The 72,089-nt window shown below is 39.2% G+C and overlaps 2 protein-coding genes across 3 annotated transcripts; one reads left to right on the top strand and one right to left on the bottom strand.

The window, feature by feature from the left end:
- Positions 1-46,265: 46,265 nt before the first annotated feature.
- Positions 46,266-53,805, bottom strand: rnf114 (ring finger protein 114). Its single transcript, XM_014989196.2, has 6 exons — positions 53,614-53,805; positions 52,913-53,063; positions 52,616-52,722; positions 48,924-49,038; positions 48,714-48,821; positions 46,266-48,602 (listed from the first exon to the last, which is right to left on the bottom strand). The coding sequence occupies exons 1-6, from the start codon at positions 53,748-53,750 to the stop codon at positions 48,537-48,539; spliced, it is 684 nt and encodes a 227-aa protein (XP_014844682.1). The 5' UTR covers positions 53,751-53,805; the 3' UTR covers positions 46,266-48,536.
- A 1,408-nt stretch (positions 53,806-55,213) lies between these two features.
- spata2 (spermatogenesis associated 2) lies at positions 55,214-63,931 on the top strand. Of its 2 annotated transcripts, none has more exons than XM_014989193.2 (3): positions 55,214-55,302; positions 56,310-57,119; positions 58,102-63,931. In XM_014989193.2, exons 2-3 carry the CDS (start codon positions 56,775-56,777, stop codon positions 59,455-59,457), a joined length of 1,701 nt encoding a protein of 566 aa, XP_014844679.1. In that variant the 5' UTR covers positions 55,214-55,302; positions 56,310-56,774; the 3' UTR covers positions 59,458-63,931. The 2 variants fall into 2 exon arrangements, with proteins under 2 accessions (XP_014844679.1, XP_014844681.1); XM_014989195.2 differs by lacking the exon at positions 55,214-55,302 and adding an exon at positions 55,316-55,380.
- The last annotated feature ends 8,158 nt before the right edge of the window (positions 63,932-72,089 follow it).

The raw sequence follows: 72,089 nt of genomic DNA, 5'->3' as shown, positions 1-72,089 counted from the left end.
AAAGGGAGAGAGAGAGAGAGAGAGGGAGAGAGAAAGAAAAAGGAGGTGGAGGCGGCGCTCAGTTGAGGCTTGACAGCCAGAGACAGTCAGCTGACCGACTTCCCTAAAAGCAGAAGGTGGGAGGACAGAGGAAGAGAGACATGCCTTCACTTCATGGAGTCTCTTCTTCACTGGTTCTTTAATTCATGCCAGGGAGTTACAAGCTTCAGTCGATCAAAAAAAAAAAAAAAAAAAGCCGAATGTTAAGTGTTTCTCCTCCAAACTGAGAGACTGTTGTTCTTGTGTTATTGACCAATTGTAACTGCAAAATAAACAGTTGTGACATATTTACCTTCCAACGTGTCTCGACATTTTTGTGCCTTGAGAACGTTTTTTCTTGAGTTTCATCCACACCATAGTTATTGCATCTATCTCAACATTTTTGAAAAAGTTTTTTTCCATCAATAAAGATGATCGAGACTGCAACACATTAAAATGCTTGCATGCCAAATCCTGAATTCTCTCTCTCTCTCTCTCTCTCTCTCTCTCTCTCTCTCTCTCTCAAACAGACGCACATCTTTATGGAGGTTTTTCCCGTCTTCAGCAATGTAGCCACACAAAGTAGCTTTGCTTTCACAATTAGGAGACCAGAAACAATGCAATAAGAAACATTATAAACTGCAATAAAACATCACACATTTGTTAAACCGCGTTTTCAAACTCTCCCCCCCCCCCCAATAAAAAAAAAAAGATGTTATTGCTTCAAAATGCTGCTGGGTTGGCCCGTGATTTTCACACAGAGATGAATCAAACTAAATGCAAAGGAAACAGGCTCAAGGCTGCCGCTGCGTGGACAACACAAGCAGGAACGAAGCTGCGCGGGAAGATGCTGCTGCTGCTGCTGAGGATGGAGATTTCCTCACATATTTTTTTATTTTTTTATCTCAGTGTCTCTTAAAGGTCACATTCTTCCTTTAAAACTGCTAACGATCAATCTCGGTCATTTGAAATTCAATCTAAAATGATTTTTTTCAATGCCGCTTCTACAGCTTAACAGGTTGTTTGCAAAAAAAATAAAAAAAATAAGAGTTTATATTAGATGATAAGTTTTTATTTTTCTTAAGATTTGATTTAAAAAATCACTTCGACTAATATACTAAAAAAACCAAACAAACAAAAAAACAAAAAAACATAAGCAGAAATGTGGGAAAGCGTTTGACTTCCTTGCCAAAACAAAAAGCAAGTGTGAGTAAATGAGCCAATTTAAAGGATCAATAGGATTTATAATTTCGTTTCCAGCCCATATTCACGGCTGAGCACGGCGATCAGATGGTATTGATCAGAGAGGGTGCAGGAGGAGGCTGCCAATGATCAGAGCCGATAATGAAGGGCTCATTTGTTCAGTTTAAATTCTTAATCGTTTTGAAGTAGTGAAACTACTCGGGACTCCACAGTCACACCCAAGGTTTTTTGTTCAGCCTTAATTCAGGACTGATTTAGACACTAAAAGTAGATAAGATAAATATCAAATTACAAAATGTAATAGTAAAATCCGAATAATAATAATAATAATAATAATAATAATAATAATAATAATAATAATAAATAATGTTTTTATCAGTCATAACTATTAATTAACTTCACAACCGCCATTATTTTTAGCTGTTGAGAGTTATTTCCATCCATTCTCAGACATATTCTTGGCCTCTGATCATTTGTGACAGTCACTTCTTGTAATATTTCACTAACATAGAATCCATGTCATCATCGTCAAGCTCAACTACGCATTTTTGTCTCTTCCTTTCATTTTTTCCCCCCAGTATTAAAAAGCCTCCTCCAATCTCCCTCCGTCTGCAGGCGAGCTTTCCAGCTTTCAGCACCAACCTGAGAAGCGCCCAGAGCGGAGCGAGTTCTGCCGCCTTCTCCCTACGAGGCCGACCCGGCGGCAGCCCCATTAGGTCATAATGCTCTCTAATATAACCGGTGTCCGCCGTCTAATAGACCCAGGCAGGCCTGCCGGCGGCTCTCTCTTTCTCTCCCCCCAGCCCCTCCTCGGTAATCACAAGCTGTAATGGAGAGACGAGATGTAAAAAAAAGCGTCCATGTCAGCAGCATATCGGTGGTTAATGATCTATTAAGTGATCCGTGTGCTTATGGACAGCGAAAAAAAGTGTTGATGCTTGCTTATTCGGCCCCTAATGAGAGTCCCATCCTACGGATTTTAGGAATGAATAACAGAAATAAAATCAACCTTTGAAATGTTACATTTAACAGTTGACGCACGGAAGCTGGAGAGGCAGCTCCCCACAGCTCACACGTCTCACACCTGCAACGGGCCCCGCTGGAGTCACGCAGGAGGCCCGCAGTCCTGTCCGTCTGAGCCGGTCGAACACAGGAAGGCGACATTTGTTCTTCATATGCGAGGATATTTTTTTTCTCCATTCCGTTTAAGGACTAATCCAAACCTGGCTACCTGCATGCCATGGATCTGAACTCAAACTTTGTTGAAGGACAAACTTCACAAAGGAATTATTTTTGGGGCCAGACTGAGATGGATTTTTTTTTCTTTCTGTTTATAGCTTTTGGCCGTTTCGGAGTAATAATCGACCTTAACTGTTCCACCCCGAAGGTTCCTGGAAATGCTACAGAACAAAACGGTGGTGGATGGTAGCCGCCGAGAGGCCCGTAAGAAGGGAGGGTGAGGAATGGCGATGGAGCCTCGTTGTGCCGCTTTGATGCGCTTTGACGCAGGAGGGAGTGGAGAGATGCGCAGAGCAGAAGCGCTCTTCCAAAAGCGCAGTGACTACTTTCAGCAATGTGTGTGTGCGTGAGCGTGTGTGTGTGTGTGTGTGTGTTTAAGCTGGGAAAAGTTATAAATCAAGTGTTACTGATGGAACTTTGTGCTTTTAGTTCGTAGGTTGCGTTTTGGTTTATTGTAAATAAATAAGGTTTCCCCGCATTAGTTTCTGCTCATTAATTATTTATGGCGAATAACTATCCAGTTACTCCTAAAGACATTGTATCCCAGTTCCGTGATCCAAGAGAATCGCAGCAGAATCAGGAATAATTCAATAATAATTATTATTTGCAAAGCGTTAAAAGCTCGTGATTTTTTTCTCTCGAAAATAAAATATGCACGAGTAAGCATCAGTATGCTGCATTTACAAACCGAGTTACTTAAATAGACTCCCCGCTAAATAATTGTCTCTTGAAGCATATATTATTAAGACGTGCTGTGTGCTTAAACAGGCAGAGTCTCTGTTGAAGGTTTAACAACCTCACCATGGGTAACGGGGAGAATAAGTCGTGATAAAACTGAGATAAATTGCATTTTTTTAATGTATATTTTGTTTGTTCCTGTTAAAGAGCATCAATTTAACACTCTGAGCATTTAAGTTTTCTTTAAATCCTCACGTTTCAGCTGTTTTTCTTAGGCACGGGGCTCTGTTTGATTCTGGGACTTCTTTGCATAGGTGGGGGTAGTCCCACTCTTACCATCCAATCTGCAAAAAAAAAAAAAAAAAAAAAAGGTAACTGCATGTGTTAGCAAGGAAAATAGTGGGTTTCTTTTCTTGTAACAGGGCGCCTCTTGTGGCGCTCCCACTTAATGCGCAAAGTTTGATGTAGGTCTTATTCAGTGACATGCAGCGATACGGTTCCAACCTCTGAACAGGATGTTTTTATTTATTTAATTAATTATTTTTATTTTAGTCCTGAAATGCTAACAGACACAAGGAATATATAAAGTTGATTGGAAGGCCAGGGCATAATTGTAGGCCCTTTTCTTAGATTAGATGTCCCTGATTGACATGTAGTAAATATAACAACAAATAAATGTCAGTGTGCACTGTACTGGCTTAATCCCAGAAGAAAAAGGACAATAAATCTGCCTTTTGCTGTGGTCATTTCATTAATGTAAATTGCAATGCTATGTATGATAGTTTGGCTCCCTTCCAGCTGGCTCTTTGCTCAGGCTTGTGCATGATATTAGGTTTTATTATGAACTGGCACAGTGTGGCCACAAAATGTAGGCGACACCACAAGAACCAAATATCAGAGTGCAGGCATAACATAATTAAAGGCCATATTCTCGGTCATAACCACAATTTATATCTGTGTTTCCCTAAGCCAAGGATTGGCTTCTGGAACTCAAAAGAAACTTATGATGTACTGAAAACGTAATTAGAATCAATTTCTACTCACACTTTCATGTTACCGTTAAGGAAACGGTAACCCTGCGGCATTCTCCCCCAAATCCCTGTGACCTGTCACCATTTGTGGACATTTTCTGTGCATGAATCTGTCAGGCCATATCTCTGGGTTACATTAAAGAGGGTTCGATGAATATTCTGGAAAATATGCGTCACCCGCAGCAGAGCCCATACAGCACCTGGATGTTATTAAGCTAAAAGTAAAGAGAGAGATTTAATAGGCTTCAAATGGCTCTGTTCAATATCTGAAGATACTTCTTTGCTGTCTAGCATGCGACACATTAATGTTTATGACTGGAATTACTTTGTTCTCACTGTCTGCTGTGAATGCAGGAAGAAAGCTGCTCATGCAAAATCTATAGCAGAAACTATGGCTTCTGCATGAGCAACCCTTGTTTACAAAACACTATCGGTCTCCCAAAAGCCATTTTTAGGTGGTATAATTCTGGGTTTTAAGATCGCTTTTATTGAAGAGGGTAACGGATAATACAAGGGTATAATACATGTTTTTAAAATAAAATAGAACAGAAATATCTGTTACTGTCCCACAATGGGGACATTTCTGTGCAACAGCAGCAAAGTGACGGGCAATAAAAGCAAGTAGATTCACGCAAAGATAGAAATGATAGATATGTATATACATATAAAGATTAAAAATACTGTAGAGTAAGCATAAAATGTCAACAAAAAAAATTGGCCAGCAGCAATAGGATTGAAAAAGATCCCTTACTTTTGGAAACACATGCTGTTGTTCACCTTTCTTTTGGGAACCAGGTTAGTTTAGTTAGAAATTTCAAATCTACGTTCAGGACATCTTTTAGAAAACAAACCCGTCTACCAACCAGGTGGTTGTTTTTAGGATGGACCAGTGACACTCGATACTCATCGGCACTGGAGGTTTGGATGTCCAGAAGCTTCTTAATTTGGAATCCAAACTGGTTGGCATGTGTAGAAAAGGTTATTGAAGGCTTAAACACGATAAGCTTGGTGTGACACAAAATGCAAACAAAACATATTATTGCAACTGTTTTTATTATTAATCAGAGGGAGTGACTAAATCAATGGTTCATTTTGGCTAAAACATAACACGTAGCTGGACAGCTGAAGTGGGTATGGTTATAAGAGCAGAATTTTTGCATAAAGGTCAAAATCATTAGGTGTGTTGGTATGCAAATAACATACTATCTTTATGGAATAGACCATTCATGCATTAAACACCAACCAATTCTATTTTTGTCTCTTAAACACGGAAGAAAAAACAGATTATTTCCTGAAAAAAAAATCATTCAGAAAACTACATGTGCACTAATGATTGCAGCTCTAGAAGCATGTCCTAATTAGTGTGCTTTATTTGATATTTGACTTCAAGAACTAAGATTTTGAATAGAGAAATATTAAATACATTTTGTTATCCTTTTCTTGTGAACTCCTTAATCCTCCCATGAAGGAGTGATGGTGAATCACAAACCATATTTTGTAAGTGTAAAATATTTCCTGCCGTCTTCAAAGTTTAAGCTAATGAAGCAAATACAACCTTCCTCATTATTCTGCGTGATTAAACGAAATAATTACAGTAAAATAATCTTAAAATTTAGTAAGAATTTAACTCATTTTGCTAAACAAGTACATTTTAATTGTTGGTTAGAGTTTTGTTAACTTTCTTTAAGTGTTAGCTGTCTTCTTACTTAATTTACTCTAAGAAATATTGAGTAAGATCTAAGCTGTATAAAATGCATGTAACACGTTACACCGGTTTTCTAGGCTCAGTTTATTATGTCAATGCATTAACAAACAATGTTCTTATTACTTTTCTTTTTCCTCTTCATGTTTTTCTATCTTTCCTTCTGCCTTCACTCTCCTTTCTTGATGACCTCCTCGCCTCTCGTCTCCCTCACCCTTCTCCTCTGGTCCTGGCCCTGGCCCTGCCCACCCCGGGTCATTTATCATGGGCCAGGAGGGGAGCCCCCAGGCCTGCAGGCCTCTGTCAGCCCCTGCAATCGCCTCATTGTGACTCCCAGCAAACAAGTGTCGGATCAGCAAAAGTCTATTAAAGCCTGGTGGGCCTTTCTCAGCCAATTGGGTTCGGGTCACTGAGCTGCTCTCCTTGCTGCTCCGAGAGCTCTTTGTGTCGCCGCTGTTCGCTGACACAGATCCCCACAAGATTAATGATTTTTAGCAGCCATTTGGATTTCATTCACAGGGTCCTTCTCTCTGTCTCTTTTTCTTTGCTATCTTTCCTTTTTCTCCACTTCTTCTCTCCTTTTTGCTTCAACCTGTTGTTTCTTCTGTTCTCCCCTGCTCCCCAAGTTCCTACTCCTTCCCCTCCCGTTATGTTGCCTGCCAATGTTGAGTGGCCTTTTTTAAATTGTCATTTCACTATCGATACGGCTGGGATTTTCTACTAATTTGTCTCATTTTATCTCAATGTTGCCCTTTATTTATGAAAAATTTACCTTTAGGTCGATTGTTAAAAAGTGAACTCCTGTCTCATAAATCAAGAGGACTTTTAGGAACTAAATCAACACTCTGCATTACTCCACTGGCTTGTTTCCCCGCACTGTCCCTCAAGAGGCTCAGAGTAATTTGAAATCCTAGAGCCACTTCCACAACTTCCATGTTGCCATGTTCTCAGTGTAGTTTCCAGTAATTACTGCAGGTTAAGTGCACATCCCGGAGCTCAGTGGAAGCAGCTCTATCCCTCACCTGGGACATGACTCAGCAGAGTTCAGGTCATCTGGCCATTTCCCTGACCACTGGACCACACCCCAGCCTACTTTAAACCCACAGGACAAGCACTATTTATGAGCGGCGCGCATTTACTTCCATCACGTAATGTAATGGTAGTTTTATTTACTGGCTCACTGTTTGCACAAACAGAGGCCCAGACTGATGCGTATTTTATCAGAACATTACACGTTGACGTGCTCTGCACAGTCTCTGCACAGTAGATCTTAACAGTTTCTCTTCAAGAGATGATTCAGATTGTGATAAAGATGTTATAAAGGTTTAAAATGTTGTTGTTTGCTGTAATTATTTTTTTCTTGTCTGTTCTAGAGGACTCTAATTGGGGATAGACATGAAAAACAAACTCTATGGTTTTAATGAATGTGAATGATGGAATATTATTATGAACTACTTTATTGTGCGGTCAGTTGTACTTTCTCTAATGTGAAGAATTTTGATGTTATGAAAACAAGTACAAAGGTTTGAAAAATGAATGTGTTTTTGAGTTCTAACACTTGCAGTACAGCCAAGAAACAATGCATTTTTTTTCTCCAGACCATTACTTTTCTTCAATTACTTTGTAAAACTAATTTCATAACAGCCTTTTAGGTTTATGAAATAAATCCTCCTATTACAGATTGAACCAGGTTTCCATTATTTTTAACTTTCCGTCAAACTTCTAATATTGAGAGCAGGCTTGTTTAAACAGAGGCGTCTGTCAGGAGTCTAATCCCATTGACCGCAACAAAGCATACAGTGCTATGCTAAAGTATTTACAACCCCTGGACCTTTTCCACTTTTTGTCTTTATACTACAACAAAGTTTCATAAGTTTTACATGTTTATTTGTAACTCATTATTGTGAAAGAATACACAGGGCATGAAGTAGACAAATGGTGTATTGGATTACCGCTATTGGTGTATTGCATGCAATCCTAATAAAAAAAAAAAATACACTAAACCTTGTTGTGGCAAAATATCTAAAGTTTCAAGGGGGAAATAAATACAACATTGACTTTTCAAGACAGTTTTTCTATTAAAGTGAATTTTTGGCAGATTAAATTATATATGGTAGCAAAAACATGGTAACTATTTAACTAAGTGCAGCTGCAGCGAATATAAGGGGTCAGTCTTCAAAAAATAACACTAAACATCTCTATTCAATGTAATAACAAAACTATGAAAAAACTATTTTTAAAGAAATTTTACTTTAAACTTTGGTTTTGTTTTGATTAATTAACAATGCAGATTTTTAGAAAAGTATGTTCTTTCAGAAATGACAGTGTGTATTCTTGTTTCAACAATAAAATAAAAATAAAATATATCTATTTGTCGATGTTATCATCAGTGGAGCTACATCACACTCCCAGTGTGTTTGCAGCATGTCTGTTTTAACACTGGATGGATGAACCCTGCCAGCCACTGTGTCCATCCACCTGCCCTGTTTCCTGCCTGATTAATGTTCTGCGTGTGTGTGTTTGTTTGTATGTGCGGCTCTGTGTAAATGGTTATAGATGGGACAACACCACCACACTGGCAGTCTGGATCATTACTCACACAGATAGGGAGAGACTCAGGGCCAAGAAACCCCTAACACATCCTGCACCTTCCTGTGCAGACACGCACGTGCCCCCCATACATGTTTCCTTTGGGTTATTCATTTTTAAGCATAGTACCTGGAATTTCACTGCTTCTTCCACTCGTTATTAGGATCCTGAACGCTTGGGTTGATTCGTAGGGATAGATAAGGAAAATACTTTTTTTTTTTGGAAAAAAAAAATAAAAAATAAAATAATAATAATAATAATAATAATAATAATAATAATAATAATAATAATAATAATAATAAAAAATTGAGAAAGAAACCATTCAATCTTTCTGAAGTCAAGTGATGCTAATAACACAGTTGAATTTTTTTTGGGAAAAGCCCATTTAACAATGGCATAGCTTTGCAAGCTTCTGTTAGGTTAATTCACAACATTTGAGTTCATGGAGGCACACATGTGGATATATTTTAACGAATCACTGAAATGTCTCTATAGCCACTTTGAACGTCAAGAGACGTTTAACCGTATTTAAGTCTAGACTCTGACTGGGACACTCCTTAGAGATCTTAGCCTTGTTGCTGAAAAATGAACTGTTGCCCCAGTCCAACTGTCTTTGTATCTGGGATCTGGATTACAGATCCCAGATAAAATCTAGGTTAGGGTTATCTGAGATCTGTATCCCAGATTGTATTGGCATGACTAAGGTAGAAATTATTTTGAATTTGGTCCCAACAAGATCCTGTATATTTGGATTTGGATTAGATTTCTTTGTCTTTAAGTGTTTTAAGATAACATCTTTTGTGAATTGGCTAACTCTAACTACACTAACAACTTCACTATACTGACATACTTTAATATTAATTGAACTGAATTTAATTGATATTAATTCAGTTCAATGGACTGAACTAAGTTAAATTATACTGAATTGAAATCACTTAGACTGAACTGAATTTGATGAAAATGAGCTGAATTGAATTAAGATGCGTATGCGTACTCAAAAACTTTCATGTTTTTTTGTATAGCTTTCTCTGTTGTGTCTCTACATTTGGATTACCACTGTTTACTTCATGCCCTGTGGTTTGTCTTACTGCTTGAATAGGCTGGGGTTGAGTGCCTGCTGGTTAAGATGGGTAGACATGTCAGTGGATGGACAGACGGATGGACACTTATACCAATATGTGGACAGTATTACTCACCAATGATAAAAAGTATGAAAATAAAACTGACCCCAATGAGAATGAAAGTCTTAGTCTTACTACATCCCCAACCCATGAGGCTGTAAGCCAATTAGGGATCCATACATGGTGAAGATTTGAATTTGTGAAGTTAAAACCAAGCATTCAATAACAAGAAAACATAGATCCATCTTGCTTTTTCGTAATTATGTGGGGATGTTTAGCTGAAGGGGCTGGGCCTCTTAGTACCAACTGAGCATTATTGAAACACCACAGCCTACCTAATTATTTTCAATGTGTCTATTTGGATGGAATCATCAAGAAGTCCTGATGGTTTCACTCAACGAGATAAAGCAACATTTCAGGGAGCCTGAATAATCGTATGCTAATTTCCTGAGCACAACAATGGGTTCACTTCACAGTGGTCTTCACAGGGACCAGTTCTCACCGGAGCACCACATGGATGTGGAATGGCAAGATTCGTGTCATGGATGTGGGGTGAGAAATTGTACAGAAACTGTATGATGCTTTCATGTCAATATGAACCATAATTTCAGACAAAACAAATAAATGCCATGAAGATCTAAGACAGTTTTAAAGGCAAAAGGTGGGCCAGCCCCCTTTTGCCTGTCTGGCGAGTGTACGCAGTGCATCTTTCTACACTAGAACCTTAACAAAAAAAAACAAAAAAAAAGGTAGGTAATCTGAGCATTATTTCTAGACCTGAGTGAACAATTCATGCAGGTGTGTTTATCAAAGGCAATATCAGCCAAATAATTTTTGACTGTTGCACATATAACTTGATATATTTACAAAAATTAGATAGGACAAATTGTTTCCCCGTAGCCTGTTTCCTATTGTGTGTTGCCTTTAGTGTAAGGAAGAGCGATTGTAGCCCCATCAAGACTGGACTGTAAAGTTAAATGGGCTAGTTAAACATAAAATTGTTGAGTTCAAATTGTTTGTTCAAAGCACAAAAAAAAAAAAAATGAGAGTAGTTCAGCATGGAGTTAAAAATAAATGCATGTGCAGTTGGTCATATGTTTTGTCCGTGTTCATACATTTGATATCACATGGGTTGTGTTTGTGGTTTCCTAGTGCTCGAGCATGTCTGTTTATGTGCATGAGGCTACAGTGTGTGTGCGTGTGTGTGTGTGAGTGCATAGCAGTATGTATGCCTGAGCTGGAAGGGGGTTTATATGAACAGGAAGAGAGCCTGTAAATAAATCTGTTTGGGGACTGGGGGTGTGGGGATGAAATATGGTCCCAGGGATGTGGAGCAATGTGAAAAACTCGGCAACGCCAGGGAATAACAAATCTCCCGATGTCGCCTCGCCACAAAATAAATACACTCCCCTGTACAAGTCATCCATCTGGGCTATGAGTCGCAACAAAGACGGCCCCAATACATCCCCAGTGTGCACACAAACATGCACAATAACGCACAGTAACACACACGCACACACAACCAACACCAATCACCACAGCAGCCATGTTCATTTACACATTTGTTTGTTTGTTTGTTTGTTGATGCGCTGTTTTATGAATGAAACATGAACTTTCGCTCTCTACCTGCATCCGTTATGGGCTTCTTGTCTTAAGAGAGGGTTGGAGGGGCTGGTGATGAAAACCAGGAGTTTATTGGGCGTTTTAACTAATGATCAATCAGGCAGGATTCAATAATTACATTTCTGCTTGACGATTTAAAAGTCTTCCTCACACAACAGCAGACGGGAAGATGAACGATTCCACCTGCAGCAATGTATCAGAAGCATTCAGTGTCCAATATATTACACAGGGGGTGTTTAATGTAAGGGTGTGCTCCTTTTAGATTATATGCATGATGCATATACACAAACACTCTATTCCAGACATATAGGCCACGATGAATACATTCAACTATCCACCCAGCGCCACCAGATTCATCTTCACTTTGTTTATCTGGGCCTCCTCTGCCAGACACCATATTACTGCCACTGCTGCAGCTCTAAAAGGTTGTATAAAGGAAAGTATGCTTCTGTGTTTAGAGAGAGAAAAGCTGTACAACAGAAGCACAAAGGGAGCCATTTTTTGCAATATCGGACTAGCATGTATTCTTTGTTGTTCTTTGGGTAAGGAATTTAGTTTTATTTTTTCCAATTAGGCTCTATTCTCTTGGTTTAATTAGGTTATGGTGAGATGATTTGTGTGTGTTTTTTGTGTGTGTTGGAAAGAGAGAGACATAGAGGGTCATTCTGTCCTTCCCAGGAATAAATATTAGCCCATGTTGTTTGCAAATAGGTGATGTATGGTGGCCATATCTCTCGGTGATGAATGTTTTTTAGAAATTTCCTCTCCTTTATCAATTGACTAACAAACCCATGTATCACTGCCACTCTCTCCCACTTCTCATATAAATTAAATAACCGTCTCTCTCCCCCCCCCCCTTAGACGTTTCTACCATCTCCACCTCCCAGTTTCCCAACTCCCTTTTCATTACACCTTTAAGCTCTATTACCTTTAATCTGTTTTGGCTACTTTACCTCATTTCACACCAGTGGAACTTGCAGCAGTCAGAGGCTGCAATTGTGGAAAAGTTGCAGTGTTGTTAGACATTTTAATCTTTATTTTCTCTGTGATATCAAAGTGGCAGTGTTAGATGCCTCTCACCCCTGTCTTCCAGTGTCGTATTTGATTTACTCATCTTGAGATCATCATCAATGACAGAAAAAGTGGGCCTGGGGTAGCTTTTTTAAATATTTCAACCCTACATTTCATAGATATTTATTAGAGAGTATTAATGAGCAAACAGCATCTTGAAGAAAAAGGCACACAGCAGACAAGTCTATAGTAAAGTTGCAAATGAAAAATATCAGTGGCATGCTGTGAGGATGCTTTTCTTCAGCATTGCGATGGAAGCTGATCATGTTTAACAAAATGATGAATATAGCTGAAACAGAGCAATGATCCTAAAGAGACTGCAAATTCAACATATTAATGTTTTAGTTAATTAAAAAATCCCTCTGTATGGAGGGCATTTTTCACAGATTTTTACTTTTTTTAGTATATTTGATCAACTATGAGTCTGCTGATCTATTACATAAAACATGGCAGCAACATGACACAAAAAGCATAAAAAAGAAGTTCAAGGTCTAGAAATATTTTCGGAGGACGCTGGATTCTCACATGGAACATACAGAAGCCGAGTGCAAATCTGGAACACCGATAATACCAGTTTAATCTCTTAATTTCTCCATAATGTCATGGTGACAGTGAAGGTGCATCTTACCGATTAGCATTTTGCCTTCCAGCATGTTTTTTGACAAACACATAATAGGCTCATTTTCTGTAAAGGTACATCTACATGTCCCTGTTAATAACTGTGACGCTCTCTCAATCTGCTGCCTTTCAAGCGAACAGAGAATAAAAGAGCTACAGGCTGGAGCTGGGTGGGTTGCTTTCTGTCACCGGATGATGACAGGAGGCCGATTATGCAGGAGCAACATATTGTAAACTACTCATCATTAGCAAAGCCATCCCAGCTAACGACCGAGCTGGAGATAAACAGGAGTGAGGTGGAGAAGCATCTTCATCAGGAGGGCTGTTTAAAAGTGGGGCTCTCTCATTAAGCACAGCTGTATCGCACTATGAAATGGGAGTTACTGAGTTGTGAAGCTGCACCATGAAACTGGTTGCCATCCCAGCCCCGAGCTCTGCAGGGATCCTCTGCGCGTCTGATTGGCCGTTTATTCCCGAAATGATCAGGAATAGGAAGATAAGTACCCAAAGAAAAAAGTCAAGCAACATTAAATGATTACCAGAGCTCCAGGCAAGGAATCCCAGAGACACTCTTAACTTCCTTTTGCAGGATGAGAGGTTAGATGAGTTGAATGTGTGGTTTATGTGACTTGTACTCCCTCGCTCCTTCTGTCTCTGTTGTGCTTATACACAAAACTCCCCTTTTCTCCTGGTCTCCCTTTTCAAAATCAGGGAGAAACAAATGCATTTGTAATAATTTAGAGTGATGCTCCTCCGAGAGGAGCGCAACCACCAAACATAACAACTCCCAGGAGGATTGCTTGTCTTTCCAGGTCAAGAATCTTGTTTTTCATGCAAACATATCTAGAAGGTAGTCATTTTTCTCTTGGAACAAAACTAGTTTAGGAGTAAAATGTTTTACTAGGAAGCTTTTGGGGCTGTGTAGGGACTTCTAGGGACACATTAAAATTTGTTTTATGCACATCAACAGTAAGAGATCTTTCTTAAGAACCTGAATCTGCAGTAAAGTCTTCACTTTGCAAATGAATCCAGGTTCACTGATTTACATTAATGTTATCAATTAAAAATAACAAATTTAACTATACATAGAAAACTTATGTGGACTAATCTTAACAAATCCTGTCTTATACAATTTAAGCAAGTTCTTATTATTATGAAAAGTTTAACTTTTTTTAAAACAAATAAAGGATGTAGTGGAATAAATCAAGCTGTGTTGTTGAGGGAAGCTTCCAGACAATTTTTGAAGCATTGCCACCTTGGAGCCATCAATAATCTTATCAGGATTGGCAATTTGTGCATTTTTTTATTATTATCTAGAGATGCTGAAGTTGACTTTCTGAAGTCTGTACCAACAAATTGGCCATATTTAAGTTTAATTAAATATGGCATGGCTGTGGTTTAAAGAATTCACTTCTTGTAGGATTTTCACCAACAACTATCACTCAAGTTTACAGAAAAAACATCCAGTTAGTGGGTTTTGTGTGGAAGAAAATGTCTCCTTGTTGTCTGGCCTCAGGAAATTTGTTTCCTCTCAGATAGCACCATTGCTGTTGCCATCTTTGCTTCAAACTTTGAAGTTTTAGATTTCAACACATTTATATCTGTCCTCTTCCCCTTACACCTTTAGTTTATCTCACTCCTTCTCTTTCTGCGTCAGTGTCAAACATCTCACTCCATCTAATACTTGTTCCTAATAATTCCCTCCCATGTCCCACGGATGGACAGGCCTGAGTCGTCTGGACAGGCCACGGCTCCCCCACCAAAAGCTTGAACAATTGGAGGTAAATACATTGGAGACAGCCCATTTGTTTTAGGCCAGTGGTGATGCATGCTTTTGCAGTGAGCAGCACATTTTTACTACGCAGCCCAAAGCAGCTGTGAGTAATGGACTGCTCTGGCCTGTCCACTCACACTGCTATTTTTATTATTGTCTCCCTTATAGTTTTCATTTTTCATATGGAGGGAAGGAAGGAAAGAGAGTCTGCTATTCCCTTTCCTAAAAGAGATTTAAGCAAGCCAGTTTCCCCCGCCACTCAGTTTAGCAACTCTAATCAGCCGTCGCTTGGGCTTTTTATGGTTATATTTTGTTATTTATTGGAGAAAATTAATGTACATGCAATACCATTTTCAGCTTTGAACATCTTTTCCATGTTGATTAATTCAGCCTCGGATGTTCAAGAGGATTATCTGCTCCGAGCTGGAAGACAAGAGGAAGAATAGAGAAAATTAAACCGACCTGAGGATAGCATAGGACATGGAGGTGCAGTTTATGTGCAGCCAACGAGCTGATGATGCCTGAGTCTAACTTTGAAGATGATTCACTAAGCAGCTAAAATTATATGCTGCCGCCGGCCCCAGGGAGAACCCTGGTATTTTGCATGAGGCACTTGTATGGGCACCTATAATAGGTGCCTCTTAATTCTACTGACAGCTTTACAGGACCTGAGTTATGAAGCCACTGCTGAGCCGCTTGTTAGGCCATGGCCAGGATTTATACAGGGTTACACTAATACAACCCCACCTCCCGCCGCCCCCACCACCACCTCCTCCATCACACATAAGCATAAAATCATTAGCAAATTCAGTCCTGATGGACTTGCACTCGTCAATAATGTAACAAAAACCAAATAATTATTATTTGGTCTTCATTCTTTATTTTCTTTCTGTTTCTTCCCTCATCCTCTTTTTCCTTCTAAAATTGCCCCTACCCCCACCCCACCCCTAGCTTTACTCCGCCCTTTTCCTCCGCTCACAGTACCGGAGCTTGGCCCTGCTTGGTGATCCATCTCTGTCAACCTGCTAAAATGATAATGCCAATTAAAGCCGAGGAGTAATTGCCCTCTGTTGCCTCTGATCCCTGCAGACCCTCAACAGGAGCAAATATGAATGAGACCCCAGAGCCCCTGGAGGCCACTGCCTGGGTGAGGGTGAGGACAGTCTGAGAGGGGAGGGGATGGGGAAGGCGGACAGGAGGGCAGAGGAGGGGGGAGGAAGGGTGATTTGTAACTTTTAACCTCCACTGATCACCAATGGCCTTGACAGGAAAGGAGCGCGAGCGGGGGGGGAAGAGTGAAGAGATATCGCAGACAAACACACGGCCAAAGATGCTGGTAATTGTTGCACATGGATGAACACACTTGTTCAAGGTCGCTGTCACAGGACTTATGGCCCTTGCCACGGCGCGCAGACTCTCAGTGTTGGGAGCGTAATAGGAAGTGAAAGGACTACAGCATCTGGCAGTGGACTGTAACACCACTGATCAGAGGTGACGCAGATGCACTTTTGGGTCATCTGGGCAGCCATTACTACCAACAACAGCCCAATCACAAATTCAGGGTTATTGTTTTCTGGTAATATACACCACATTTAAGATCCCTACATTATAAAAGGTGAATTCTTGTCTTCTCAGAAGGAATGATGACAGTATGAAAGAATTCAATGAAGTGTTCACTCTCGAATCTTTTTTGCGTCTTGTAACATTGCAGCTACAAACTTCATAATAATTCAATAGTGTCTTTTTAATTATTAGACCAATACAAAAGAGTGCTTAATTGTGAAGTGTAATGAACAGGACACATGGTTTTCAAATTCTGTGCCATGCACTTGTATTCAGTGCTATGTTACATCTAAATCATACTTAATGCACGCAATTGTCCACCTATTTATTAAACAACTGTTCAAAAATCAATGCTGGACATAATCCTGAACACATCCTCCACATGTTGAAACATGGTGGAGGATGCTATGACTCGGCAGGGTCAGAGGAGCAAGTCATAGTTGATGGAAAAAGAGTGGAACTACGGTAAATATAAGCCGATCCTGGAAGAAGACGTGTTGGAGGCAATCGGAGCTAAATCAAAGCATTCTCTTGTGTTGGAACGGCTCAGTCAAAGTCCAGACATAAATCCATTTGAGGATCTGGTGGAGGGTTTGCTCCAGATTCAGATTCACTCCAGGATCTTGCTAGTTTGCCAAGAAGAACAGACAACATTTCTTTCAATGTAATCTTTAGATTTGCAAAGGTAGACGTATACCCCAAAATACTTTCAGATGTGACTGCATTAATGTGTTCTTTTTCTTAAAGAACATCTTAAAGACTTAACTCAGGGAGGCTAAATACAAATACATGCCACGCTTAGACTTTTCTTTGTATCACTGATCTAAAACATAGCGTGCCTTTCCTACTTGATCACAAGTGTCCTCTACTCTCGCTAGCCAGTAAAGAGATATTTAGAACATGTTTAATGCCACATATATGCTTTTTGTTTTAAAAGATAGAAACCAGCTTTAGCTTTATCCTAAAAAAAAAAAAAAAAAAAAAAAAAAGAGTCAGCCCATTAATTATATCAGCAGAGCTGCTAACGATCAAGAGTCAAAGTTGACACACCATCATCATGACTGAACAAACTCACCACCAACCAGCCATGGCCACGACAGCCCATGCATCAAAGTGTGCTTATGGCAGCTCTTGCGGTGAACATATGTGTTTGAGAATATTATTACTGTTCAACTCCAAATGTGCGTGGGTGGACAGCTGGACGGAGGACAGAGTGTGTAGGCGGCTGTTAGTACAAGCCCCACCACTCGTTGTGACCTGGTGACCTCAGCACAGACCAGTGGGAGAGTGCAACAGTAGGGTAGCCGAAAGCTAACAGAAGACTGTTGCCTCTCTACGATCCGTGAACAGAGACAGGCCCACTCTGACACAAGAACGTCAGCGAAGCAGCTGACAAGACACTCGGCGAACTCCAGCGTAAGAGTAATGATCATCGGCGCCTCAATGCGACAATAATCTCTTCTAACTTCATCAGGACAATTCGTACCAGCATGCTTTCAATATGTTCTGCATCATAATGCCCCCCACCCCCCTCACTCAAACTCAGTTAACAATGATAAAAAAAAAGCAGAGGCTCTCTCCAATCCTGCAGATCCTGCAACTCTGCTCTGTGCCTCAACACCTTAGCGCCACAGAGTGTGAGCAAGATGCTAACATTGACTTATTACAAGAGAGTGTAACGCCAAATGTATAATTACGCTCCTTTTGTTGCGCCTGTTGTTGTTGAAAATGTAATTATGAAAGATGAAACACAGCCTTCAATGAGATGGCTGTAAAATAGCATAATTAATATGGGCTTTTGCGAGAACAATCCCCACTTTACAGGAGCCCCACGTTGGCCGCGAAATTAATTAAGTGTGCCAGGATTTATGGCCTGCGCTTGGAAATGAACGGAATTAATCGCAGTCCAAAGATGGATGGTTGCTGGAAAATGATGATGCCCGGGACCATGTGGGGGGAGGTGTCTAACTGCTTTAGGGGGGCACACTTGGAACAGAGTAGAGGGTTTTGACACAATTATACACCCCCAGACAACAGCTGGACCAGCGATGTGTTAGAGAAGTTTTTGGGGGCAGCTTGAAATTATAAGCTGTTTTAAAACACTTTAAACCCACATGCACACCCAACAAAGCTCCACTGTGGCTTCAACGTTGGCAAAGTGGGTATTTCTTGGACAGCAACAAAACTGCGCTTGAGTTGTCGACTGTCGTGGATGAGTAATGTCTCATTTTCCATGTCCTTCTCTATCTACTCTCCTTTCAGGCAGATGAACAGTAACCATGTAATTGGACACAATTACCACAATTATAGTATAAACACAATTATTGCAGCAACCAATCCAAAACTAACAGCATGTGACAAGCAGACAATTATTGAGTACACCACTGCTAATCTGGCTCATAATTTTTTTCAGTATTCATTTGGGTTCCTCTTTAAGCTTGGTAACCTCGTCTTGTCAGATATTTGAGGCTTAATTAAAGAGAAGCAACATTTATTTCATTAAATGGCGTGTCTTGTGCACTATTGATGGACGTTGTCACAAATGTAAATAAAATAAAAAAGATTTTGTCTAATTATTGGTCCATAAATTTTTGATGTCCAAAATAAAAAAATAAAAATAAATAAAATAAAATAAAATAAAATAAAGTAAATAAATAAAACGACTCCAAACCTTCTAGGTAATCATTATGTTTGATCCCAGTTCCCAGATCCCAGGTTTAAGTCCAGCCACATTTTTGAAGTCAGTGCAACTGTGACAACATCCTGTTGTCAAAGTTGAACAGGTTCTAATTATCATTTAAAATGTATCTGTCCATAAGCTACTTTCTTAATTCATGATTTCTCAGTTTCAGCAGCTGTTCCTTGTGGTGTCCAATGTCAATCCTAAATACTCTGGTCTTCTGAAATACTCTGCCTTCTGGATTGGCATTCACAAAGACCAACTTTTTCTTTCAGTGAAATGCCTAATTGTTTAACAAAATGTGAAAGATTGGTTCTCACTGAACTTTCTTAACCTTTATGAAAACAAGACTGAAATAATGCACTTGGAAGCAACACTCCCTATAGGATGAACTGATTTATACCATTGGCCTCCTTGACTTCTAATCTTCACTGAAAGTAAGAAACCTGGGAGCTTTCAAGATGGTTATGTTGTGCTTGAGAAGCAAGTGAACACAGTTGTCCAGCTAAATCTTATCTTTTTTTCCAAAATACATTAAAAACTCATTCATCTCTTCATTATGTCTAGGCTGGACTAGCTTTTGAAGTTACAGTTGTTTTTCCTTGTAAAACACTGATGGCAACTATTAAACAAAACTCTGACATTAATGAAAAAGAGAACCATTGTTGATAAATGGCAATAGGTAAACATTCGACTATTAAGAGCGGCCCATTTATTTACACACCTAGGATACAGCTGCCAACATCAGTTGGGTTGAAGGAATAAAGAAAATATCTCGTCATTCCATGTCAGTCCCACCATTGGCTCAGCTGTTTACTAATTTACACGTCTTTAACTCTGACCTCCTACAGTGTCCTCAGACCCAAAACAAGTCCTGCAGCCCGATTTCCTCCTACTGCTTTGCCGCTCAGTGAGTGTGTATGTGTTGCAATAATGGAAAGCTAATTACCCACCTCCCCTGTCCCTGGACAGCGCCACAAAGTCTGGGTTAGGTCTCTGTGTGGGATGGTTCATGGTGGTAATTAGCTTGATACACACACATATGAACGCTCACCGACAAGATAAATGAAGGCTGGGTGGGTGTCTGTTGTTGGACACTTGATTGGGCAGGTACTCAGGGAGTGTTTTGGGCCTCCAGAGCATGTCCGCTCTGATAATTATGTGCAACCTTGTGTCTATGTGTGTGCACTGGTGCTTCTGTGGCTGCGTGCGCTTCCCTGCTGAAAAGGAGCTCTCAGCCCCAAATTGCTGTCTCTTGTCTCATTGTCAGAGTGATTATGAAATATTGTTTAATTTACTGGGTGGTAGAGACTTTCGTGATTTTGATGAATCAAACCTTTTATTTCTTCATTCCCTTTATTGTCTAGTGGTTAGGTTAGGTGTCTCATGTTCATGCGCTCAAGTGTTCTGCTTTTTCCCATGCGAATAGAGCACAGCGTACAGTTTTAGAATAACAGAAGCAGTTTACTTTTGTACTGAGATATTATTTCAGGGAATATCATTCACATCTCCCAAAAAACATCCACGATTCTGTCTAATTAATTATTTAAAGAGTAGGTAAGTGCCAAAAGTATATGGAAAAAAGTGGAGGAACTCAATAAAAAAAAAAAAAGCTTGCTTTTTAATACCCTATACAAGTTGATTTGGTGAGTTATGTTAAAAGATTCGCCTCCTATTCATTTCCTTATGAAAGTTGTTAAAGTAAAAGACAATCCTCACTGTGAACACTGACAGTGACAGCATCCTTCTTTGGGGATACTTTACTTCATCATTGAAGACAGCAAAGGACTAAAGAATAATGTTGGTGGTTGACACTCTGAAAAAACCAAAACATACAGCCAGAGCTGCAATGGGAAGGTTAAATCAAAGCATTTTCATCTCTTACAATGGTCCAGTCAAACTCCAGAACTTATCCTGACACATTTCATCTAGTCTTACAAAGCTTGAAGTATTTTCCAAGATAGAACGTTGATCAGCTAGCAGCGCCTACGCCTGCTCAAGACAATCCAGACAATTTTCATGTGTTGCTCTACGATGGTGGAACGACCGACCAAGCAATTCCAGAGCCGTCCCTGTCTATCCGCCCTAGAGCTTCCTGCACCCTTTATTTCCCACACCTCCCTCAGTGCCTCCACTCCGACTGCCTCCTCTGACAGAACTTGACTGGTGGACTTGTACCTAATTAGCTTATTATTAGCTTTTATGGTAACTGGATAGCTGTATTCTCATTTCGTTCAGAATGGGGGTGAGAAAAAACAAATCACCCTACACTTCACAGACTTGAACTTTTAAAGTTGAAAACGTGCATCAGCTTCCTTCCACTTCAGAATTATGGACTACTTTTTATTGGTCCATCATTAAACTTTGGTTGAAACATGACAAAATGCTTAAAAGTTCAAGTGCAATATTTTTACTAGGAACAATATAATTCATGTCCTGATTGTTTTTCATTTTTAGCAAAGGATGCTTGCCTCTTTCCTTGCCACATGCCAAGTCTGCATGGACACTTTTGCAAGACTCCGAATGTTAGTTTCAAAGAAATGCAAAATTTTCTGGCTCAAACGTAAACCACACTAGACCATAAATTTTAAAATGGGCATCTGTCTTGTGTGAGAAAAGCCTTTGATAGTGAAGAGGTTTTAGTATAAACAGGGCGTGCTGCAGGCACTATTGGTTCTCAGTGTTGCTTGATATGCAGTTCTCATTTTACTATTCCTTTTTGATCAAACCATAAAAAATGTGAATGAGTGAAGTCCCACTTTGATTCTTTCCATTCATTGCACTGTCTCAGCCTGTTATTATGATTGATTTGGGTCTGGAACGTATATTGCTTGGCAGGCCCGTTCTGCCTGTACTTCATCACCGAGCGTTGCTAAATGCTTTAAAAGCATTGATTTGCCTGAATTACAACATGGCATCAGACCTCTCACCTGTCTGCTCGAAGCACCATCTGAGCATGCATGTGTGTGAGTCGGCATGAGAGAGAGTAAGTACAGACAGATTGCACCTCCACATATCATAACACTAGACTCCCCCGCACCTCTTTACCCACACCAGCAGCACACCCCTCATCATCTCCGTCTCATCGATTTGTCCCATAAAAGGTGTTTAATTCAATCAAGAGGAAAGTGAGTGCCTGTTTTTCTGGGTCCCTGTCGATGGCGGTATAATCAGCTTGAGTGGGCCTTCACCTCCCCTCCGCTCACACTTGTGTAGTTTCTAAAAACTAGTGTATGCATGTGTCTATTTTTGCACTGCTTGTCTTTCATGACTGATTCATCATCTTAAATATGTGCACATTCCTTTAGATGCATAAGAGGAAGAAACATTCTTGGAACATTAGAATAGCTCAAGTTAGAAAAAAAAATACACATATATATACATGCCTTCACTTTAGACGTATTTTCCAATTAAATATTTGTGGGAAATGAGAAGAGAAAACAATACAGTCATGTAGAAAGTACATTTAGTTAATAATTGTCATCCTTCTTCAAAACTAAATCCAAATTTGATGTGAGAAAACTTGCACTTTTGCACAACCTCTGGGATGAAATAATTAAGCCAATTTATAAGACAGTTATCCAAATGACCACATGTAGCTGCTCCCATTGCCAAGTCATTGCTCAAAAAGCTCCACAGTAAAACGTTCACATAGATATAAAAACATCACAGCTTGGTAGAAAAAAACGAAAAATAAAAATTTGATAGGTTATTTCTACAGACCCATTCCCAATCAGACCATCTCATTTTTTCCCCTAACAAAGCCAGAAATGTTGACTTTTGACTGCCCAACACTAAATGTTGGTTAAGCTCTTAGTCCCGCTGAAAACCAAAACAAACAAACAAAAAAAATTACAGCTTCATTTAAAATATGAACTTTGTCAACAGTTTTTAATTCCTGATTCTAATTTTAAAGTCATGTGAATTTTATTTGTTTGAGTTGTATGTGGAATCACTTTTACTACCTTTGATTCTTCAGTGTTGTAAATATTATTGTGAAGTGATTTGCTCTGTAAATAATAAATTATGGCTGTAAAACAAGGGCGATGAGAAACCATGGTTCATTTATCATGTTATGAATGTGTTAATGAAATTTGCTTTACATCAGTCAAAATAAATAATAGTTTACAAGTTAATTATTTTTATTATGTAGGGTTTTTTTTTAATTAATGTTACTTATTATAGTTTTTGCTATTCTTATCTGCAAAATATTTCCAATCCACTCAAATAGGATGGCAAGTTTCTATGAATATCAGTATTCAAATCTTGTCACAGGTTGTAAATTGGAGTCAAGTCTGACATACTTAGCAGCGACAGATCTAAAATATTTGATACTCTGGCCCTCGAGGAATGGAGTGGATTTTTCCCCCAGATAAATCAGTTCTTTGTATGTTAAGGTGTGTGTTAAAGGCTGTTGTCCCATAGGAAGGTAAGCTTCTGATGCAGTGTCAAGTCTTTCACAGCCTGCAACAGTAATAGCAAGTTCCTCCAGTTCCCACATGTAGTTTATATATCGCCATCCATCTAAAAATCTATTCTTATCTGCTTCCCCGGCAATGCTGATGAAAACATCCCAACATCATGATGCTGCCACTGCTATGTGTCATGGTATGGGTTGTCTGTTGTTATTTGTTCTAGTCACTCTTAGCTTTTTGCATGCATGACCAAAGAAAATATTTGTATTTCTCGTGACGTGAGAACCTTTCAGATTTGTTCCTGTGTGTCCTTTTCGGCTTGTGGCACACTAACAACAGGACTTCTAGTAGCTTTCTTTAAATAACATTAGTCTTCTAGTTAACAGTTATGCACTGTCCTGTGTTTATCATTCAAAATTCTCCCACTCCGCCAAAAACAAACAAAAAAATCTGACACAATAAGTTTGTGACTGTAATGTGGCAAGTTGTAAAAGTTCAAGGTTTCTGAATACATTTGCAAGATTTCGTGTGCTACGTGTTACTACTCCAGCTCACTTTGCTCTGTAAGGCAGCAAGAGAAAACATACTTGACTGATGTTGGGAATTAGTAGCACTGCTCCCCTTCCACCATGACAACAGATCCAAGTGACATCATGCCCATAAAGCTGAAGTAATCAATACAAACCAGGAGGTTGATAATGTAAAAAATTCTGATGGTCTCTAATTAGTGTACGCAGGAACCCACTCCTTGAATTTTAGTTAGAATATTCGGACCAAAACATAATGACCTCATTCGGCCACAGGGACATTCCCGGCCCACCACCGCTCCAATAAGCTCCTCATCCCAGATGCAGGGTCCACTATGACCACATTAGTCACCAGCAGCGCCCTATCAATGACCCCCCACAAACCACGATGAAGACTACGTAGTCTGGCCTGACCAATCATCTCCACTGTCAACACCAACCAAACCAATTAAAGTGTCTAATGAGCGTCTTGTATAACACTAACATTGCCATTAAAGAGCGTTTAAAGAGAGCACAGGGGTATCGGGTGGAGGGCTGCGGGTTAGCGTGTCATGGCTTATTAGTATTCAAGCAGCGTTTGGTTTCCATTAAAGCAGCATTCATGAGTGCCTCGGGTGTCCATGAATACAATTCCGTGCGATCTGATGATTCACGCGTCCGAGGATTTATAAACAGCTTTCACTCAGATGAGAACAATCTGAGCTCATAAAAAAACACACCTCAGCTTTCACTTGCAAATACAGAGATATGCAGGAGCAGAAGGAATAAATGAATTGTGTGTGAGATGTTTGAGAAAACAGTGACTTGACAGTATTACACAGGCACTCAGTTTAATACCCAGCCATAATATTGCTGAGGGAACAGGCCCAAGGCGCTACTCTCTTTTATTAGTCATTCACTGGGATTATGGACACATTGCTTCCATTACCTAAAGAGAGGAGCAGGAGGCCTGTCCCCCCTGGGGATGGCCAGATAACTCACACACAAACATTAACATACACTCTATAGCTTAATCCGATTTAAGCCTTGGAAGGTAGGTGTTCCTCCAAACACACTACATCATTAAAATGAACATGAGCTTCCACCTCCTTTACTAGCTACATAATAGAATCAATATTTCAAGAAAATAAACAGAGACTAAGCAGATCAAAGATATCATAGCACAATAAAAACCTAAATATTTCTGTTTCTGCTCCTGTGTACTTCACTAACAGCCAAAGCATTAGGAAATTGCACAGAATAACTCCACAACTGCATTCAAACTTGCAGCCATAAAAGCGTGCACACTGCTGTCAGCAGTGATGAAATGAGGCTGATAGATTGCGGCAGAAAGAGAAAAGATGGACAGAGGAATTAGATTTGTCTTGATGCAGTCAACGTGGAGCAGCCTCACACCGATCAATCATGTCTTCAGCTGCAGTAGACAATTGGTTAATAATTCAGGAAAATTAATACATAAATATATATTTCAATTAGTAAAGATTAGACTGTGTTGGCTACTTGCAATATGCTCAAAAGACAAGGACCTTTTAATTAAGTTCATATGCATTTCATCCAACTAGATTATTAACTCTTCATCGCAACCATTAAAAGCCTTAAACATGCCATCCAGTTGTTGGCAGTGGTTATCAAAAACATTAACGTTCTGTGTTTGCTAACCCCTCCTGGGACATTAACTAGAAATGCCTCTTATGGTCAAATGAGATCAACAATGAACTTTTTAGCAACAAACACAGGTAAGCGCAGTATGAAACAAGTGATAAATATGTTGCGAAACAGCTCATTTCCACTGCTCCGTGGTGTTTCTGTGATGCTATGGTCCCATTTTTCTCTCAAAGGCCCTGGAAACACTGTTAGAGTGCATGGCATCAAGACCTATTTGAAATGTCAAGATAGGTAAAAATCTGGGGGGACTTTACCAGGGCTTCATGTTGTAACTGTTGCCTTGCAACAGGAAAGGTCAAGAGGCCTTTCTACATGGATACTGAACATTCACCCAATGAAATTATTGGTTCTCTCTGGGTAATGTAGCGTCCTCCTTAGGTGAAAAACATATATGTTAGGTTAATCAACCTCTATAATCTCTCTTTAAGAGTGAACGCGTTCATGTAAGGATGTTTCTTCTCTTTGAATCCATGTTGAGCTGTGATGAACTGGCAGCTTATCTAGAAATTATCCCACATTTCACCTGTTGACTGCTGTCGTCGGGTATCAATACACCCGGTTCACCAGGCATAAAATTGACCTTCTTCCATGGTGATAACATTCCTCAGACCCAAATCCTAAATTTGCGATGGGGAGAGGAAGAGCTCATAGGAAAAGTTACAGCACCCTTGATGGTTGATAGAGAGAGAAAAAGGAGGAGAGCTGAAGATCCCTTTTTATAAACATGAGGACACCCGGTACAGTACCAGTCAATGCCATGATGCCAATAATTGTTCTTTCAGTCATTCAGTTATTTTTGATGTAGAATTATCCCCCCACTAAATATATGTATGGCTTTTAATGTGGTAATAAGAAGGTTCAATGAAGACTTTTTAGAGGTGCCAGTAAATGTGGCAGGCACTATTACTAATGGGATCAATTTTTTAATTTACACTACCTTTGAAACACGTTGGTACATGAAGAAGAACATGTATTTTGACGAGTAAAGATGTTTACATTGCAACTCCTGTATCGTGACTGTTGCGACATATCAACATTTTGTACACAAAATTAAGAAGTGCCCTTAAAATCTAAAAGAACAATGTTCTCTTTTTTCTTTCTTCGGTCCACTGACATCATGAACTGAATTTCATGTTTAAACATTTCTCAATTAGTGGAGTCAAGATGCATGACTGTAAAAAAAGCATGAGCAGGTGAAAGCGGCTGCCTATTGACATCAATTCAGAGGATTAATGTGTCCTAACAAATCTTGATGTTTTATTTTCCGTCAGTGCCTCGGTTATGAGCTTTCAGTCATTAAGGCTGATACTTAATAATGGACATCCTGTTAGAGTGCACCTCCAGTGCTTCGCTCATCATGACCTGCTCTCATGTACAGTTTGGAAATGCACATGTGCTTGTATGTGCACACACATATTAATATTTACTGTCTTAAACATGCAGACCCACAGCCCAGCACCCCCCAAAGTGGGCATAAATTTCTCCAGCTGTGACCCAAAAGACAAATAGCCTATAAAAGTGCCAGTTGTGTTCACACATGCGTTCCTGGCACAATCAAATCAATTTCCTCTAAGTAGCCATAAACATGTTCTCTTTTAAAAGGTGAGGAAGGGGTCCCATTATCCCCAGGCCCCCTGGCATTCTCCTCCACCCAAGGGGTTCCTCTGAAAGGGTGAGAATCAGGGCCTGATCCATCTCAGGACTATCTGTAGCCCTGAGACACAGCGAGATCAGGACCTCAGCCGTGTCTCACTCTTCTGATCACAACCAACATCCATTAATCAGTAGCAGGCAGCATGGTGACAAAGAGCCCGCCTGGCAGGGGTTACCGTCCGGGGGCTACTCTTCTACTGCTGAGGAGCTCAGCCTGAGCTCCAGGCTTGCACAAGAGACACTGCTGTAGTCAGTGGTATTAATCAGTATCTGTTATGAATGAGCACCAATTTTGAAAAAAAAAAGAGAGAGAGAATGAAATCTTCGAATCTCCAAGATGTATATTCACATCACATCTGTCTTCATCAGTCTTGCAGCACTGTATCTTCTATTGTAATGCGCTAAGTCGTGTAGCTTCAAGGGTGGTACTAAGGCTACAATTACCCTGGTTGTCCTTCCCGTAGTGAATGATTGTAATTGTAATTGACTAAATCTTCCGTTTGCACATAAGACATATGTAACTCACTGCACCCCCACCTTGCAAGCGCTTCCATTTTTGGTCCCACCTTGTCGTCTGATAAACCTTGGGCCTCCAGCTCATGCTCATGGGAGTTGACACTTGGCTTGTACAAATCCAGTTAATATTCAGTGGGTCATTAAAGATTGATTGTGAGCTGTAAAGTGGGGAAAGAGAAAAAAAAAAATCACACATATATAATGACACAAAATCTTTGCCTGCAATGTGTAATTATGCTTTATGGAGGATCCTTTGTCCTGCTGCTCCCCTGTTCCTTGTTAGTGAATGTTAGGGATGCGCAGGTCTGGAAGGTGGAGATGCGTGTCCAGCCCAGGCTGACCTGGGCCGGACCCAGGCTATTAAAGCTGGGTCCGTGCAATCAGGCAGAGGATTGCCCCCCTGAGAGAGGAGTTCATTTTTGTCGATGAAATATTTAGGAGCCTGAGCATGCCCTAAGAGACAGGAAGTAGAAGTCCTTGACAGACTTTGGTATTTATGCTGGAGGAAGTAATCCCTACATATCCCAATCCAGTTGAGGTGATGTTTGTTAATGCTGGAAAAGAAATATGCTCTGTGTTATTGTATATGTGCATCTTGTTGGAATTTAATACCTTTGTTTGTGTTTTGTTAGTTTGGGTTTTATTTTTCTCACTTTCTTTCTTTCATTCTTTCTTCCTCTCTTGCTTTCTTCCTGTCTTTCTTTCCTTTTTTTTCTTCTCTTACCCCTTTTCTCTCTCTATCTGGCCTGCCTGACCCTGCCTGTTTCCCAGGAGTCCCCAACCAAGGCGACGCAACAAACACAATTTTGGTAATGTCATTTGCAGCATGGATGAAGGAGAGAAAGTCCTGGCTGTCAGAACCACCTCAACGCAGCAGCAAAGAAAACACAAACCGACACATGACGGATTCTTCGGTTTGTACGAATGGACAGCTCCACTGCTTCTCTCACCTCTTTTCTCCTCCGTTCTCGACCCTGACACGTTTTCTTTAATTTCCAAATATCTCCCTCTCTCTCTAAACCACTTTCTGAACATCTTGTCCTCTCCCTCTGCCCCGAGGGATGTCAATTTTTCATTTTCACCAGCCAAAATGGGCAGGAATTACTGCATTAATAAGCGAGTGTGTGGCCAAGTCACCTCATCAGATCTTATTAGATCAAACTGTCACTTGAATTCCTCTCTTTCATGCAGATGATCCACAAACTGAGGAAATTCCTTCTAAAATGGATACAGGCCTCAGACACTAGTTATCAAATTTAAGCACAAAGTCTTTTCATGCTAATGATAGATATGAGTTAAAAATGCCAAAAGAGAAAAAATCAAATGTGAGCGTTTGACAAAAAAAAAAAATCAGCTGATTGTTAGCAACTTTCCAGCAACTAGCCGGAGAACATACCATGCATTGTTCTTAATAACTTACTGTTTGGTGCAAAATCCAAATCTTTATCCCATTCTTGGCAGACTGATGAACTACAGCAGACCTGGCGGTTGAGGCTTAAACGATGTTAATTCCTCATAGAAGCAAAGATGGTTTCAGGTGACCAAAACATCACCAAATTTAACCATTTATTGCGAAACTGTAGACTGTTAATATCTGCTAACATAGCGGTTAAATCCCAGTGATGCAAACATTTTCATTTTCAGTTGCTTTAAATTGTTTATTTATGGAGTTTGGCTTGACTAGATTTATTTTCTTTTCAACAGCATAAGGGAACTACCGAAAATAAACTCAGAGAACAACACCCTGATAAATGCAAGCCAATCCTTTTTAGTGCTGAACAAAAATCACAAAAGCAAAGTGCTAAGAGTGACAAGGATTTGGCGTTCATTGTCTAATATTGGATCACATTTCATTTTTTTTTCTTTTTATGAACAAATCACATAAATCTGTTTCGTTTGTTTTGTAGCTACTTATCAAAACACAGCAGATGAAGTTATGTGCAGATTTCTAATATTTGCTCAGTATTTTTCCCCTTTCTTTCAAGGCTTATTTACCTCAACCCCCAGCTCCTTCTGTTGCTCCATAAAAAAGGTGGGACCCTCTCCATCATTGCCTCAATCAATGAAGATGATTGGACCAGTGAACAGGAACACATTGGGTTATAACACTTCCAACCTGCACTGCACCTGATGTGACCCTCAGACACCCAAAGTCTGTTCACATCCCATTTGTCACGGCAGGTCTTTCCAAAAACGGGTGGGGGGGACAAGATTGAACGTGTCAACAAGGAAATACGATCTCCAGCACTCACTGTTAACTCACCGGGGGCGGCTTTTGCCAAATTCTATCAAAAGAAGGAACTGTGTATTAAATGACTATCAAAAGAAGCTCCATCATTTTTCATGGCATAATCACGATGTCCCCAGAACTAACCTCTGCTATTGATCCACTGTGAAAATGTGTCAGCAGTGGATGCAATTGTGCCATCGAAGAAGTAAGGCCTTTAGGTTTATGAAGTCAAAGAGCGCTGTATGGCGCGTGCAGAGGGCTGGGTTAATATAGCCACTCGCTCCATGTACAGATGGAGAAGGGACCTCAGAGTCACTCTTCTTCCCACGCTGTTGGCAAAACTTTGTCGCCTTGTTCCAGTGATCCGTATTGATGCAGCTGGGTGAGGGCTGGTGAGTGGGCGAGAGGGTTCCCAGTGGGCGTCGGGTCATGGATCCTGGGTTGACGAAACATTTAGATCTCCCACAGCAGAGAATGATGTGTTCAGTGTGTAGGAAGATAGCTGGTTAAACTTTAACCAGCCCCATCCTGTTCCTCATAACCCTCCGTCAGGCTGCCGGAGTGAGGACCAGCCCCGTGGCCTCCCTCCACCCTCCCTGACCCTCACTCTGTTAGGGACAGAAGTGATGGATCGCCCCTCCCATTGTGTTTTGTGAGAGAGCCACTGCAATCAGAAACTCCTAGTTTCTCTGACCTTCTGAGCCAGAGTGGACAACGCAACACATTATGACAACCCGCTATTCAGAAAGGCAGGAAAAAAAACCAAACATAGCATGTAGCTTAACTCATCCGCCTACATGATCCACAGCTCCCTCTTTATTTATGCTTCCTTATTTTCTCCCACAGTCCGTGTAAATCGTGTCCAGAAAGCGTCAGGAGCTGCCAAGGGGTGTAAGAAGGACAGAGAAATTTGGGAAGAAAGAGAAAAATGAGAGGTGCAGGAGAGGGACGGAGAGCAGCTGTGAGGAGTGACAGGACGTAGTGGGGATGACAAATGGCGCTGGGTGAACTCGGGATATTGATGAGTGATCAGTCATGTACCCATGCCATCTCTGCCCCAAACCATGTGTTCAGTAGCACACAATATTGTAGAGTTGCAGCTGTCTTGAAGGTTCAAAGCAGCCTGACATTTTCTTTAGTACATTCTAAAAAATGTGGTTATGGATAAAGATAATAATATTTACCATAACAGCAGCACAGAAATAGCTTAATTTATGTATATCTCGCTACTTCTGACTAAACATATTTAACCTCACACTGAAAAACATTAAATGCATAATGAATTCATCTAATTTTGGCAGTAGTTTGCATTTCAATTTATTTGGGGAAATTAGTGGTTGAACACAAGCACATATTGTTCACAATTTTATTATGAAAACTATTTAAAATCAGTGGAAACATCCAAATAGCTGATCACTAATTATAAAAGAAATTTGTGTGGTGCTCTGAAAATACAGATTTTTCTAATAGTTATTGAGAATGGTATAGATAATTTTAGACAATTTTAATTTGATCAAATTAAAAAAAAATCAAAATTGACACTCACTTTAAATTGTTTTATTTTTATCTTTGATAAATGCTTGCCTCATTTTAATATCAACAACAAACTGCTTAGCTGGATAAAAATAATTTTATGGGTGGTGCAGGGGTTAAGCACAACCCACATATGGAGGCCCTTGGTCCTCGACGCAGTCGTCGCAGGTTCGATTCCCAGCCTGGCAACCTTTGCCGCATGTCTCCCCTTTCTCTCATTACCCACTTTCCTGTCAGTTAACTATCAAATAAAGGCCACTTGAGCCAATAAAACCTTTAAAAATATATATTATTTTAAAACTAAATTTACCAGATGAGTGAATAATTTTGGCTTAACTGCAGACTAACGAGAATGTCAATAATCTTTTGTAAACTCAAAAACCTACTATCAATCCAATAAAATGTCACAAGTAGACCTAAATAAATCACTTAAAACTGTTATGTTAAAGGTTGAATCTGCCCCAAACCATATTTTGCCCAAACTACTTGGACAAAATATTGTAAGTCAAAAGAAGATGCATCTTTTCTTCCATAAATGAATAACTTGTAGCTATAGCTTAAGAAACTTCTCCTTAGCAATGCAAACCTGGTATTCTATAAAAAACAGGTTAACTAATACACATTTGTTTCATTGTTATAGAATGTCACTTGTTCTGATGAAACACAGTCTTTAAATTTCAAAGCATCGTTTAGAAATTTTCTGTCTGAACAAAAAAATGTATCTTAATTTATTGCTGAAGAAATATGTAACAATAGGCAATGGTTGTAATAAATTACAAGCGATATTAATACTGGTCATGGCAATTACAATAACAAATTCATGCTAATTTATAATGGTCCTCCCTTCTATTAGTCCATGTCTCCCTCAGGCTGAACTGGAAGAGCTCATTTTGCCGGTTGGTTGCAATGACAGGATTTCAAACAGATTGATGCAAAGTACGTTGGTCAAGTTTACCAAATTTAGAAAAATACAAGCAAAATCTTAGCACTTGTTTGAGACAGTGGGGTCAATGTTCCACCCATCGCGGTCTAAACGGGAGACGGCGGGTGTCAGGCAGGTGACGGAGAGGACGCTGCCTTAGTCCGTGGACATAATCGTGGATTGACATGCATGTGTGGGCTGACAGAGGGTGACACACACACACACACGCTCCACCTCTCTCAGCTGACTCTGAGAATATGTTTGCGTGGGACAAGTCCACCAAGACCCATCCATCACCCGGGTCCAAATACGCCCTGCGCCACAGTTGACATGGGGTTAACAACTTGACACTGACGAAGGTGGGCGAGGCCCGTGGCAGAATGGAAACCGAGACAGAAAGAGAGATGGATTGGACTGTGATCGACATTCAATTTGAATTGTTATAAATATTTTCATTTAGCAGAAAAATAAGAACATGATCAAGTGTCCATACCCCTTGAAGTGAGTGTGATTGCATCCGTTCACGGTAACTGTTCGGAGCTGCACACAGGAAAACAAGCGGTGATGTATCTGTCCATGACCTTGTCCGTAGTTCAGAGTATTGCTTTTGCACTAAAAAGACAAGCTTGTCAACCCAGCAGCCAGAGATGAGTTATGTTGGACCTGTTCATGCAGACATTAAGCTTCCTTTCTCTCAGTAATCACTATGCATTATTACACATTAAACATGCACTAATGTACAAGTGATCAATTCTGTGGCAAGACAAGAACCAGAAAGTGATTAAAAACTTTTAGGGAGCATTGATTTAAAAACTACTTTGTGGAGAAAAAAAAAAAAAAAAGGTAACACAAGCAGCAAATACAGTTGTAAATCAGCGGCTGATGAACGGCTCGGTCTTTGTCCATCCCAGGCCGGGGATGTAAAGTAAATCTCTGAGTGGCTGTGGCAGGAATGCAGGTGGATGGAAAGCGCAGGGGAAATGTAGCGTAATCTCAGCCTCAGCCACGTTATCGGCCGGGCTTTTTAACACAGGGGCCAATTTAATTGCACTTAAAGCAGAATGGCAGAACATCAATCTTGATGAGTGGATCTGCATCACAGCGCTCCCAGGCCAATCTATCACTATCTGTGCCTCTGGGTAGAAACCCCCCCTCGCCCCTCACCACCGCCGCCTCATCCACCCAAAAAACTCCAACGCTCTCATGCGTACCCATGTTACTTGGATGTCTTATCCGAACTACAGCTACGCATTTCTGAATCTTTTGTTCAGCAATCCACAATAACTAATTTAATAAACACAGATTTGTAAACCATAGCATGTAATCCAACTCAATACATTTGGGAACACTGCAAATTCTGAATACATTTTTCATAAATGTTTACCATAGGTTATGCATCTGGAGGGTTCATGGCTATAATAAAATAAGTCACAACCTCTTATCTCTGTGACCTGTTGAGTTGATGAGTAAACTAGTGTCTTAAGTTTTTTTTAACATTTTGTATCACCAAAATCACACATTTTACTCCTTTATTGTGATTTAGGCAACAGACAAACACATGAAGTATCATGTGATTGTGAAATGGAAGGAAAATGATACACGGTTTTCAGTTTTATTTCAAAGAAAAATGCGAAAACTGTGGTGTTGCAACTGCTATCAGGTTGGATGGATAGTATTTGAGATCATAGATTTTCAAGTCTGGCCACAGATTGTCAGTCGTAGTTTTTGGTTTGTGCTTTGACTTGACCAATCTAGCAGGTTAAAATCATTGTGTGTTTGGGGTTGTTGCACTTCTAGAAGATAAATTCTTCTTTCAGTCTCATACTTTTGTAAGATTTAATAGGTGTTCTTCCAGCATTGCTCTGTATAAATTCCCATCATCCTGCTTCCACTCTTACCAGCTTCCCCATCCCATCTTAAGAAAAGCATCCCAACAGCATGCTGTTGTCATCACCATGTTTCACAGTGTTAAATGTTATTTAGTGTCTTTATTCTAGTCACAATTTCAGAGGCCAGATTGTCTAAGTGAATAATTCTTAAGAGATGTTCACACCTGAGCTGTGGACTTCTACAGCTCCTCCAGAGTAACCATGGGCCTCTTGTGGTTTTCTCTGCTACATTCTCTCTTTAGCTCAGCAGCATGGATGTCTTGGTTCCAATTTGTTATGTAACATAACCCTGCTTTAAACTTTTCAACAAATGTATCTTTGACCTTCCTGATGCTGCTGTTTATTTGCACTGAATTTTACTTAGGGGTATCATCCTGCTTCCACTCTGTAAATACAGATCCACACCACATTTTTTACTTTTATTTGTAGTTCACATGAAAACTCTGTCTCAGTTTATTCTACTTCATTATTATAGTCCACTTTGAATTGCTCCGTCACATAAAATCTCTATAAAATACATTGAGGTTTGTGGTTATAATGTGATGAAATGTGAAAAATGTCGAATGGATATGAATACTTTTACAGGGAACTCTTATGCTTCACATATGCAGACAGTAAGTTTTGTACAAGTTCCATTAAATATGGAACCAAATATGCCCTTTCGTATGAGCTGTGTATGCCTGACTGTTTGTCTCTGTGCTGCCCTGTGATGGACTGGAGACCTGTCCAGAGTGGACCCCACCTCTCGCCCAATGGCCGCTGAAGATCGACACCCCGTCAACCACCACATCAGATTTTCACAACTAATGCATGTACATGCTGGGGTTACTTTGTTTTTTTTTAATTGTCAGTAAACAGCACTAAACAATGTCCTCACAATGTCCAGACAATCCACTTAGACTGCTACAGTAAAGACTGTTCAACTTTACTGTAATTGTATAGAAAACAAATCAGAGAGAAGCTTCAAGACTCAAGCCAATAGTTTTGTGGTTACAGAATGGTAACTACCTCCTGTGCCAGAAGCATCTTGAACTCTTAGTGGGCATGAAACACTTAAATACAGAAAGCTTCACCAAGCCCATAAAGTGTACGGGGAGATTTTTCCAGTTTTGAAAGGAAGGGACAGAGCCTATAGTAAGAGCAGTAATGATCCCTTAATGTGGTGGCTCCCTCAACCACTCGCACTCTCTCCATCTCCCCCCGCCTCCCCCCCACCTCATGTCAATTCCAGCTGCTACATTAGCAGGGATAATAAATGAGACTCCAGCATCACAAGCATAAACTTTTTATGACCCACCTAACCAGCCTTATCAATTGTGGATGTGATTACTCCGCCAGGTGACAGATGGAGAGATGGATGGACAGTGGCTGATGGAGGGGATGGAGACCAAAGGATGCTTTCCTGGTGGAATCAAAGAATTATTTAATATAATGTTCATCAAGGAATGATGAGTGTGAAAAAGCCAGAGGAGGAAGTGTTAGGGGGAAAAAAAGTGGGGTAAAAGAAAAATGAGTGTAGAATGAAGGAGTTGAGTAGTGGGGAAGATGGGAGTGTCGAGTGCTGCTCTGGGTAGCTGCTATGAATGGGCTGGTAAGATGGAGTGGACAGGCTGTAAGGCCCCAGTGAAAAGGGCTTTTCTCTTTTACATGATAACTTTGATCCCTCCTGTTTCCACATACTAGTCAGCAATATTGTTAAACAGCAGTGGGTTAATACTTTAACTTGGTCCTTATGTGTGGAGGAAGGTTGGAAGTGCCTCCCCCCCTCCCCATTCTTTACTGGCGGGTGTCTCCAGAGAGTTTTGCAAAGAGTGGCTGGAAGGGGGACGTTGGGTATTGTCTGGTTTCTCTGTCTCTCATGGTAAAATAACCTTGTGAAAAAGAAACACTTTTTGTCAGTGCTTGTATTTTTATTTTATTTTATTTATCTTTTTGATTCATTAGTTTCTGTCTTTACTTTTAATTTCTCTTCTTTTAGTTGTTGTTTATTGTTTAGGCTAACTCATGTCTGTTGTTTACTCCTTGCATAGCTATACATTATTCATGTTCTATCTGTTTCCCTGTTTATCAATTCTGCCTTGCTTCTCTATGCCATCTCTCTCTCCCTCTCTCTGTTTCTCTCTCTCTCTCTCTTTCTTTCTGTCCTTCAGCCTACCTTCTACTCTCTCCTCACAGCTGCATCCTGTTTCTAATTGGCACTAGTACATTGTTTAGCAATCAAGCTCCCAGTATTTAACCTGCTCTCCTACTAACTCATGCTGGTTCTTTCCGTTGCCTAATGCCACCCGGTCTCTGTCTTTTCCCTGACTCTCAGTGTGTTGTTTTGCATTTTCTTTAACAAACTTCAGTTATTATCCACCTGCACTGCTGCTTCCATGATGCTCCAAATCTAATCATATAAATCATGACAATCCCAGTAATCCAAACATTTAACATGAACTAACTGATGTTAAAACAAACAAACAAACAAACAAAAAAAAATCAGCAATTATTACTTTGCTGCCTCTGAAATAATGCTGTTGTCTGTGATGTTTATTTATTGTTGTTGTTCCGAATGTTAATGCATTCAAGTTGTTTTTTTATTGGAAAAGTGAAAAAATAAATGCTCCTTTAATCACAAGTAGATGCAATTAGACAGCAGTCCATCAACTAGAAAAAACTTAAACCTTAGGTTATTTTGAAACTTAAGTGGCAGAAGACAAAATCAAAAATATGAAATAAACATTTGTAAGTAGTGGAAGGATTTAAATAAATGTGTTAAGGCAAGAAAATCCTCTGACATTTTATGAAAACAAGAGTGGCAATGTGCTGATCAAATTTGAAAAGTAAAACATAAGTTTAAAAATACTTCAGTTATATTTATTTATAGGGAATGTATGGGGTATTTTTTTCACTTCATCCATATAATTAAATTTTGGATTTAAAACAAGAAAGTTTAGCACATTTCTTTATCAGTGGATCAAATGAAGAGGGTGTTATAATTTAAGTAATTAATGACATAATAGATTCTTTTTTTTGGTGGCCTGTACTTTTTTTTCTTTTAAATATTGTTTAAAAATGATGACATTCAGTTTTAATTTCGAACACATTAAACAGAGAGTTTCACAGTGACAAAATTAATTTAATGCAGAAATATTTTCTAGCTGCAATGTCTAAACAAACACATGAACATCTATCTCACAGTAGTGGCTGATCTTCTTCTTTAGCTTGTTCTTTTGCATTTCTACTGAGAACCCATGATGCCAGTGAACACTTTGTCACGTTAACTGAGTGACTGATCACGTGGGTCCATGGTAAACATGTTTGACATGTAATGGCTGAAGTATGAGATCAGATTAAAGGTAATTAAAATGACAAAAAACCCACCATTATTTCTAACGCTGCTGTAATGACAGCCCGGGTGCAGCTTAATTCTGGTTCCCTCCTCTGTTCTTTTTCACTCTGCTCATCCTTCTCTGCAGCTCAGCTGTGGCCACTGAATCATTAACCTGCGCTGTGAGTAGGATCTGCTGACAGAACATTCTGCTATTGTGCCTCCTGTCATCTTCAGGAAATCGGGCTTTTCCTTTGCTGTCGAGGTAACGGACCACCGGGTGATGACTGACAGTCCCTCTTTGCATTCTGCTATTTATTTTGATCCCTAATTTCTACCTTTATAACTTATCACTCCTAGCTTTCATACTCATTTTCTGTTTAAAGAAGTTTAGCAAAAATATATATAGAATCTTGAAGAAAAAGTTGAATAAAAAACTTCTCATATTGTTAACATCCTGTGTAGCACGGTATGTTTCAGAGCAACACACTGCGTAAAAGTATCCCCGCTCCACAGTGCTGTATGAACATTCAGGGATTTTCGTATGTTTCTCAGCTAATGTGTACATCCATCTGTGTGCATATATCCTGAAGGAGGTGATGGAGTGGAATGACTCTGTCAAGAGCTGCGCAGACCTGACGCTTCCTTTACATGGCAGCTGAAAGGCTCCAGTGATGTATCAAGAGTCAGCAGAAGCATTGATCAGAACCGGGGTTAATCATTGCTCCGGGAACCCAGAAGAGACAGAGGCTGCCTGGGGAGAGGTAAGCAGAGCGAGTGGGCGGCGTCTCCACGGGAGGCTGCGAGGAAATGGAGAGGTTTTCTGTGCATCTCACTGTTGCACGGAATCCTGAAAATATTCAACATTTTGATCCAATTTTCTGTGTACATGGCTGCGGAAAAGTTTGATTTAGGATCTGAATGCCTTACCCTGACTGATGGAACCATGTTCTCTGATTTCCACCAGTAAAACCTGAAAGAGAATACTCAGCTATGATTTTGAGGCCTTTCTCTCATGCACACTTTGGTCATGCAAGAGAAACATCTGAGACACAACCACAAGTCCATCTCTGGACTGCTCAAAAAAACAAAACTATAAGAAGGTTTTGGAGTGGACTAGTTAAAGTCTGCTATGCAAAGGTGCTGTAGCATTCATGCTCAACTTTCCAAATAGCATGAATTTTTGAAATTCAGCTAAGAATGGGGAAAAAATTAAACTATAACAACAAAGATTCTCAAACGTAGGGCAATAAATAAGTCCTGTTTCCTTCATGGTAATAGTCATCAATTTGTGTGACTACATGGATTCAAAAATGCCACTTCTAAAATATGGGCAGCTAGAAGCTTGGTCTGTTCAGTGTCTACTCAGCAGTACCCATTCACACCACTGAATCCAAAAGTTAATAATTCAAAGCAAGCTGAGGAAACGGGCTACAAGCCTGAGTGACAACAGAGAACACCAGAGGAAGATAGACACCAAGGAGAGGATAGAAACAGGGAGCGTAAAGTCCTTCAAGAGAGTCTCTTTACTGGAGAAAAAAATACAGAAAAATTGTAATTTATTCTTGGGTTTACTAAATAAACCCAAATCAGTAGAACCAGTTAGAAATCTCTAATGAATTTGGTTCTCAAATTTAAATTAAGGAAATCAGCTTAAACATCAAAGTCCCACACACTGAAAACAGGAAGTCATTTTGCTTCACTTGGAAAGGTCCATCTATGATCCTGTTCACCTAATCAACATAAAGTTGAGTAAGAAGTCAGATAAGTTGGTCTCACTTGTTTTCAATGTTGCACAGACTCATATTCTGCTGTTAAATACCGAGCTTGTCCTTTCTTATCTGCTTAAGTCTACCTAAGTATTTTCTTTCATTTATGTTGTTTCACGTGCTTTCCACTAATTACGGAAAGTTCTGTTTAGAAAAGATCACAAGGTTTGGAGAAGGAATGTTAAAAATGAGAAGAATGGTAGAATGAGGGGCAGTGGGAATACAATGCAAAGACGTTCAGCTCAGGAGAGGAGAAGAAAACCAAGGCTTCACATCAGGCCAAGAATCTGCTGATTGCACACATACATATAAGCAAGTTGGGAGAGACAAAAGAGAATCTGTCATTCACATAAGGCCATCACTTCTCCTTTTCATCTCTGGTTTTGTCCAGAGGTGTCCCCCTTTCACCTCTCCGCCGCCCTGCCAACACTTGACAGGCGAGTAAGTCATTAATGTTTAGCTGGGCAGTGATGACAGCACTGACAGAGCCCATCTGTCTAAAAGGACAAGATGAGAGATGGGGACAGACCATCAAAGGATGCCACTTAGGGAGTGAGAAGGAGAAATGATACGGCAGAGTGGGGTGGGGTTGCTGCTGGACGATCAGAAGAAGGACCCATCTTATGTATAATGATGCTATTGTCATCTCTGTCCTCCCCTCAGTTTCTATTTTTCCGTCCATCCACCTACGGCCCCTCCAACCCCCCACCCCCCACTTTCTTCTTCACGTGCTTGTCAGCAGTTTGATTCAGTACCTGCAGCTTAGTTACTCATTGAGCTAAAGAGGAACCAGAGCCGGTGGAGGTGTATGAACAGCAGACACCGCTTAACTGTGGGGTGGGGGTGTGGTTTGACTGACAGATCTGCCTGCATCATCCATTCCCTTCTGTAAAGACACAAGGTACAAAGCACAGGAAGTGGAGGGAGGTAAATAGATCTGAGAACAACTGTTACACTACAGGGGCGGTTAATAATTGGGAAGTTTTGGACTATCAATCTATGAGACAGACGATGCTCTGCTTTGTTTCACGTGTTGCTCTAGCTCTGATTTTCTAATTGACAAAAGAACCACTGTGGTCAAAACATTAAAAAAAAAAAAAAAAAAACTACAAAAAAAAAACAGCCACATGTTTTGATCAGTTTTAATAAGAAAAATCTGCTTGGCTTACTTCACCTGTTGATAACATTTTTGTGCAAACCTACAAAAATAAACCTTTCTGGATTTGTGTTGATCTAGACAATATTTCCCTCCATCTTTCCAGATACGTCACAAGTTAATTGAGAAGGTGCTTTGACTGCCGTGACAAGTTAAGTAGAGGGAGCGCCGCCATTGTCTTTCAAATCAGCTGTCAGTGTGTTTCTGCTGTCAGCAGTTTCACTCACTACCTGCCTGGTTAATCATCGAACAAATCCAGCCCGCACGCTGCTGGAGATGTATGCCCACCATCACGCCGACACCAGCGCAGCCACCCTCCACCCCCAACCCCAACGCCTCCGTCACTGCCACAACAGGACAACATCTGATTGACAGATAAGCACGCGCTGGCGCTTTTTCAAAGAAACACCGAGGAAAACTGGGTGGAGATGAGGGACTGGAGTTGAAGGGGACCCTCGCAAAGGAAGTGGGAGGTCGAGGGGAGGTGTGTGTTTGTGTGTGTGTAGGTAAGTTGGAGGAATTTGAGACACATAAATTCCCTTGAACATGTGCTGAGAGGAAGCTGTGGTAGGAACTTAAAGATGTCCATAGTTTTTGCGTGGACTTCATGTGATACGGCAACACAAAATAGTGAAATAGTGAAACAAAAAGGATGAATATATTTAACTCAATGCGTAAACAGACTTTACATTCCTAAACTGCTTTAAACTAGGGGTGCACCGATTTATCGATTTTCTTAATTTCGGGAGATAAGCGATCGGCCGATACTTACATGTGAAACCAATGTTATCCATCGATCTTTTCTGTCTCAGGAAAGGTAAAAAAAAATGAGTCACTGTCCTCTTCTGCTCTGCTGTGAAAGAGGTTTGACTGATAGACCGGCCCACCTGGTCACCTCTGCACGTTTGCAGTTAACAATAGTCACTCCACTGCTGCCAACTCAGCAAATTTCTTGCTAAGTTTTGTGACACTTCCAATAAAAAAAAACTGATTATCGGCCAAAATTGGAATCGGTACCTGCCAATCGGCCAGAAAAAACTGCAATCGGTGCACGCCTGCTTTAAACGTGTCACCCACTGTGTCCCTTTCTTTGGTTTTCATTATGCTGTTTGTTCACCTGCAAACCACCGAAGCCTTCACTTTGCCTAGAAATTTTGTGACCAATGCAGGCAAATAGTTGCACAAAATTTTGTCAGAGTAAAGGGAATGAATAATACAACACACTTTTAAAGCTTTTATAAATAAAAATTTATAAAAAAATAAATAAATAATGTTGGAAACCATATATGTTCTTCCTCTCACTACATAACTTTGCATTACTTCATGTTGGTCTATCACATAAAATTCCAATACGAAGACATGGAAGTTTGCATCATGACATGAACAAATGTAAAAAAAAAAAAAAAGTCTACAGGGTATGAATAATTTGTAAGGCACTGTTCATGACCATGTGAAGTGAAAATCTAACTGTAGTTGTCCTTTTTTTTGCATGCAAAAAGAGGAAGCTATGAAAAAGTCTTGGCAAGTAAGCAAGCACTCTTGTGAAAGTCAAATTGCCTCCCCTATTGGACATTACTGCAGCTACAACAAACAGTCATCCCACCTTCCGGATGAGGTTATCCCCTCGCCAGTTCTTTGCCCCTCCTTTTATCCCCTCATGCATGCCCACTGAGGTTTGATTTCAAATGGAAAAATTAATGGGAGAATAATAGCCCTAGGCGTCGCTTCCCTCCATGCACATCTCTGTAGGTCTACAGGGGCATGGGGAACGGGGAATAAAATTAAGATGGAATCGCCTCACTTGGCCTGCGATTCTTCTGTGACACATTCTCACACGAATGCATAAATGCGCCTGAGACCATCGTAACCCCACCCACTGTTACACCCCAAAGGGCCGAACTTTTAAATATTAGCACAGGGGCTGTAAGGATTTAAAATAAATAAATAATGAGCAATTCTCCTGATAGTTCTGTCAATTCATATTCAGTTTTACTTCAAGGAGAAATCTTCTCTCTTTTTTCTTATGTCAAGACGGTGAGTTTTGGAATTTTGCAACAGCTCACAAATGACTTAAAAAAAAACAAACAGATTCATCAACAATTCTTGTTCTCTTTAGAACAATTAGAATTGCCAGATAAGTATGCTGACGAATCTTAAGATTATTATAGTTCTTGAAGTCATAATATTGGAGATTTTAAAGGGAACAAACTTCTGCACACTCACACAAGACGTACAAGACTCAGTTCAGCTGATACAGAGCCAGGCTGGTTGCAGGCGATACTAAATCAAAGTTAAGAGTCGATGCTCTCAGGCAAGCAACGCAAGGAGTATGCATGCGTGGCTAGTGTCGGTGGGGGGTGGGGGGGTGCGCTTGTTAAGAGTTTAAAAGCGGAAGATGAGTTGGTGTAGAACTCGCATTGATGTTGGGGAAGCCCCCCTGGCACTTTCTGTGCAAACATTTGAAAGGACAGACCTGCCGAGCTGCAGCAGCCTGGATCAGGATCCCCGCTCCTCCCGTTTCTCCTGACTTTGAGGAATTTTTCGGTGAACAAACTCCCAGTGCTCTCATCTTACACTCCCCGCATCTCATCCCAGAAATCTGCCTCAGCAAAACTTGAGAAATGGACTAACAGATTGAACTTTCCAGGGCTTCTCTCTCTCTCTCTTACTCAAGACAAGAGAGAGAGTCAGAAGCACCTTGTCTGCCCTATGACCAAGTTCTGACATGAGTCTGGTGGAATATTTAATAATTCCTCTTAACTGAAATGTTAGGACTAATTTTTTTCTTGGCATATACCAGACTTTGATTCATATCCCATGCATTTTATTTTACACTTGAGGTCAAGGTCATTCCTGAAGAGCTTAACAAAACAAATTGTGATGTGTTTAAGTTTATTGAGGTAGTATTCCTTCATTATTTAAAATATTTTGATCATTGCACCTCTGTCGTACAATTATTCTTGACTCTAATGTTAAAAATATATGCATACTGAGCATATGAGGCAAGTCAGTGCCTTAAATTAGCTCTGAAAAGAAGGATTTAAATTATTCAGCCCAAATTATGCCAGCACCAAATTTGCGGCTACAAAGAATTTGTGGGTTTCCTGCAACTTGCTTAGAGACGTTTATCCAAATATTAGAGGGTGAATGGGTAAATCAAAGACTCAATTCAGTTGACTGTGCTTCCTTGGAAAGGAAAACCTTTTACCAATTGACAGAATAAAATGATCTTGATTGCACTGTGTTAGGAAGCAGTCTGAATGTAATATAATTCAATCTGACTCTATATGATTGTATTGATTTGACTTTATATTTGTGGATGGAAATTGGATCCGTCTGTCTTGTAAAGTGCCTCGAAATAACATTTGTGAATTAGCCCTAAAGAAATAAACTGAATTAGCCCTTAATATCGGGGCCATAGATAGAGTGGAGAAAATGTACAGCTGAATTCAAACTTGTTCACCCAAATGTATTTTAAAGTCATTATGCTGTTGCTCTAACTGAAAAAAGAAAAGTCGTTGAAAGCATAAAGTCAAATTCTTCAATTAATAAGTGTAAAATTTCTGGCTCAAACTATAATGTGATATCTTTCCAAAAACCATAAATGGACACGTTGACAGTAACTTGTGGTAGAAAGAATTTATTCTACCTGGTTTTGTTCTACAGTGTCTATAAAAAAGTATTCATCTCCTTGAATGTTTTACTCTTTTACCAATTTTACAAATTAGTCATGATAAATACAATTTTTTTTGACAAAAAAACCCTTGTAATTTTAAAGTGAAAACTGATTTCTACAAAAATAATGAAAACTGAATAATACTATGCAAGATAAAATAAATATTTATAAATATTCATCCCCTTTAAATTGACTGACCTATTTCAACAGAGGTCCAGCCAATAAGTGTTAGGTGTCTCACAGTGAGTAGAATGGAGATCAGCTGAGTGCAGTGAGTGATTACAGTATACAGACACCTGTATCTGGAAGTCCTTTCACTGGTTAATCAGTATTCATGGATACAATAACAGATTATTGTTATTGTATCCATTGATTCAAGTAAATCAAAGGAAAATTTGGCAAGTACAGGTCAAGGAATGGATATTTAAAAAAAATCTCTGAGGCACCAAACATCCCCTGAACTTCAGTTATTTACATCATCAAGAAACAGAAGGACTACAGTGCATATGAATGTAAATGAATGCAGCAAAAATATAGGAAAATCCTTGAGGTGTTTCCATCCGGAAGAGAATATTTACTTTCCAGCAAGACGACACAAAGCATCAAGCTAAAGCTACAGAGAAATGCTTTGAAGACAAGAAGTTACATTTTCAGGAGTGGACCAGTCAAAGCCCGGAGCTCAATCTGATGGAGAATTTGTGGCAGGACGTGATATGTGGCAGCTGTTCTCCGTGCAACCTGACAGAGTTTGAACAGTTGAGCGTGCAAGAATGCAGTTAGGCTTCAGCGTCCAGATATGCAATCCTGATTAGGATCTGTCCACGTTCCACACACACCTCATGCAGCCAAAGGTGCATCTACTAAATACTTACTTGACAGGGCTGAATATTTAAGTGCTTATGTATATAAAATATTTTCTATTTGTCTTTATTTTGTAGAAATCTGTTTTTGCATGTTTTTTTAAATCCTGATTGATTTGTAAGAGCAATAACAAAGATAAACATCCAAGGAGGCGAATACTTTGCACAGCTCCTCCACCTCCACATCAGGTTTACTGGAATGTTTCCGAAACAGTCTGAATTAGAAAGAAAGCGTTCTTTGTGTATGATCCAAAAATGTTCTTTTGCGAGGCCCTTGTACCTGCTCTGCCTGTTTAAGCTGACCGGTTTCAGGGATCTAAATCATGCAAATTGAATGACTTTGCCTTTTAAACCATCAAAGGAGAGCCAGACAAGAACAATGCACTGGGTGAAAACAAGAGCTGTGGAGAAATGTCTTGATTAGTAGTGGCATTGTACTCTTACTCCAAAACAATTCAGCGTCATCCCTTTGGGCACATGTTGCATTAATTGCTGCCTCAATAGAGCCTGCAGACTCTACCATCTAATGCTCTCATCAAAGAAACAACACAGAGAACTTTATGAAATTTTTATTTAATGTTTTCCCTTCTCTTCCTTCCCCCCCCTGCCCCGTGCTTTCTTCCTTTTCTCTCTCGCCACCTTTAGCTCCCTTCTCCCTCTGAGGCGGCACCACCAAACAGACAAGAAATATTTCTTTCTGCCATGTTTTTCCATGCGACTTCCTTCCTGCCCAGAAGCACTCGAGTGTCTCGTTAGTTCTCTCACAGCTAGCATCACTCCTGTGTCTGCCAGGAGCAAAAACCTGATTGGAGGGGGGTAAGAAAACATAAGGTTTATAAGGTTCTTTGTAGAGCTATAAAGCTGTAGTATTATTAAGCTGCAGTGATTAGAGCTACAGAAGGCTCTAAAGGAAAGAGATGGGAGAATCCCCCCTCCCCGTGGACAGTGTACACTGAAGAGCCAAAGTTTCATCAGCAAGTTGTTACATTGCTAGAACATTGTTAGCATGATGTCCTCATTTCTTAAAAATAAAACAAAAGTTTATAGAAAGCTCTTATTTCCATAGTTTCTTCCCTGTGAAGCAGGGAAGAAACAGAGAAAGCTAACCATGACTATTCTTTCTTGCATTGATTTCCTTTACATGTGTACTGTAATGCGTTTGTGCCACTTCAACTTCCACATATTGCACATTTAAAGCCAAACCAAGGAACACAAAGCACACAGGTGTGACTTCAGATTGACACATGGCTTTAATAGAAAAAAAAAAAAAAAGTCCTGAAAAGTATGACATGCATTTGTATTCAGCTTCCTTTAGTCTGGTGCCCCTCCAATGAACCTGCCTATGAGTTAATAAGAGGAAAAATATACAGGTGTTAGGGCATTATGAAAATCAAGGAACACACCAGACACCCAACTGATCTACTAGTTAGAATAAGCCAGTCAAAATCCAAGACCTGAAAATGCTCACAGATTATGATCTTGACCAAGACTATAAATAAGAATGGTGAAAACTGTAGACTAACTGTGCACACATACCCCAAAGTACTGACTCATGGGGTCAGTACTTGAGTTTAAAGTATGACTTTGTGCTGGTCTATCACATAAAATCCCAGATCACTACATAGAGGGGTGTGGCTGTAATGAGATAAATTGGTATGAATGCATTTGCAATGCACTGTAATCAGTGACTGAAACGCACACAAACACACCTCCAATACATATAGGTATAAATCACAGCACCTGATATCAGAGTCCAAAGCTTAAATAATTAAAGATCTTTAATTTCTTGGGACTTAGCACACCCTGACAGCAGGGCTGATGAAAGAAAAACTAAGATATATTGAGAAAAGTGTGTGTGTGTGATATTTTAGGGGGGGAAATATCTCACATTAGAAACACATAGTAAAATAAAAACATGACTACATCAGAGGGGGACAAAAACTTTCACAACAGGCCTTATAAGTAGGACCAAACACTAGATAAGAGAAGAAAAAAAAAACAAAAAAAAAAACACAAAGGTTCGGTATGGGAGCTACTTAGTCTGCTTGCAAGGATATTCACGTATCAGTTGGTAAACCAAAAATGCATTGCTTCCATGTAAAAATTTGAATTACAGTCTAAAATTGATCTGAGACATCAAAAGTTATTGGAATAAAAATATTATGCAAAAGCATACAGGTAAAACGAAAGAAAAAATAAAAATAAAAATAACCCTACCCAGCCCCAGAAAACACAAACCACTGCTGGAATTTTCTAACCCTGCATGCAAGCAAAATTTGGGTGGCATTCGATATACGAACTAAGATTTTGAAGATATAAAAGCAATGTATTTTGGATTATTACGAGTTTCTATTCCAGCAACACGTCACAGCACTTTACATTTAAAGTTATAATACCTCACCATGTAATTTAAAGTTGTATTCATTGTATTTTCACTAGGACTAAATTATTTCACTAAAACCTATTTTTGTATATCTGTGATGCCGTCGTATAATGCACTTAAAACCAAAAAGCAAAATGAAAATGCATCTGAAAAAAACACTCATATAATGAAATCTAGGTTGATCTAGCGTTGTCACAACTAGAACTGTCAGGGAAAGGTAGAACTCTAGTGCCCCCTGGTGGCCAAAGAAACCGACACAAAAATTAGGGGGAAAAAATGACCCACACAACTAATTGATGGTGACCTTCTTGGATCTCCTAGTCCCCAGGATGATCTAGATTAGCCCTGTTAACTTTGGAAGTCAGAAATAAGATTTACTAGAAGGCACAAAGACACAAAGGGAGGAACATTACAATGAAGCAAACCACACCATCTCTGGTTCCATTTGACCCTACACAAATTATCCGTTTCAGCACATCCTGGGAAATAAAATGGAAAAAAAAAAAACACTCCAACCAGAAACAGCATAGATTTAAACAGACCCCTTTGTCTCTCTCTCGAGGTGGTTATTTTATAAGCACAGTCTTTCTTGGCTAGCACATTATTACTGTTGCTAGACAACATTCCCTCATAAAGTTTATTTGTTGGCAATATTCAGCCACCTAGTGGTCGAACCCTCTCATGAGATCAAGTACTGACCCTCCGCCCCCACGTCCCAACAACTTTGAAAGCTTTTGGTTGTACGACACTAGATTATTACTAAATAAATGGCTGAAAAGTAGTTAAAGTGATGCAAAACTAACTACAAAGAACACAGACTCAGTAGAGGGGAAGATAAAGGATTATCACACTGGAAACACTCCAGCCCTAAATCAAACAGTACAATGTGTTTCAATCACATACCATTATTTATTGTTTTATTTTAAATCTTTTAGATTTTGAAGATGCAACCCAATGTGCCCTTTAAATAATAATTATCCATAGTGATTCAGTACAACTGTCCTCTGGATAGATAAGTTGATGATACAGTGTGTTTTTTTTTTTTTTGTCTTTCCAAGACAATCTCCTGCTCTCTTCTCTGGATTCCTCTTTCCCTGCTGCTACATTGTTCCTCACACTTCACTTGTCCATGAGGGAACGCTGTAAAGCCTCCTGAATCATGGTGGCCTCATCTGTGGCGTAATCCTGCAGAACACCACAAAAGAAGAAAAGAAAAAAGAAAAAGAAAAAAAGAAAAAACATCACACAAGAAATTAGTTGAAAACCAAAGTCTATTACTGATGATGGTGTACTCACAACGAAAGTATCATAGGAGAAAGTGTGTCTGATCTTCAGGTGCTGGAAAAAGTCAGTACTCCTGTAGTTGGGGTCTCCCCAAGGCATTGAGGCACAGATAGGACACACCTTACAAAATGAGAGCAACAATAAACAATTTATTGATCATGATTAAAGAGAAAAAAAAAAAAAAAAACCAAAAAGGATCACACAACTTTGTGGAGTTCTCACCACTTGGCGCGTATCCCGTGCATGTTGGGTAGTGCAATGTTCAACTAGGCTGTCCTGATCCAGGTTCTGGCAGTTGCAGAAGGGACAGGAGAAAGTGAAGCGGTTTGGGACCGGGCTGAAGGACGGGAACAGAAATAATTCTGTGATCAGTCTTTTTACCCATGATTACAACAAACTGGAGTGTAAAGCTGAATTTGTTATGAATTCAGTTTATTAATTAAACTAAGGAACTTCTGGAAGACAACAAATGAAGTAACACAGAAGAGATGGTGCATCATTTTTCACGTAAAAACAAAAGCCATAGTTGACTTAAATTCCCAGAGTTTCCCCAAACATTTAGTTCTTTATAAAATACATGGCAGTCACTAGCTACATGAGAAAACTTTTATGTATGGCACAGGCATAGACCAGACAAAAAGGAAGGAATGGAAGACACAAGAAAGAAACCAAAAATAGGAGTGAGAAAGGAAGAACAAGGGGAAATGTATAGACAGACAGATAAAAGGAATGATATAAGAAAGCAAAGAGAGAGGAAGAAGAAACACAAGGACGAACACCAAGAATATAAAGAGGCAATAGAAGTGAAGGAACAAAGAAACAGAATGAGAAAAGGAGGATACAAGGAAGACAGGAAAGAGAAAGACAGAAGGAAAGAAGAACAAATGCTAGAAAGGATGGGCACAATTAATGGGCTAAAGATAAAGGCAAGAAAAGAATGACAAGGATAGAGGGCAGCATTAAAAAGGGTGAAGAACACATTGACGGACAGAAGAAAACAAGGAAGGAAGGACTCAAAGAAAGTCAGGTGGGGAAAGAAAGACAGGAGAAAATGCAAGGAAAGCCAAAAGAAAAAGAGGAAAGTAGGGAGAGGAAGAAACATGAGTCACAGGGAACGTCATGCAAGGAGGAGGAAGAAAAGGAGACAAAAGGAAAGGGGCGATTAAACGAAGTCAGAGACTATAGGATGGGGAATAGAGCCTAGAAATACAAATATTTTTTCTTAGACCATTTTCTTTTCCACACTTATCCAGACCTGGAAAATACTTCAAATCAAATGCCACACTTTTCCACACCGAGAAGAAGCACTATACCCATTTAATTATACATTATACTTCTATGCTTCCAATATACTCCTTTTGTCATTTTCTTTATACGCTATTCATTTTTTCCTGGTAAACTGTATACTTGTGAATTGTGCTATAGACATGAGTCTGCTTTGTTTTATAGTACTTTTTCTTTGTTACCAAATGACCTAAATAAATACTTCATTAGCAACTCTATACCTCAGTAATTCTGACATAAATAATGGATTATTTAAAAGAAGCATTTTAAATAAGCAGGATACAGTAAGATTACTGGTGCTCGTTAAGCTTTAAACGTTAGTCTCTTGCCTGAGCCAATGCTCTTTCAAAGATGGCCACTTAACAACACCAGCAGATTATTATACAACCTCAGAAAATAAAGCAGATTTACTTTCACTTTTGTTATAATGCACATTTTACATTTTGCTTCAACCAAGAAGGGATTTAAATGTACGAACACTGTGTATTTTCCTATTTACTTTTTACTCTGCAAAATATTCTGAAACTTCCATGCCTTAAGCTTATTGGTTTCTTCACTCCCCAAATATTTAACTCTAAGCAACAATACCAGTTCGTCAAGAACTTTGTTTCAAATTCCCTTTTCGGGGCAGGTTTCTCTAGTACCAGCACTTTCTACCTCTATTTTTAAACCTCTCTTTGCATACAGACTACACCCAAAAAGATTAAATTCATACCTGTAAAATACAGACTTTCAATGCGCTTGTTCCATGGATTAATTAAAAAGCACAACTGTGCAGTGAAAAAAAAAATAATACCGGTAATAATAATGTTTCCAATAAATACAAAAATGCAGCTTTTATTTATGGTGTCAATGAATTGACTGTATAAAAAGAAGAGCAACAACTTCAACTATCATCAGTTTTTCTTGAAGTTCACAATCGGTGCAATCAACAAACTGGTATTTCTGCAACATTTACATACAATTTTTCCAACTGTATCCTGACCCAAATCAACATAAAATACAAACTCTTGCTCATAAAATCCTAGGTGAATATTTTTCACCATTTATTTAGGAAAAAGAAAAAAAAAAATCATAAAACAAACCAAAGAGAAAAAGAATCAAAATACTACTTTGGAATAATGCTGATGCCTCACCAACCAAGATAACAAAAGTTATTTTGCAATTTCAGTGAAATATTTTCTATAGGCGAATACTGCCTATAGAACAGGCAATAAGCTGAATATTGCCTGTTCTATCAGTATTGAACTCTCCATCACTAAAAGTTAAAACAGTACCAGTGAGGGAATCACTTGGCAAACAATTTAACTGTTGGCATTATTTATCCTACAGACATCCATGCCAATGTTTCTTCTAAGATTAAAAACAAAAAAATAATCCCAGTTTTTTTTTTATTTCTTTTTTTTATACACCCTCAGATAACTTAACAGCTTACTGGTACCATAGACCTCTTATTACATAATCTCTGTTGCAGTTGAGTGTGTATGCAGTATTGTCCTTTCGCACAGTTCTGATAAGGCTCGGTTATAACTCCTCCTGCTGACTGTCCTTAACACGCAGGGCAAGGAGACAGTAAATGTCTGAAAGGATATCTTACTGAATTGGAATATCATTGAACAGTTATTCCAGTAATTCAGCTAAAAAGCTGAAACTGATCAATTCTTTACATACATAGTATAGAAATGTTTACTTGAAAGTAAACATTTCAAGTGTTTACTTGTTTAATGTTGATTACAGTTCGCAGCTAATAAGACATACAATTCAGTTTCTCAGAACATTAGAACATCTCATAACACCAGATTATGCGGTTAGGGGCTCCTTTTGGACAAATTAATGTCTCAGTGCAGTGCTGCATGAAGGTAATCAGCCTGTGGCTGTGTTGAGATGTTCAGGAAGCCCCGGCTGCTCCAATAGCTGCCTTCAGCTAGTCTGCAATGTTGGACCTGCTGTCTCTAATCTTTGTCAATAGATTCTCTATATAGTTTGTGTCAGTAGAATCAACTGACCAACTAACCTCCGTGATACTGTGATCAACAGAACACATAGAAGGATGAATTAAGTGCTCTAAAATTTCCATCTGCAGTGGCTTTGGACCAACACCCACAGATAACACAGCAACCCAACTTATTACTCACTGTGGAAACTTCACACTGGACCTCTACAAATTTGGAATCTGTGTCTCTCTACCAATTCCCCAGATGCCAGGACCGAATGAAATGCTAAATTTACTTTCATCCAAGAAGAGGACACTTGTGACCTTGTTTCTGGTTAAGCGCTACCCCATGTCCCAGATGCATCTGGGTGGTGGACTCCAGCCACGGTCCAAGGTTTGTGAATTTACAGCCCCCATCCTTCACAATCCTCTCAAGGCTATGGTTATCCACATTGTGTGTGCAACTTTTTGTGGCATTCTAATCAATGGAGTTGCAACAGGCAATGTAGAAGTGGGTTACAACAAGACTGCTCCTAAATTAAGGTCACAGTTTATGTCAGTGCAGTCCTACATTTATTCAACCAAACATAAGGCTATCATTAGATACAAATATTTTCTTATTCTTCTATTTAGTGTGAAGCAGTATGATTTTTCCCTCCAGCTTGAAACAACAAAGATTGTGCAGCATTTCCCTCACCTGATAATGGCAGGCTGACTTTGGGCAGTGCTCCTCACCCCCTCCTCAATATACTCCTGGTATTTTGAACAGGCAGCTGTGTGGCTCCTCATCTGAGAGAGGCCAACCTTGTAAGGAAACAAATAACATACCACTTTGTTATATTTATAAGAAGACAGTCTTTGTTGTAAGTAACACAATTATTACAATTTCAAACTGAACATAGAAATCGTAGTCACCAGGTGTCCTCAAATGTCAAATACATTTCACATGAAGCTGGCGATAGTCTTGGCTTACTAGAGTTTTACTTAATCTTACCTGAACTCCACATCCCTTGCAAGCTGCCACAGACGAGTGGATGAGGGCCTCTAAATCACCAGCTTTAGTCCAGTTGGTCAGAGCTGTCCTACATACAGCACACACAGGCTTCTGTGGACGCAAACATTCTTGCAAACAGCTCTGGCAGAACCTGCCAGGAAACAGAGGAAAGAATGCGATAATGGTGTGGTCAGAAGGAAATAAACTGACTATTATACGTGTTAGGGTTTTGTTATTCAAATCTAGCTTTTGTTTATTCTTTTATTAATAATTCACACACTTTGTTGGAGTCATTTCTTTTTTTTTATGCTACTGACATGAGCTTCCCGTAAAATCAAAGGAAAGTACCAAACTCAAGAAAGCGCAGGGAGTTGTAGTCTTTTATAGCACTTCTATCAGTCACTGTAATGGAAAATAAGACTACATGTCCCGACTGAGGCCTCCTTCTTGATGTAAACAAAACTGAAACTGATTTAGCAGGTTTTAATGGGGTTTTCCATATAATTTTAGAAACAAAGTAGAACAGCATAGTCTCGACAAAAAGCAGACAAAGGAACGCTTAACGTTTTGAGACTTTATCCAACAATGTCTTTCACGCTACCCCTTTTCTCTCATTGTTTTTAACTGCTATCGTTGCATCGTTGGTGGTAGCAGACGTGGGATAGGGGGAGGGAGAGGGAAAATTAGCACGAAATACTCACGTATGACCGCATTGTGTTGTTAGAGGAGTCTCGAAAATTTCAAGGCAAACTGGACAAACGAAATCCGACACGTCGCTGCTCCCGTCAGGGACACTCTTCTTGGGCTGTGCTGAGCTGAAACCTCCGAGCATCGCCATTTCTTTTCTTCACTGTGTCAGTCCCCAGCAACACCAACTGTAACAAAACGTCACTGGGTTTGGGTTCTTTTTTAAGCGCGAGGGGCGGAGCTTCGGGAATTACAATCACGACAACATTACAGCAAATATTGTACTCATGTAGACATATTAATCACAACTAATACAGTTTAAAACTGCCAGTTTATTTACAGTCTGTAACCCTGATCTCACTTATCTGTGGGTGAGATGAGTCTTGTTGATATACATTTTATATATATATATAAAAAATTACATATATGCATAAAATGTATAACATATATTAACAAGAAAAATAATCCAAATTATAGGATTAAATTATATAGAATTAAAAGTGTTACCTACCCCATGCATGAAGCTCTTGGTGAACTGGAGACTAGAGAGCTCCTGCGCTGACTTAACTTTTGCATAGGTGAACAAAAGAGTGTTTTTGTAGTTCCTTCAGCTGTTAGCACATAGCCACAACTGCTCCTAGCAAACTCAGTGAGTATTTACAACCCTTAGACATATGTAGCTTTTCCCATTTCAAATAACATTCCTTCTGGTATTTTGCACACAATTGTTTGCACAGTTTTTTTCACTTTAAAAAGTCCAGTGTTGCTTTTTTCATGAATTACACATTCATATTTTGTACATTGTTAAACGATCCTACTCAGTTGTATATTTCTTTGAATCGGAGTATGCTATTTTAATAACTATAATGGATTTTCTTATGATATAAATTTGTCCTTACAGTTTGACATGTCAACATGAATCTCAGCAAAAGAAATATATCCAGAAGACATACAAGGGTGTACACAAAAAAAAATGTCTTATTTGTATTTGGTAAGTCTTTTTTTTTTTGACATTGGTTAAAGTCGATGGCTGTCAGGGCTGTTTCTGAAATGCACTAATTTATTGTAGTTCTCAAGCCTGATAAATTCCAAAAATTCAATAATTTATCTTGAAAAATTAATTTAACACTACTGGGAAGATTATAGATATTCTGTTGAAACACAAATAATCAACTGATGGCAACCAGTTCTGATCTTCTCTCGATATTGCTTTGATCTGAGTCAGTCAGAAAACCTGTCTTTTCCCATCTCACATAACATTCTTCTCAACTGTCTTGATGCTATTATCATAAAGCTTTAGATAAAAGTAAATAAAATAAAGAACACTATATATATATATATATATATATATATATATATATATATATATATATATATATATATATATATATATATATATATATATATATATATATATATACTTTTTTTTGTTAAAGCTGTTTCATTATTTTTGTTGAAAAAATCAGAACTGTGCAAATAGTCATTCAAATTCAAAAAGGAAAATAAAAAGTGTGAAACCCGAAATAGAACATTTCCTCAATGTCTGTTTTGCTCTGAACAAGCATCTTTGTGTCTCACAGTGCCCTCTCTTCCTCAGCACGTGGGTGACACGATGCTGACGCTCTGAGCGCATGCGCATTGCGATGAAGGGAATTTTCAACAGCTGAGGAGGCGTAACTAGCCAGGCTAAACATTTGTTTAAGGTAAGATACACAGGTGGCGGGGTTTCTGTTCAAAAGGCGGCGGGTTTCCCTAAGAGAAGCATATTTACTATAAATCACGTAGGTTTTGTTTCGTGATCTTTCTGTGTTGATAAATGACTCTAAACCCGATAAAGAGATCCTGGTTACGATGGAACGCCCTGCTAGCTAGGAGCAAACGTTAGCTAGGCAGCTCTGATGAAATGGGCGTTCACTGCTTCGTTTAGTTTGGGGTCTTTCTCGATTGTTGTTTTAGGGGTTGAGATTGATAATCCATGAAAAAGCTGTTGCTGTGTTTTCTCCTGGTCTTTGTATACGGCTACCGTTGCTGTCGCAGTTGATATACGCAGTGAAAAGGGGTGTTAACACTGCGTGCTAGCTGGCTACAAGATGCTCACTGTATCTGTAATGAAACTGGAATAGCCAGCTTGCGAAAGAACGACAAGTACGTTCTTCCTTGTAGTTAACAGTCGCACGATCGCAAAGAGATAAACGACACATTGGAACTCCTCCATTAATAACTTTGGGGTTCGTAAGTGAATAGCTTCTTAAAGGTAGCTGCTCTTTGCCATAGCCCACATTTTCACTTGCACAAATTTAAACAGAAAAGTGTCACTCTCTACCTTTAAATGTGCTTATCTATACTTGAACTATCCAAATCTGTGTAGCTGCAACAAACATGACGATAATTGAATCATTCTAGCTGTATCAGTGTTTTAACCAACATTCAGGAACCCACGCAGTGCATCCTCAGCATCCCACTCAAAGCACTGATACTGGCATAGATCGGTACTGCCTTACTTAAGTTCCATACAAGAGAATACTGTGGGACTTTTTTGTCTTCTTGAAAAGATTTTAAACCGTACCTTGAAACCAATAATCAGATCAAGACTGTACTAATTGGCTCTATATTTAGACTCAAATAGCATGTCTTTTTCTTGTTTTGATATGTGTGATAAAACTACTTTTTATTGTAATCGTCCTTTGTGTTTTTTTGTTTTTCTTTTCAGTTTGGAAATTGCTGAGAAGAACCATTTGGTTAAAAATGACTTTTCCAAATGAGTGACCTCAAACTCTACAAATACTGAAGCAAAGGAGGGACTCCATAAATGCAACTTTGAATTACCAGAGAGCAAATCTCCTCCTTGCTGTCTGCGTGACACAGACCTATTTGTCTTGAAACAAGTTATTCTTTGAGATTAAGAAGAGATGCCCAGACAAAGACGACCATACAGGCTGCTGCCTTGCTCCGCCAACTGAAAGCTACCAAAAACACAGTTGTTTTGTGGTTAGAGGATGGGCTATTGAGTCTATCTGCTCCTCTCTCTCTCCAGAACATTGGAATTTAGTGTGTGCCAATGTGCACGGTAAATTATGCTCACCTAAAATGGTGCTTGAATGCGGCATCCCCAATCGAGGCGTGCCTGAAGAGCTGAGGGTGTCTCTGGTATCTGAATGATTGTCTGTTCCAAATAATGGATGCCAAGTTGAGAGAGGACCTGTTCCGGAGGTATGTGACGGCACTGGAAAGGCGTCCGGAGGGGGGATATACGGGAGCTGGAAGTACGTTGGAGGGAGACAAAAGCAGACACAAGGACAGCGAGGCACTACTCTCCACAGCGACGGCTCTGCTCGGAGCCTATCAGCCAGACCCTGGACAGCGATTTCGCATGGTCCGTTTCTACGAGATGGTGGAGAACTCGCTCCGATGCCAGAGAGGAGGCAACCTTAAGAGCCTGGAGAGGGCCTTTCACACACTGGAAACCATCTGCACCAACCTCCTGCTCTTTCCTTGGAAGAAAGAGTTTCGATGTATAAAGGTGAGTGTAATTTATTGTCATGGTTTTATTATACATCGCAGGTGTCAGAATAAGACTTAGCATTGGAATAATACTTGTGTGCGCTACTTATTAATAAATACCAGACAGTCATCGGGTTACACCTTTGGTAGATTCTTACCTCAAAGTTTCAGCCCAAAAAGGTTTCATGTTTCAGAGCTTTTTTTTTTCTCATAATTTTTATGGCGATTTCTCATCACATAAATGCACTGATTGTAACATATTTTCTTGTTTAAGTCCATATTGTTATTTTAGATGTTGCTGAGATGGAGAATCTAAAATACAGTCAGAATAATTATCTTTTTACTTGAATACTTGAGTCTTTAAGGAGTGCTAGGCCGTATCCAGAAGCTTCACTCTAAGCGAGGTTTTGGAGACTTCCCGCAAGTTCCCAGACCATTTAAGGAGGAAAAGGAACTATAAACATTTATTTTTATTTCGATTGTTTTAAAATGTGGATTTTGTCTGTGTTTAGATTGTGTTTTCCTCTTGAAGGGTCACTGTAGTTGTCTTTACCCATTAGTTTCCAGAAAATTTATCAAATAACTGTTTTACATACATCTGTAACTTTTTGGTAATTAAAATGATTATGATTTTGCATTCTAAATGTTGAAAAGAGACGCAAATAAAATATTAAATTTGTTTTTTAGAACAAACTCTGGTTGTAATCAGTATCCTGAGAATTGTAAGAACCTGGAATTAGGAAATAGTTTGAAGTTCTTTCTATCCTTGTATGTTTGTTTACATCTAACACATGCAAATTCAGCTCACGTATTGCAATAAAATACTTTCCTTATTACAAATTCTACCTAAAAGTGTGCTTGAGTGGTATTGATTTATGAATCTTTAGATTGACCTGCGGTCATGCTGATTTTTAGACCAGTTGCATTAAGGATAAAATTTACACCATGAACTGACCTTTATTTTATATTGTGCCAGTGTTTGACAGATTTCTCTCTTTTAGACCTTCACAGGCCCTTATGTGTACCACCTGCAGTCTGCCATTTCTGATGCCGAACTCCGAACGCTAATGCGTACCATTGGATATACCTGTGACCATGATTCGCAATTCCGTTTGTTGGACCACCCAGGGGACAGCAGTCATCTCCGCCAGTTAGCCTTCGAGCTGTTCCTGGCCCAGGCAGAGTGTCGTCTTCTAGGGGAGGTGGTGGCTCTCGCCCGCGGTTCCGCCTCGGAGCTGGAAGCTCTGGAGCTCCGCCGGGGTTGTAGAGATGATGCAGCTGGCTGCGCTGAGGCGCTGCGCAGACGAGACAGCCTCGGGGCAGATATCGCTCGGTTGTCTGTTCGACCATTGGATATAGAAAGGCCTCATGCCCACCACCTGAGACGAGGAAGCCGACCGTCCAAGTCTGTGGATGTTACAGATGGGGCAGGTCACTGGCACCCAGCAGTCAACAAGCCTATCCTGAAGGCGTCTCTGAGTCTAAGGAAGGAGCCTCTGTTTGTGGACACAGAGGAAGACATGAAGGACGAGATCATCAGGCCCAACACCTCTGCATCTTTTTTCTCTATCGCAGCTCCACCTTCCTACAGCCCTGTTGCAGACTTTTTCCCCATGCAGTCGCCTCCTCCAGTTGACCCCTACACGTCCTACCACATGTCCTCCTTAGATGACATTGACTTGTACACAGAGAGAGGTGGTGTCGGGACGGGAGGAAGGCAAACTCCGTCTCGACCGCCATCCAGAGAGCCGCGTGATGCCAGAGATGGCTGGCTTCTCAAAGCTCATGGTAGTGTGAAGTGTCAGGGTTGTGGACTGGGATGCTCCACCATGACATCCTGTCAGAGGTGTGACATGATTCTTTGCTCCGCCTGCCACGATATAGATCCGTCCCCCTGTTGTGGCCTCCAGGACTACCACTCGAAATCCCCACGCCCCCTTGACGGATACATTCCCGTGAAGGAAAAGCTATCGGTCTACTCTAACGCCCAGTCTCACCCCCATCTCCATCCACACCCTCTAACCCTGACCCATTCTCATTCTCATCCCCATCCTCACCCCCAGATGTTGGAAAAACCCCTCATGCCCACCAAACTGTTTCCAAGCAAGTCGGTTGCTATGACAACACCAAAGGCAGGGAGCACGGAGCGCATAAGTATTGGGGGGTCACGATGTGGGTTTTGCAACAAGCCAGGCGCATCACACACCTGCGTAAATTGCTCCAAGGTGTCGTGTGACTCTTGCATGGGCTTGTATGCGAAAGATGTGTGCACACGAAAGAATCCTCAGCACAACTTTGTGCCCAACCATCAGCTCAACTTTAAATCTGGCACCATATCACACCTCGTGTATCGATGAAGCAGGCAGGCGGAATATTCCCCTTCAGTACAATCCCTTAACATTTAATGTCGTTTTGCACTATTGCTTTAAGCTTGGCTTACATAGTTCATTCTCTGGTTTCTGTTTTTATCTGGTGGTTTCTTCTCCAACTTGCGCATTCTCACTCGCTGACAGTAGACCCATGGAATGCACATGCCACAGAGCCATGTCATTAACCCAGCTCTCCGCTAGGCATGGGCCGGTGTGAGATACTCACGCTGTGATGATCTGTCATGGTATACACGCATCATGATAGAGCGCACACAGAAAATGAAAACAGTAAAATGTTAAAATAAATTAAAACGGAAGCATTAGTTCTTCCCAATGTGGCTAAAATAATGAGACATTGATCATTATAGATATATCTTTACATTTATTTTTACACTTGTTAAATTTTTGAGCAGTTTTTAAGTGTTGACCGTGCAGAATACAATATTTTTACAGTTCTGCTCTTTAGAGAGACAAAATTAGTCAGGCCACCGGCACGTGGGTCCAGCTCCTTAATGGGAATGTCACAGTTAAAATGGCGCTAGCATACGGTGAAAATGAAAGGGGTCCACTGCACTACTCCATGCCCTGTGGCATCTCATTATAGGAACTTTATTATAAAATGTAACTTTGGATTTACCATTGGGATTAATAAAGTATTTTGAACTGAAATTTGAATTTAACATGAAGGAACAGAATGAGGGAAATCTTTTTTTTTTTTTTCCTCATAGATTTGAAATGTCCATTCTGTTACACCGTCTTATACCTCAGTACCTATAACTGGCCCATGCCTACTCTCTGCCTTGTAAAGCTGTAAGCCTTTTCTCTATTTATTGGTTTTACCAGATGACGTGCTTTTCAGACATCCTGCGTTGACGTTGCGCTTCCCACTGTTCTTAGTTTTTTTTTTTTTTTACTCTCCACATGGTGAAAACTGGACAAATTAGTTAAACTTCATCTCATTTTAATCAAATCTGCCCTGACGAACATTATACACTTTGCCTAACTTCTCAGCTAAAAATTCTTCTAATATATTAATATATATACATAAATAGATACAGTATATATTTATGTATGAGTGTGTGTATGTATGTGTAGAAAAGACCTGAGCTTGCCTAATATTTAAAGGTAATGTTTTAGAAAACTTGAAAAATGTTGGAAAAAAAAAAAAGTAAACACACTGGAAGTCAGTAACTCTCTGTTCTCTAGGACTATGTGAGACTGTTAAATGGGCATGAGGTCTGGCATTTTCTGGATGTACATCTTACATATGTTGATATGGGGTAGAAGATATCCTGAAGAGACATATGTTCTATTTAAAATATTACGCCTTGTAAATTTACCCTGAAATATTTGTAATTTTCTTTCTTTGGCTCAGTTTTAAACGCTGCTGTGAACTCGAGATGTTAAAGATGATTTCCGTCAGACCGTTGGTGTCAGTTCCAGGCCTCGTCCCTCTCATTACTTCCCACAAACCCCACATGATTCATGATGCCTCCTCCACAAATTAGTGATTCTCGTTCAGCTTCAAGTGGGGTCACAGGAAACCTTGTAATGCTTGTAAACAAGTCTGGTGACTAACAAACATAAAACTGTTGGTTGGTTTTTGGCAGTATGAAGATTTATCCTCCTCAATGGTTTCTGTCTACCTCAATTCACATCAGCTTACACCCAGTTTGACATTGTGGATTAAAACTAGCCTCAATATTCAGAGGAAAAAAATAAACGGAACAAAGCATTTAATTAACAAGTTGTCTGTGTTTAAAAGGTGGTGCGATAACCTCAGAAAACCATCCAAATGTATTATAAAGTGGAATCAGGTTTAGATGTTTATTTAGTGAAGGGGGAATTGTGTAGAATATTCTTGTTACAGATACTTGACTCCATTTAATAAGTAGCAAAACCAATTTTAATTTGAAATTTCTACTTTTCCTTACTTAACTGGGCTACATTTATGTTTTTCTCTCTTGGTTGGATAGGCAAAAGACAGAAACCACTTATGTTGCAGTTCAGCTCAGCACTGATAACCAGCTCAGAGTCTCATAATTAATTTAGACTTTATTGCTTTCTATTATAGAAGTATTTAACGATAATAGCTTTTCAAAGCAGACTTTTGCTACACTACTTTTTGGGGATGCACCAATCGATGAGGTCAGAGTTTAGATCTGGATACGTTTCCCTCGATGCGCTGTGAAGGATGATCGGTTGGATAATTCAGTGTACAAATGCATCAGCAATCAGCACGTAGCTTGATGCACTCAATACAAATTAAGGATCGAGGGTTAATGTTTTATTTCCATTATTTTCAAAGCTACAGCTGCTGTCAAAGAAGCTATTGCACATTTTGTTTTTTGCTGCTGTGCAGAAAAAAAAAAAAATTGGAAGCCGTCAGAATTTATAGGTAAAATGTCAAAAGACGGAAACACGGAATTGGCCTGGAAAAACCTTTTTGGTGCATCTCTAACTGAAATTTAACGTTTGAGCACATTAGTTGCAAGTTTACATTGATTTGACCAGTTGAAGTCTTTCAGCTTGCTGTAAAACACTCGGAGCCCCTCTCCTATATCTGTTTCATAGCTGGGTGTTGGAGGTATGCTGCTTCGGTTTAAACGTTAGTGCTTGTGTCCGTGTGGTGTTTACTCTCGTTCTCCATGTAAAAAGTCTATAGTTACCAAGGGCTAATTTCCAGTCACTTCTCATAAAAAAATAAAAGTTAGTCTGATTTATTTTTGACAGACTGCTTGGGCTGCTCGAGCCTTCATGTGCTGTCAGGATTAACCTCTGAATGCCTTAAGACTGTATAGCTCTCTTATCATAGAATATTTTTGATTTATTTTTTAATGTCAGATACTATGTCTTATCAATCTGTTATTTCAGCATTGCTATTTAATCTCCAGGCTCCAAATGTAAAATTCATTTCTGGATTTCAGAACAAATGGATTAAAAGTACAGAAAGTTATTGATATTTTTTAAAGTGCATCTTAATTTTTTTTAAAGCAGAATATTGTACACCTGTACAGGGGGTAATGTGTTGTAATGACCTTGTCTGACATTGGATTCAGGAAGCAATGTCTAATTTTGAACCTCTTTGTTCCTTTCCTTAAAAGCTAAAGTCAGGTGTTGTCTTAAACACATTAAAACGGATCAAAAGGGATGTTTTGATATCAGTTCGTTGTAGATGGAAGGCTCTTTAAGAGATGTCAATATTATCTAAACTGGCGTATCAAGAAATCTTGTGACCTTTGGGGAGATGTGCAATTTTTTTTTTTTTTTTTTCATCCAGCCAAGGCTTTTCAAATGTTTCAGCATAGTTGTGTATCAGTAGCTCTGTTTGCAATTCATAACCAGCATCACCGAGGACTTTCAGAAGTATTGAGCCATGTGTCAAGAGTGATCGTTTTGCCAAATGAAGAACAACTCTCGCTGTAGTGGAAACGAATACATTGTATGGCTTGTCTGGATGTAAAGCTAATGTAACCTTATAAATCTGTGATTTTTACTTTTTATTTTTTGCTAAAGTTGCGTTTTTGTCTGTAGATTGTGGGCTTTTTAAGAAGCGTGTGAAGAAAATCAACATAGATGGCCACTTACACTCCATTTGATGTGGCTCTGACTGTAAACAATAGACTGATGACTTGTGTTGGTCACTACAAAGGGCTAAACAGTCTTGAGGGCTGCCTTTAGATTAGTTGGCTCTATTTCAGAAGTTTGAAAAAAAAGAAAAAAAACTGACTGTGGAGTTTACATTTATCAACATGAATTACTGATTTCTGGGAAGAAATTATGATGTTATACATCAATCTCTTTAACATAATTGGTCTGACTTGCACCAGAATTATTTAAGACATTGTGGAAGAAGATACTCCCTTTACCTTTTGTGTGGTTATCTTGTTTTCATACAGGTGTTGTAGTTGGGCTGCCTCATTCCCATCCCCTGTTTCTGTAGCCTTTCTCCTGGCATGCTCTGTTCAGATCCATCCCCAAACACCCACCCACCTACCTTGGCACTAAGGATCATCGCACAATGTGTATGTGAAGGGGTATTTAACTTAGGATCAGTGTGTGGGCATAAATGGGGTAGAAAGGGAAAATAGCCAAAACTGTTAATTGGTGAATATTATATATATATAAATATATACATATATATATGGAAAAAGAAATGTAAATGAGATTTTGCAAAATAATTTGAAGAATAAAACTCTAAAAACACAAGCTTATTGCTTTGATGAAGACCTTTATTTGCATTTTGGTGTCAGTCATTCATCTTCATGTGGATATGGATTCCCTTCAGAGATCTGTACCGCAATGATTTTTCAAGAACCCGTATGTTGATGGTTATGTATATATATCAGACCTGAGCAAGTGGACCACCAAGTAGATGAGGGAATTAAAGAAACCCAAATGAAGACGTGTATCTACTTAGTGTTCACCTTTATTTGACAAGAATAAAGTCCTTTATGCTTCATTCTGGCCTCTTGCCTCCTTACCTAAAGAAAATTGGTTAGAAACAGGAAGTAGTAGTCTTCACAAATGATGAATAAAATATTCAGAAAATGTTACAATTGTTGCACTGCAGTTTTATTAAATTAATATTAAGTCTTCAGTCTTAAAAACTTAAAACGATCTAAAACGTTTAAATAACTGCTTTCCTATCTCATAGCATAAAATATGGAAGATGAAGTCTGAAGCCCTACAAACAGGGCATCCATGGAAAGCTCAGATGCCCTGTTTACTGGAAATTCATGGATAGATAGTAAATTGGTTATTGATCTACCTTTTACCCCTGCACCTTTTGCTGCAAGGTGTTTGGACTGTTCACTGCTCAATTGTTTAATTTTCCAAACTTGACCACCAGATGGCGATAGATAACAAGACTTTTTTCTTTTTTCTTTTTGTGGAATATAAATATATTTTGTGGAGTAGATATAGCCGTTATTGTCCCACAGTGTAGAAATTCAGGTTTAACATCAGCACCAAGACATACAGGTTTACACAAAAGATCAAAAAGTAGTAATAAAAAAAACAAAACAAAACAAATGTATATAAATGAAATAATTATCAGAAAGAGAAAGATCCTTCTCATGATCCAAGAGATGTGAAACTGAGTAGGGTGTTTTTGTCTTAAATGTATATAATGTGCATGTGTATAAAACATTAACAAGACAGACTGTTTACAATACAGTATGTGAGTGCAGTACAGAGACGCAGATGTGCAATAACAGTAAAAATGTTATTTAAAAATGAGTGAAACTGGCTGAATGATTGTCCAACTGCCAGTAGTGGGTGTAGAATCTGACTGCTGCTGGAAGGAAGGATCTCCTGTAATTCTCCTTTATGCATTTAGGATGATTTTATCTCCCACTGAAGGAGCTCTCCCGTTCAGCAGCGGCTTCATGCGTGGAGTTGGAGACATTGTTCATCATGGATGTTGTTTTACCCAGAGTCCTCCTGTCTCCCACCACCTGCACTGGGTCGAGGGGGCAACCTAGCTGGACTTCCTGAGTTGCTTATCTAACCGTTTCCTCTCAGCTGTAGATAAGCTGCTGCTCCAACATACTGCACAATAGTTAAAGAAGGCCTTCAGGAGCGCCCCCTGCACTTCTGTGAAAGCGCTGTATTTAGAAGGTAATGCATCTTATTAATGCAGATCAGTGTTTGAATGTTAAAGAGGACTGATATGCATAATTTATTATCATAATCTACCCCAGTTGACATTGGCAAACAAACAAATGTTCATCAGAATCAGCAGAGAACTTGTCTACTACAGTTTGGGAACTTTTACTTTCCTGCTCCACAGTGCAATGTTTTTTGTTTTTTTTCTTGTGCATTACTAAGGTAAAAAAAAAAAAAAGAAAGTAAAGACTTTATTTGCAACCTGGATCAAATAAAGCATTTTTCATATTTGCATTCCTGCATAACATATCTAGTTCTGTGCTTATGTGGGACATTTTTATTGACTTTAAAAGAGACATTTTAGGATTTATTCATACTTTGGATCGACTTGCAGATGGCTCAGGGAGATTTAGCAAATAAAAACCGGAGTACGGAACGTGCCGCCAACCATAACAACATAACAAACTGGGAATCATAATGCACCTGCTCCCAGCAATTGCTTTGAATAGCAGTAGGGGTTTTCACCGTTAGGGTAACAGCAGCGATGGATGTTACTGAGATCTCTGTAGGAACTGAAATGCTGAAGTGGCATGAGGAGTGTCCTTGCATCATCCTTTCCTCTGGGACATGTCAGAAGTGTGCTGAGTAACAGCGTTTACATGCCTTGAGGGAGTCAGAGACATACTGAGAAGAGAACATTACAGAGCAGCAAGACAGAAAGATAGCGACTGAAGTCACACATTTTAGCTTTTAAAAGAACAAGGATGAAGTGAGAACATAGTATAAGAACGTGTAGTTGTTTTCAACAAAGATGTACAATTTTATTGTATTTTGCCCTTAAGTAAAAGAGAAAAAAAATTATTTTACAATTCTCTGAGTTAATAAAATGTTAATGTGCTTGTGAAGCCAGTGTCATGATTTCACCCATAAGGACTTGGAAAAAGATTTTAGCCGTTCTTTTTTTTTTCTTAAGTCATTTTAAGGAGTCTTAAGATGACAGTTACCTTAAAATACACACATCTTTTCTTGTAGCACGTTCACTACAGTTTCTTCCAAAAATATCAATACAATTTAAAATTTATCACAGCTTGTCACAGCCCAGCTACAAACTTTAATATATTTTCTTGGAATTTTATGTGATCAATCAACACAAAGCAGTCCATAATTGTGAAGTACAAGAAGAAGAAAAAATGAAATTGAGAAATCATGTCAAAGAACCGCAACATTGATTAGTAATCAACCCCATTTTCTTGAAGATCCCTAAGTGCAATCTGTTGTGCTGCTGTAGTTTTCAGAGGACAACTTGTGGAATATTTCAAAAAGTGTGACTACTTTTGTACTTCATAGGTGTTAATATCACTTGTCTGAGTAGAATGTATATAAACCAAATGTACCCAACTATCGCATTTCCATCCATCCATCCATCCATCCATCCATCCATTATCTAACATACTTATCCTTGTAGGGTCGCCAGGGGTTTTGGTGCTTATCTCCAGCAGCCTATGAGCGAGAGGCAGGGTTACACCCTGGACAGGTTGTCAGTCCATTTCAGGGCAACACAGAGACAAACAGGACACACATTCATGCTCACACACACACACACACACACACACACACACACACACACACACACACACACACACACACACACACACACACACCAAGGAGAGGTTAGAGAGAACCCACACATGCACACGGAGAACATGCAAATTCTGTGCAAAAAGAACCAAAGCCGGAGCTTGAACCCAGGACTTTCTTGCTGCAAGGGGACAATACTACTGTGGCACTTAGAATGAATCCAGTGAACCCAGTTCACTAACCATTCCTGTAACAATTTCTTTTACGTTTTTTCCCCTCCAAGCTATTGTCGTTGAAGCTGGAAAGCATAAAAAAAAATATTAGTCATAAAACATAAATGCTTTCCAAATGTGTCCATGCCTCTATTTCATGCATACCCAAGGCTAATATCCGCTCTTGTACTCGCTCGTCAAGGCTTGAAAAGTAGTTTTCTTTCTGTCCTTCAAGGTCTGTTTGTCATATTTTGTCAGATGGAAATATGGTTTCAAGCAAGTCATAGATTGTGCTGAGAATTTATTTATTTTTTCTCAAATAAGACTCTGCTGAACATAAAGCTTTTTGATCCAAGGATGACCAATAATTTAATCTCAGCTCTGAAAGGTTGCTCTGGTTTGGATATTTAACATATTTTCCATTAGATTTCTGGATGGAAAATATGATCTGATCCTAGCAACTTAAATCTATATGTTGGCTGCAGGATTTAGGGTTCCACACTAGTGGCACTAACCCACTCGTGTGGTTCATCTTCTCCCAGTGCAACAAAGAACCCTTTTGTAATTGTTCTGTTTTTCATTCTTTTTCTTCTCTGTAAGCAGTGGGCAAATAACCAGAAAATGCTGGGAAACGTGAATATAACAGTCTAGGAAATTGAAAAATGAGGCAGCTAAAAATTCAAATACCTCAATTAACTAAGAGACAAAATTACGATTTACAACACGTTTTGGTTTACAAAAAAATCACAAAGAGGTCCTCGACCAAATGTCATAGGCTCCGCCCACTTCCGCTTTGGCAGAATTTTTGCTTTGTAACTAAAAATGCCCATCTTGTTTTCTATACCGTATCATCACCTACATTTAAAACTTGATTACCATTAACCACATTCTGTCCATATATGCAGAGAACACATATAAATTAAGAATTTTTTTTTACATTTTTCAAAATTGTTGAAGCTACATGAGCACCATTTTTTTTTAAACTAGCACAAAAGTTAATTGATTACATACATCCCTGCCTTATATCATGTTTTCCTGAAGAAAATCCAGACCCTATAAGAAGTATGACCTCCTGTAGTATATATTCAGTTTTATAAAATTACAGAAGTGGATCATAAATGTGGTGAAAAGAACTGAGATCTTCAGCTTCATCATATCTGATTTCCCACAGGCGCATTTAGAAATATTTTGCTCTTAACACCAACAGGAGAAAATTCTCTTGCATCTGTAATTGTGATTTATTTTTTGCGCATCTTATTACATCATAAAAATTTTGTTTGAGAATTTAGAATAAAGGGGGAACTCAGCTGACAAGACAACTACTAGCAGCAGGTAGGTATCTGCTTTTCAACAGCAGATATATTTTTCAAGGTTGGCTTAGAGTCAGTTGAAAGGATTTCTGCTTATTGACATTCTTTCGATATGAAGGAAAGACATTGCGTAAAAAAGAAAAAAAATAACATGAAAAATAAAAAAAATGGATTTCCTTTGGTTCCTGTTTTGTGGATTTGGCCTCTTTTATCACTGAGGACTTCATAAAGTTACATGAAAAAGAAAAATCAGTCAAAGCTTTTGACATTTACACAAGTTCAGAATACAAAGGGTTTTTTTTTTCAGGGGCTTAACTGAAGGTCTGATTTAAAAGTCACATTTTTTGTGAAATTGTTTTACAAGTATACCGTCATATAGTTATGATGTTTAAAAGAGGCTTGTATTCAAGCTGATATTCCTAAAATGAAAATGTCAAAGCAGAAAGCATGATGGTGTTGTGCTCAGGTATGCTTCAGATTCAGACCTCATCTTGATTAAAATGCTGCTGCTGCAGGACTTTGGGTGGGTTCTGCATAAACAAATGCCACACCTCAGTGAATTACAGCAGTGGAAATATGGGCGAGGAAAAGTACCTCTGCAATGTGACAGAATCATTTCAGGAGATGTGTACTTGAATTTATTCCATCAGTGTTATGGAAAGGACTTTTTCCACACTGCTTTGTATAATTGTTTGTCCTTTTGTTCTCATCCTTTCTGCTTAGAGATTGAATGCTCTGCCTGTGTATGATGGTTTTTCTTTTGAATAATGTGTTTTTTCTGCTCCCGGCCAAACTCTAGCATGCTAAATTGGCTAGTGTGCAAGTGTTTGTCCCGTATATGTTTTTATTTGGTCCGTGCTGGACTGGTGACCTGTGCAGGATGTATCCAGCCTCGCTCATGTTGACTGCCAGAGATTAGCACCAGCTCTCCTGTAACCCTGAACAGGATGAAGCCGTTACAGAAAATGAATGGATGGATGTAGGACTTGATAAGGACCAAGGACCTTATTAATAAAAAAAGTCTTGGAGATAATAAACAGGGTGGACTAACTTTTTTACCATGACTTTAAAAACTCAATTACATTAAAGCCAAATCCACTATTAGAAAATGTCAATATTTTGTAATATATTGTTACAACTAAAATTGCAACACATCAGTTTTTTTTATTACAATCCCAGTTATAAGAAAACCTTTAAACAGACACAAAACAATTGCAAACATTTAAATATAGCTGAACATGTCAAGTTTATATTCAGTGCTACTATCCAGTTCTGCCCAAATTAATTTTAGTTCAAGCTCCTTCATTGCAATAAAATCCAGTCAATTCAAACCCAATTAGATATAATCCAATTTATTCTACATTATGAAACAACAGTCAAATTCAATTTCTTACTTAATGCCAGTTAATAAAAAAAAATATAGTTCAATCAGGTGAATACAGTTGTTGACTTTGCAGCAGTCTTTCATCCAAAAACACATGGCGACTGTGGAGAGGATGACTCCCTTTAACCTGGAAGAAACTGCTCGTTGAACCACACTGAGTATTAGCAGCCATCTAGCTTAGCACCCTGACTGCAGACTGAAGGGACAGAAAGGAGACAGAAATATTAAGCTCAGACTACTTTATAAGGAAAAGACCATATTTTTTTTATTTATTTCAATTATATATATATGCTTTTTCTTATATCAACAAAAGTTATAGATCTGTATAAAACCCACAACTGGATATTGCAGCTTGTGAGGATGAACAAGTTCTGCAACACTGACAAAACTAACTAAATTAGTCACCCAGGGAACAACGGAGAAACATGGGACGCAGGAAGGAAAGAAAGCAAATATTGCACTGCTGATAACGTCCCGCCAAGCTGCATCACATGTTGCTACAGCAACCGCTGCTTAAATAACTCACAGGAAAACTCTGTTTTCTGACTTGAGACTTAGCGAGTCATTGGGGTCTCACTTCCCCACTTTTGAAGACATGTTTTTAGAAGAAAGCCCTTTGTGTTGCGAGACATCGTTCTCCCGCTTCCCAATGGACTTCCTAATCTCCTGCCAGCTTTAGGATGATGCTGCTCCACTGAATCAAGAACAGCCAGGATGTGCTGTTCTCATTCAGCTGGCAGTAAAACAGCTAACCTCTCAGTAACATGTGGGCGTTTGTTCTCTTTTGTGTCCTCATTTGGAAATGTAACATTAATTTGAAAATGTGAAACCAAATACAGAGCGGTAATATGAAGTATTTTCAAAGAAACATACATGTTCTTATGTGCAGTGCTATCCAGTTCTTTAAAATGCATCTGGCTCATAGAAGCACAATGACAGTAACTGTGCAAAATATACAGGAAAAGTAGAAATGTTGAAAGGTTTCCATGATTTAATAGAAGAAGAGAACGACGTGTTCTTTTTAATCTGTGAAGTTTGTCCCTGCTTCATTGTCTGGAATGAGGATTATACTTCTCTGACCCTGAAAAGATGTTTGTCACGTCTCTTCCTGTTGTTACAGAAATCGTGATTCTTAACCCAACAAAAAGAAAAAGAGACTTTGCCATTGGATTGTTGTGAAGTTTATAAAGTGCAATGTTTAAGATTGAGGGTTCTTTAACTTGTTTGCAAAGAAAGTTTTCACTTAATGGGCCACAGTTGCATAACAGTTGCATCATTATTGGACTCTTAGTACACAGATTGAATTCTTTAGGTGTTCTTCCTGTGCTTCTCTAAAGGAATGCTTCAGTAAGTGGCTCATTAAAAACACATTACGATGAAAACATCTTTACTCACCCAAAAATCTGCAATTCATATCCATGTTTTAAAGGGACAGTATTATATTTTCCAGCCACATAGTGCCATTTTATAACACAATTAAGTAACTATGTTACCTTCAGCTGTTACAAAAATGCTCTCTATATAAAACATCACTTAAAAGAAATTCAACTTTGTAATTTAAAGCCTTGAAATCGGGCCTCTGTCTCTTTAAAATCTCCTGTTCTTTCTGAAACTCCACCTACAGGAAGTAATCTCAACACTGCTCCTCTTTTTTTTTTTTTTTTTTAACCAGCGTTGTACTGAAAAGTAATTCATATAATGAGTTCAGCAGTTGCGCAGTTCCAACAGATATTTGCTAATTGCTGCTGGCTAGTCTGAAGGAGCTGAGTGGGGGTGGTGGTCGCTCTGTGAGGGGAAAGCTAGGAAACTTTAGCTCTGCGTCTCAAAGGCGGTCCGCCCAAGCGATTTGCACAGCTGAACAACTGCCACGGGAGATTAACGGATTTGTCAAACATGCATGAAAGAATAAAGGCAGCATTCCAGGTATCTTTTTAGGGAATGTTATTACAATATGACGCAAAGCTCACAGAAGTCAATTTTACATAATGCTGCCCCTTTAATAAAAATCTCTTTCATTTTACCTTCTTTTCATTATTTTAATTTACGCTTGCCCCTTTACTTGCATAGCCTGTCCTTCAAACACTGTAATTGTATCACCAACGATTTAATGAAAAATTACATCACCTCCCCAAGTGGTTAATTTTACCATCTCCCTCTTTTCCTTCGTGGCTCCCTCGCTGGTTATCGCTTCTTGGACTGCTTTCAGAAGTCTGCCAGTGCAAACGGCAGCATTTCCCCCTTCCACATGGCCTGCCAAGGTCAACTGAATCATCACTTCATGCAGCCTCGACATTCCCTTTTCTCTTCCCTCCCCGATAAATCAAGTGACTCAGCTCACTTTCAGTAGCAATCATGGACAGGATTTAGTAAATATGTTCCAATAATTCAGTGTATTAATTAATATTTATTGTGCATGATTTTTCTTAGCATTTCATAGGTCAACAAAATCAGTGGGGTAAATAAACTAATAAGAGTAAAAATAAAAAAAGAACTATATTGTTATGCAGTAAATCATATGTTGGATTT

This window comes from Poecilia mexicana, unplaced genomic scaffold (assembly GCF_051168715.1).
Source record: "Poecilia mexicana isolate PSO_F unplaced genomic scaffold, ASM5116871v1 scaffold_7, whole genome shotgun sequence".
NCBI lineage: Eukaryota > Metazoa > Chordata > Actinopteri > Cyprinodontiformes > Poeciliidae > Poecilia > Poecilia mexicana.
Note: the sequence above shows the minus strand (reverse complement) of the source record. Positions and strands in the feature narration are given on the sequence as shown.

Excerpts from the sequence above, each read along its gene's own strand:
- rnf114 (XM_014989196.2), bottom strand. The coding sequence starts at position 53,750 with ATGGCGATGCTCGGAGGTTTCAGCTCAGCACAGCCCAAGAAGAGTGTC. Across the intron at positions 52,723-52,912 it reads GCAAGGGATGTGGAGTTCAG|GTTGGCCTCTCTCAGATGAG; the intron begins GTAAGATTAAGT and ends TTTCCTTACAAG. Across the intron at positions 48,603-48,713 it reads TCTCCTATGATACTTTCGTT|GATTACGCCACAGATGAGGC; the intron begins GTGAGTACACCA and ends GGTGTTCTGCAG.
- spata2 (XM_014989193.2), top strand. The coding sequence starts at position 56,775 with ATGGATGCCAAGTTGAGAGAGGACCTGTTCCGGAGGTATGTGACGGCA. Across the intron at positions 57,120-58,101 it reads AAGAGTTTCGATGTATAAAG|ACCTTCACAGGCCCTTATGT; the intron begins GTGAGTGTAATT and ends TCTCTCTTTTAG.